Here is a 72089-nt window from a genome sequence, read left to right on the forward strand (position 1 = left end):
AGACTGAATCCACTATATTGATAAGTGCCAAAGTAAGTCGTACGTTAGGCTAAAGGATGGGTCGTAGGTTAGACCGGATCCAATTTGTATTGATAAATGTCTGGAAAGTCGTACGTTAGGTTGCAGGATGGGTCGTATGTTATACCGGATCCAATTTGCATTGATAAAATGTCTGGATAAGTAAGTCGTACGTTAGGCTGTACTTTAGGACAAGTCATACGTTAGATTAGGTCCAATTGCATCGGTAGATGTCTGGAAAGCCATACGTTAGGCTGTAGGATGGGTCGTACGTTAGACCAGATCCCCTGTGTTGATAGTTGTCAGAATACACCGTACGTCAGGTTGTATCCTAGGATGAGTCGTACGCTAGACTGGATCCTTTATATTGAGAAGTACCAGAATGAGCCGTACGTAAGGGTGTATCTGAGCTCAGTGTGTTGATAAGTGTCTGTTGGAGATGGGCTTAAAGATGCCACCTAACTTGTTAGATTGATTTGAATGTCGATCGTCTCAGTACCTTTTGTAGTAACTGATTTAGACCTTAAGAAAATGATCGTCTCTACCATTGTGAGGATAGATTTAGATCTTGGATCGTCGATCATCTCAGTACCGTGTATAGTAACTGATTTAGATCTCAGAATGTTGATCGTCTCAACACCTTTGGGGTAACCAATTTAGATCTTGTAATGTCGATCGTCTCAGCACCTTGTGGGGTAACCAATTTAGATCTTGTAATGTCGATCGTCTCGGCACCTTGTGGGGTAACCAATTTAGATCTTGTAATGATCGTCTCCACCGTTTGTATTGATGAATTTAGATCTTGAATTGTTGATCGTGTCTACACCGTTCGTGATGATAGAATTAGATCTTTGAATGTCTCTTGATTATCTCTGAACTATCTCTAGAGGATACCCAGAACTAAGTATCAAAATTAAACCATTGTCTTGATTATCTCTGAACTATCTCTAGAGAATACCCGGAACTAAGTATCAGAATTAAATCATTGTCTTGATCATCTCTGAACTATCTCTGGAGGATACCCGGAATTAAGTATCAGAACTAAACCTCTGTCTTGATTATTTCTGAACTACCTCTGGAAGATATCCGGAACTAAGTATCAGAACTAAATCTCTGTCTTGAATGAGTGTCAAAATTAAATCTTTGACTTGATTATCTCTGCACTATATCTAGAAGATAATGTTCACTTGATTTGTAGGAATAGACTGAAAAAGCAACATTAGTTTTATACAATGCATGCATGTATTGTAATGTTTATTTTTTGAAATGAATGAGAGTGTTATGCATGTGCCATGAGGCGTATGTATGTTATGAATGCAAAATGTTGTTAATGATGATAGTAGATTGTAGTAGCGTCTGGCGTGGAAAATAAATCCCTGACTGTTGTGAGAACACAGAGTACTAGTCTTCTGTTTTAGTAGGAACTCCTGCTTCATGCTCGAGGATGCTCAACTGGGGATTTTTGACTTCTGCTTAGGGATGAAAACAATTTGAATGATTGATCTTGATGCACGCTGACTGGGGATAAGAGAGATGAATAACCTTGTTTGGAGAAGAGAAAAGTGTCGGGGAACCGGCAATGTCGAAGATGTAAACTCCATTGAGGAACTAAGTTCTTGTTGGGACAAGAACGTTTGAATATATCTTCTTGAGGATTACTCTGTGAGGATATGATCCTGTGAAACCTTTATGGAGATTATTCAAAGATAGCTTCTTAAGGACTATTCGTGGATGCCTTGAACATTGCCCCAGTGATTATAGCAGTTGTCATTCCTGGCCTAGTATTGATTAGGACCTGCCAATGAGTATTGATCGAGGTGTCAAGTTGGACTTGCATAGATTTGCCCCTGTTAGTGGGGATTTTAAAAAGGTTCGCCTCGCGAGGACTTTATGAGATGTGTACTATGGATGACATGCCCCTAGTAATTATAGACTTAGGAAGATGCCCCACGTTGATTGGGAAGTAGCTTCAGATCCACTTGGATGCATGCCCCCTGATTGTCACGCATTCTTGAGAGATTCTCGGAATCTTGACCTGATTGCCCTAGATTGAGTGGCATTCTTTGAGAGATTCTCAGAATCTTGACCTGATTGCCCCAGATCGATCGGATGAACCATGCCATGCCCCCTTGTATACGTAGGAGACATTGGTTCTTGAAGTGATTTTGTCTGTCGAGATAACTTTTGGTCATTAGTTGTACCCTGTGCAACTTCTTCCTGATGCTAACATTTGAAATTATGTAGCAGAATATGTTTAATAATGAAATCATGAGATGTAATGCATATGTCTTTCTTGTTTTTAGAAAAGCATTAAAACAGGAGATGTAAAAGCGTGATGTTTAAAAACGTGACGTTTGTAAAACGAGATATCAACTCAGCATTTATGGCAAACCTTAAGGAGTCAGGATACCTTTTTGGCGATAGTATGCTTTCGAACTAACCATGCTTCAGTTAGGACTTTCAAGGGTTGTAACGTGGCTTGGTTCATGGTTTTAAGAAACAAAAGATAATGGCTCAAAATTTATTTGTACCCATCCCAATCTTCGTGATGTTCTTCGATCCTATGCTCAGTTAATTCTGTGTTTAAGCCTTAGCAAAGCTTGAAGTTGTAATATTGATATTTGATGATGGTTTAAAGTATCAGAAGTTTAATTTAGACAGGCAATCATCCTTTTTTGTAATACTTTCTTTTTGTCGAGGATTTGCAGTGACCTCTTTTGAAATGTTTTCTTTTGTCGAGGATTTTTAGCAACCTCCTTTTTGACTTTGTTATCCCTAACTTTTGCCTGAACTGTTATTTTGAAATTACAGTCAGCGGGATGTTTGATTTTCGATAAGTCTCCTTCATAGGTTTTGACTTAACAACTTTTCTTTTTGGTGGCTATTGACTGCCTGGCTTGATGGTTGTAGGAACCCATCATTATTTGTATAAACAACGACTGGTATAATTGAGTTAATTGAGTAACTACCCTACCCCAGGTTATGATTAAGGGTTTTAAATTGCATATGAAAGAAAACTTCTACTCCTTAGGCTCAAAAGGGTTTATGAGGGATTAACATCCTTATATCTCCACTTTTTAGGAATTGAAACAATGCTTGTACATCGTCAGCAGAGTCTGTTCAAGAGCATCGCTGTATGAGGTTGCGGTGTCGTTTTCGTCATACTACCTCAAAAGGCTTACAGCTTAGCAGGAGTTGAATATCACAAAACATATGCAAAGTAAAAACAAAGTTTAAATATGAGTGATAGCGAAATGATTAATTCAAGACAAACATATGCAATTCACTAATGATGATTATTAAAACAGATAATGTCTATCATGAGTCGAATGTTTAAACAAACAGGAAAGAAAAATGCAAATGAAAGCAAATCTAATGATCCAATAATCCATCCTTCTAGACATTAGTCAGACTTGTCATGATTAGGCATGGGAGTAGTGATCACGTTAGAAGTCCCAGGAGGGTAAAACTCAATTTCCCGAGCATTAATCATATCCTGGATCTTGTTCTTCAATGGCCAATCAATCATTCGTATCATGTCCAAGGCTATTGGAATGGTACGCACACTTCACATTAGGATTATAGCGAGGGGAGGAAGTGTTGGGCTTCCCAGGAGGATCCCTCACAGTAATCAAGTTTGCCTTCAGCAGATGTTGTAATGCCTGAGCTAGTGACATATTAATCTGGGTGAATTGACGCTTAGGTGTATCTGGCTTGCGTCGTTGTTGTGGAACTACCCCAACAGATAGGTTGTGCTCATTATAACTTTTCTGGTTGTACATAGCATCAGTCATATGAGGTTCCTCAAGTGAGTTGAAATCAATGATCTTGTCGTCAATTAAGTCTTGAATTCTATGCTTCAATGATCCACAATCTTCAGTATCATGACCAGGACTGTTTGAATGATAAGCACATCTTGCATTATACTTGTACTCAGGAGCAGGATTGACAGGAACTGAATATGGAGGCGATAGGGTTATCAAGTTCTGATTGAGAAGTTGTTGCAGAACTTGAGACAGTGGCATGTGCAACGAAGTAAATGATCGCTTAGGTTTGGATTTCCGATTATGTTGATTCTTCTCCTACTTAATCAGAAGTGCCTTCAATTCTTCTTGCCCCTTGGCCAAATTAAGGGTCATCTCTTGGAACTGGTTATGCTGGGCTTGAAGATTTCTCACAGATTGCTCGAGATTCATGATACCGAAATAAACAGCGAGAGAAGATGAGAGACCTGTTGTGGAAACCTATTATGCGATGTTAGGAATGCAAATGCAATATTTTCAAGGATCTTTAGGAATTTAGTTTGCGACATTGTAATTGTAGTTTTGTTGAAGAACTTTCATTTTTGGTCTTTGAGCGTCCTTCTTTGAGAATCAAGCTCACCATATCCAGTGGGTCATAGCCTCTGATTCGGGATACCTCTGACTTTGAAGGTATATGGCTAGAGGAAAATAAATCCTCTTGCCCCTTGATAGGTGTTGTGTCTCTGAATTGGAAGGTATGTGGCCAGAGGAAAATAAGTCCTCTTGCCCCTTGATTAGGAATTCAGTCCTTGATAAGAGCACCTGAAATTGTGCGCCCTAAATCCTTAAGATCCTTGAAAGGGTTAGTCAATCATGTTATATTATGATGTCATGATGTCATGATGTCATGCGAATGTAATACAATAGGTAAAGCATGAGGTAATAAGGACGAAATGTCCTACAAGCAAATCCTGCAAGGAAATAGAAGTGTTAGTAGCGCACACAAGCAAGTCACACAAATGTCCTTAGGTTTAGAGGCTTGCATGAAGTCCATAGGTAAGTACCCTCCCCACTGAAGTTTAGTTGGTTCAACCTGTCCTAGATAAAGATTGGGTTCTAGGGAATCTCATCTCGACGATCGTTCTCGAAAGCATTATCTCAGTCAGCGCTCGGGTGGCTGACCGAAAACATCTTGAAAGATTAATCTCAATGAGTGTAGCTTCGAGTATCAACCAGCTTCAGTCAAGGTCCAAGGTCGGCCATCTCGCTACTTCTTAATAGGCTAAAGACAAGTTCAACTAGGGTTCTAAGGGAAAATTAGTGCTTGATGACACTACATGGTAGCCTAATGTCTCCTCGATCATGTTCAAGGGCCATCAGAACCAACCAAAGTGTCACACTAACGGTGGCCACCAGAGCAACCATATTGGGACGAGTCGTACAGTCTCCTTGGTCTATTGCCACATACCTAAGGTACACTAGATCCGGGTGTAGGATCTTTCACACAAGCAAATACCCATACAATACCCTTAAAATAATGCAAACAAAACAAACAATTTAAAGTGATCCTAAACTTTAAGGTAACCCCTCTTTTATTCGAAAGCATCCCCAGCGGAGTCGCCAATTCTGTAATACGGTGAGAGAACTGACTTTTTAGAAATGTGCGGATAGCAAGAGTCGCCACCGACTTTTATTTTATCCAATATATAGAAAGGCTAAAAGAACAGGAAAAGACCTTTTAAAAAGATTTTGAGTTTGAGGGGTAAGTTATACAAAGGGAAGGTTTAAAGCACCCTTTGTATCCATGGTTATCCATGGGCTCTTAATTGCTTAGCTCACTTTGTTTTCAAAAATGTTTGAAGTGTGGAAAAAGAATTTTGTTTAAGGACTTTAGCTTGTAAATAAGCGTAGCCTTTTTGAAAATTGATTTTGAAAAGAGTGGGAAAAAGGTTTTGAATTTAGAGCAAGCAATTAGTAGCAACTACCCTAACTTTTAAAATTTGTTCTTTTAGCTTTTCAGGGCTATCCATACCATAGGAGGGTAGGAAGTCCCTTTATTGGATGTAAAGGGTCATCGGAGTAATCGTTCGCCATAAGACTGATCCTGCCATAAAGAGGGCATGTAGTCTAAGGGAAGGATATAATATTCATTTTAGGCAACCGACGAGGATACCTTAGCAATTGGGACAATCATTATTTAACCGAGGCAACATCGAGGGACAAGATCATTTTCATCGTAGGCAACTTGAAGGGACTATGATCTTATGATGATTTATGAACTGAGAGCGACATTTGCTTTAGGTATCCTCGTATTCGAGGGACTTGACTATTTTCTGAATCATAATTAAAAAGGCAACAGGCAATAAGGCAACAAGGCAACAAGAGAGGTTACCCTAAAGGTGTGTGTGTGTCACAATCAGGTGATTCAATTCAGTTATATTTATCTTATAATTTAGGAAAAGTAAATTTATTAGCAGGCTTGCACTCCCTAGGATTACTAACCACGCAGTTAAAAATACAAAAATTAAAGGCAGAATTTAAAAGTTCCTACGCTATTACAATAAACACCTGTGGGCAGAAAAATAAAGGCAAGAAAATAAACCTAATTACTATTACAATAAAACCCTTGAAGGGTAACAGAAAATAAAAGGCAGAAAGAAAGGTAGAAAACTTTTTACAAGGCTTTGGGGCAGATACATAATAATAGCCAGCAATAGTAATGCGAATAATAAAATCCAAAATAATAATAAGGCAAAATTAAAATAAAGGCACATGCGACAATCAAGGGAATATGAGATGAGAAGAAAAACTCGCGGTAATGAAGCAATTCAATGTTTAATTACAAAGGGCGAACCTAAACCTTAAAGATTCATGAAAAAATCTAAAAGTATGATTAACAATTAATTTTAACAAGCCTAAAAATAAAATCGAGGTTAAACATTATAAACCTAAAAATTAAAATAATTAGCCTAAATTATTTAACTTAAATTAAAATTATTAACTAAAAATTATCACTAATTATTATTAAACTTAATTTAACTAATTTAAAATTAATTTAAATCTAAATCATTTAACTTAAAATTAAAAATAAAGCCTAATCCTAATTAATAATTTAATCTATTAATTAATAGTTAATTAAAAAATGATTAAACTAAAAAACTGAAAAGAAAAAAAAAACAAAACAAAAAGATAACAATAAAAAAACACAAACAACGAGGAATTTATAAGACAAACCAGGCGTGTGATCAGGTGAGGAGACTCTGGGAAGGTCCATGGTGAGGCTATATTGGGAAAGCATTCGATCACGCATCCTGGAGATCTGACCGTTGAAAGATGAAGGCGTACCATGGGCTTCACGCTGGTTGGCTGCATTGGATCTGAAAGAAAACAATTGTTAAAAATAATTGTCACAGCCAGGGCTCGAACTCAGGTTCCCAGGCTACCATATTTTCCTTTCCCCAATCATGGTGCACATTTAAAGTGTTAACAATCTGGGCATCAAGTTATAAATATAAAACATATATAAAATTCTAAATTTCAAAATTCTAGTCAAATGTGGGCCCAATCTTTTTGCGTGGTCCAATGAGAGCAAAGCTGGAGAAGAAGATGGTTGACCAGCCAACGAATGCACAACGCGTGTGGGTCAAATGGTCGTGGCTCCTGTAAACTCGGTTTTTTGAGGCGAACTGACTCCTTGCTCTCTCTTTTTTTATTATTTTATATTTTATTTTTTTTTGCAAGAGTCGCCACCGACTTTTATTTTATCCTACATTTAGGAAAGGCATAAAAGAACAGGAAAGACCTTTTGACAGATTTTGGGTTCGGGGGGTTGGTTATACAAAGGGAAGGTTTTAAGCACCCTTTGTATCCATGGTTATCCATGGGCTCTTAGTTTTGCTTAGATCACTTTTGCTCTTGTTTGATTTTTAAAATAAGCTCGGCAAGACATTAAGCCTTGTGCCTACATACCTCCTCGGTGCAATGGAGAAGTCAGAGCTAATGTAGTTCCGCTTAAAAGGAAAAACGGTTTTAAAAAAAAACAAATAAACACTTTATCATCGTCGGAGAGAAATACTCGGCCATTGATCTTGAGCATGAGAACAAATGAGTTCTTTGCATCGCTAATGAAAGAAGGGCTCCAACTCGGATAAAATCAACGAGTATGCCACTAGCTCTCTCACGCAGAAAAGATCTCATTATATCAATCAATTTCAAAATTGTGGGGTATCGCAACTCACTACAATAATTAATCGTGTCTAAACTTTTTCAGAAAAGCCACTAAGGGCAAAAGACATTTTTAAGAAAGGTTTTAAAAAAAAGGTTTTACAAACATAAGAAGATTTTGGAAAAAAAAAAAGGAAGAAGATTTTGAAAATATAAGAAGTGGAGGAGATGAAGAGGCTAACCTAGTGCATAAAATAAAAGTTTAAGGAGAGAATGATCTGACCAAAATAAGAAACCAACAGTTGACCGACGCATTACCACTTGGGGATCCAGATGAACTTATTATCTTTAGCACCACTTTGCATTAAGCACATTAAAATTTTGATGAAAATCGGGCAGAGTAACGGCTGTTTTCGGGTAAAATCCTTATCTCAATGCCTTGGAATTAACCATCAAGGACTTTCAAGGAAATACCTGTATACGCAAACAGACAACAATCCAATGCCAGACAGAACAACCACAGAGTAATAACAGAATAAGGGTCCAGAGGCACTAAGTCCATAAGTCCGAATCTCCAAAATGCTAGGGATAGTAACCAGTAGTCCAAGAGAGAACCTTAAGCGTTTTTTTAGTTTTTTGTTGTTTATTAGTGTTTTAGCATAAAAGTAAAGTATGGTCCAAGTGGACAAAAAGAAAATAGCGGAAACATAAACATAGCGTCCAAATGGACAAAGAGAAAATAGCGGAATATAAACGTAGCGTCCAAATGGACAAAGAGAAAATAACGGAATATAAACGTCCAAATGGACAAAGAGAAAATGACAGAAATATAAATAATATGTCCAAATGGACAAAGAAAAAAAAATAGCAGAAATATAAATAATATGTCCAAATGGACAAAGAAAAAATAGCAGAAATATAAATAATATGTCCAAATGGACAAAGAAAAAATAGCAGAAATATAAATAATATGTCCAAATGGACAAAGGAAAAATAGCAGAAATATAAATAATATGTCCAAGTGGACAAAGAAAAAATAACAGAAACATAAATAATATGTCCAAGTGGACAAAGAAAAAATAACAGAAACATAAATAATATGTCCAAATGGACAAAGAAAAAATAACAGAAATATAAATAATATGTCCAAATGGACAAAGAAAAAATAGCAGAAATATAAATAATATGTCCAAATGGACAAAGAAAAAATAGCAGAAATATAAATAATATGTCCAAGTGGACAAAGAAAAAATAACAGAAACATAAATAATATGTCCAAGTGGACAAAGAAAAAATAACAGAAACATAAATAATATGTCCAAATGGACAAAGAAAAAATAACAGAAATATAAATAATATGTCCAAATGGACAAAGGAAAAATAGCAGAAATATAAATAATATGTCCAAATGGACAAAGGAAAAATAACAGAAATATAAATAATATGTCCAAGTGGACAAAGAAAAAATAACAGAAACATAAATAATATGTCCAAATGGACAAAGAAAAAATAACAGAAATATAAATAATATGTCCAAGTGGACAAAGAAAAAATAGCAGAAATATAAATAATATGTCCAAATGGACAAAGAAAAAATAACAGAAATATAAATAATAAATAATAAAATAAAGCATAAAGCAAGAAATATAAAGAACAATATAATAAAATGCGGAAATTAAAGTCAATTGTTAGTATGTTAGCACGTGAATCATCTTGAAGCTAGTCAAGTATATTCACGATGTTAGTGAAGATCGATGGTGAGTGAATGATGATCTCGGATTTAAAGTTAATGAAAATTTATCAGAAGCTTGATAGAATCATAGCGACTACACGATAAATTTCCAAAAAAGTCTTAAATCAACTGCATACAATCTCTGCCATATTTGATCTTTTATTCTGATTCGGGACAAAGGAAAAATATAATAAATAATATTAAATAATATACAAAAATAAATATAAAACAACATAAACTTAACTCATTCTTTTTGTGATTTTTTTTGGAATTGATTTTAAGTTAATTAACAAGCTAATTAAGTAAATAATTATACAAATAATTAAACTTAACAAGAAAAATATTATTTTATATGTCAAAAATTAAATTATAAAAAATATAAACCTAAATCTAAAAGGAAAATATTTTTGGAGTTTTTTGATTGGTTGAAAATAATTAAAAAGCAATATTTACATAATTACTAATTAATTAAGCAAAATAAATTAATTATGAAAAGAAATAAAATATTTTTATGTTAAAAATTAATTAAACATTTTATCAACTTAAAACTAAAATTAAAACATTTTTTTTGAGAAATTGAAAATATGCATAAATATGGAGTTTTTAATTCATGAACTCCTAACACTACTACATATTAAAAATTACATTGTACTTACTCTATGATGTTCCAAGAGTGGAAAAGAGTGGTTGAAATTGATTGAAAGTGGCTATTTGAATGAGCCTTGATTTTTACAAGTTTATTGAAACTTTTGGAAAATATAAAACTTATGCTATGGCTTTGGTGTTTGTTGTTGTGCTCTCCTCTTGTTTCTCCCTTTTTTTCCTCTTGAATGAAGAAAATGAAGTTCTATTTATAGGCAAAGAGTTTGATCTTGGAAGCCTTGCAAGTGGAAATTGTCATGATTGATTTTGTGGAAAAAATATGATAATGGAATATTTTCAATGAGTGTATTTCTTAACCATGGTTAAAACACTCAAGTATTATTCTCTTCAACCTTGCAATAATATATTTAAGCATCTTGAATTGGTCTTGATTGGCAACCATAAGCATCTTTGATAATATCTTTGAATTATCTCACTTTAATTAAACTTTAAATGAATAAAATTTAATTAAAATGAAATAAAAATGTCATGAATCATGGATGGGTCGTGGATGCCCTTTAAACATATGAGAATCAAGATTGAATCACAAAAGAATTGGCCTTTTTGAAAAAAAATCAAATTTTGGTCATTACTTGTTTCATGCATTTTTCCAAAAAAGTTCAACTTCATCAAGGCATATCTCCCTCAATTTTGATCCTATGAAAGTGTTCTTTAACTTTTTGGAAAGCCCAAGATGTCCTCTACAAGCCACTTTGGAAGCGTTTTTGCATTTGGAGAAGTTATTTTGATGATATGGGCTTTGACAAAAAACTGCTTTTTGTTGACTTTCAAAATGACCCGTAATGTTTTGGCTTATATCTCTTAGGAGGAAGCATTTCTTGACCTTGGTCCCAACATCAAAGTTGTAGAGAATTGAATTTCCTTGAGAATGAGCTTTGGTTGGAATTTTTCTGATAAATTATGAGAGAGTTATGGTCGGTCAAAGTTCAGTTGACTTTTAGGTAAAAAACTCTAATTTTGCAATTTTGAGTTTTGTTGATTTCTGAACTTTTCTTGATGAATTATGATCAACCATTGATCACATGATGAATCTTTTGACAAAATATGGATGTTGACAAAAAATTGCATTTTTGACTGTCTGTTGACTTTTTGGTCAAACTGGTCGTCTGTTGACTGTTTGAGCTGTTGACTGTGCGTCTGAGCGAATCGAAGTTTGAAAATTTGTCTGGTGGTATTTTGATACATATGGAGATCCATGAAATCCATTTGAGGTCTCAAAAACTCGTTCCCCTGAAAAAAACAAAAACCCTAGTTAGGGACTGTTTATGTAGGAGACAGTTAGGCGTACCTGATTTTTGTGCAGTGTTGAGTCTCTGTTGACCACGTGATTATCAGAAGACTTCTAGAACAAAATCTTGGAAATTTGAAGTGCAAAAAATTGATTTGACTGATGGTACAAACACGGAGATTTGCGCTGATAGCGGGTTTGACTGGTAACTAGCTGTCCGGGTATTAACGTAACAGTTAAAGTGAAAATTCAACAGTTTAAAGTTAATTTTTTCTTTTTTTGTTTTTGTTGTGTTAATGGTGAAAAATTTATTTACCTGAGTTGTTAGAAAAACACAAACATAATAAATAAATAAAATATACTGTACGCGAACGAAAATACCGATAATAACCTTGAAAATAAATATTTAATGCACAGAAAAATAAATATTTAACACACATAATATTATCTTGATAATTAAACTACCGTACGACAGATAGTACAACATTTAATACTAACAGTACAAATATTACATAATATAATGAACAGTACGACAAATAAAATAGACGGTACACTATTTGAAAGCGACAGATACAACAAACTTTAAAAATGACGATTAATAATCCATGCTATGAACAACAGAAAATAGATGATCGGAAGTGTAACCATCGCAGGTCCGCATTTTTCAGGACTATGCAGACAGAAGAAGGACATGATCACCGTAAAAATAGTGATGACTATAAGAAAAAGTGTATCCATCCACTTTGCCATTTTTGCCGAGGAAGAAGAGAAAATAATTATGAGATAGAAGTTTGAGAAATTTGGGAGATGAGTGAAATTTGATGTGAGAATTTATGGAAAAAATGAGGAGTATTTATAGAGTGAAAAGAGAGAGATAGAGACGTTGGGAGTGGAGTGTACCGTTTGAATAGTAGTAGGATTTGAAAAAAAAGTATGGTAGGTTTTGAAAAGAAAAAGGGTATAGAATAAAGCTAGGATTTGATTTTGAAAAAAAAAGATTTGAAAAGAAAGAAAGAGATTTTGAAAAAAATAATATAGTATAAAAATAAAAATTAGTGGGAAATAAAACCAATAATAATTTAATTGTTACCAGTATAATCTGAAATCCGGACTCCGCGCCTGCAAATTTTAATTCTGCACAAACTGCGTCAGCATTATTTATCTGAAAATAAATCTCAAATAAACAGTGTATGAAGTGATAAACAGTATTTGGCGTTTATGTAAGAATAAATTTAACAGCGAACCAAAATACTGTATAAAAAATTCTAAAAATTGAGTATTCATAAAATCAGGATATTTATGAAATAAAAATCCAAGATTGTATAAAACTCCAAATTTTTAGACAGAAGTCTTTTGACTTCTCTTTGGAAAAAAACGCGGGCAAATTTTGGGGTATAACAATAATGATCATAACACTTAGAAAATGATGGGATCTCAGAGGTCAAAAATTGGGGTGCAACAGATGCCCCTATTTAAGTTTCTTCTATCCGGAGACACGATGATTGTAAATCTTCGTTTCGACGTGATTGAAGAGACTTAAATATATATAAAAACACAATTTTTGAACTTGAGATGCAATGTAATGCTTATGATTATGAATGCATATGATTTCCACGAGATGGAAACAGGACACCACAGGGGAGAAGTAAACAGACTCCGTTGGGGAAAAGGTATAAGTCATCCAGGAATAGAATCGGACTTCACAAAAGAAAGAAACAGTCGACAGAAGCTTTCAAGATAAAACATGATTGAACTTTGAGAAGAGAATATCTGAGGCATACATGAATGTGGCTACATAAAATGAATATCAAGGTAAAACATGATTGGACAACATCAAATGACAATCAAAGTAAAACATGATTGGGCAACATCGAATGACAATCAAGGTAAAACATGATTGTGTAATCATCAACGGACAATCAAGGTAAAACATGATCACAGGTCCATCAAGGTAAAACATGATTGGATGTCATTAAGGATAATCAAGGTAAAATATGATTGGATAATCATCAACGGACAATCAAGGTAAAACATGATTAGATAATCGTCACAGATCCATCAAGGTAAAACATGATTGGATGTCATTAAGGGATAATCAAGGTAAAACATGATTGGATAACATCAAATGACAATCAAGGTAAAACATGATTGAAAAATACCAAATGACAATCAAGGTAAAACATGATTAGAGAATACCAAGTGACAATCAAGGTAAAACATGATTAGAGAACACCAAGGTCAATCATGGTAAAACATGATTTGAACTTTAAGAAGAAAATATCAAAAGCGTTTTAAGATAAACCATGAATGCAGCAGCATCAAACGACAATCAAGATAAAACATGATTGAACTCAGAGACATTCAAGAGTGACATTGAATGAGGTAATAACACTTTATTGGGAATTGGGACATCCATAGAAGCTTTGAATAAAAGGTGACAAAGTTCTGAAAAATTGTCAGAACAAACAAGACATATCATGAAGAATATCAGATAGATACAGACAAAACGAATCAAAAGGATAAATTTGTTTGGGTAGGTGCCAAGTAAGTTGGACTTTGATTTCAAGGTAAGATGTTGACAACAACAGGACCTTAGAAGAATGTAAATGAGCATGATTTTGTTTTTATGCATGATGTTAAAGTTTTCTATGCATGATGTTAAATTTTTCTATGCATGATGAATGCTCAATGCAATGTAGTTATTTATGACAACTGGGATTGACTCTTTTGTGAGGCAAGATTGGAGCTTTGATTCCTCAACACAGGAACTCTAAAAAAAAATCCGCTTGGAAAGAAGATGCATAAACAAACTTCTTGTCACACTGATAACTGTATCAAACAAATGATCCTTTGAGAATAACTGATAAACTAGGCTTGAGTATTGCTGAAGAAGATTGCCCCTGATTGAGTAATTGTTGCAAGTTAACTGATCATGGCTTCAGTTGAACTATGTTGGGGATGAACTGATCATGGATTCAACTCTTGAAATGAATGTTGGGAAGAATTGCCATAGTATACATCTTGAAGAGGATATTCTGATCAACAAATCTTGATTAAACATATGAACAACAGGATCTTGAAGTAACGTGCCCCTGATAGGATCACTGACCAAGTTTCTCGACTGTTTGAACTTCCTAGAAGATGAGTGCTTACTTGCAAATAAAATGTTCATTCAAGAATGGTAATTTTAATGCAATGCTCAAAATATATTTTTGAAATCAAAGTCACTTTGTAAAGAAAATGGAATCACTGTTCAAAACATAAAGGTTAAAACAATCAACGTGAAAGATAAAGGAAAGATATGGTATCAACATAAATGATTGGTAAATCTCTTGGGAGTCAGCTTACGCAACCTTGTTGTAGTATGCTTTCAAAATAAACCTTGCTTCAATTAGGGCTTTTGAAGGTTGTAACGTGGTCAGGTTCACGGTTTAAAAAATAAAAGGTATAAGGCTCAAAATTTTTGTAACCCACCCCATCTTCGTGATGATCTTCATTCCTAAACCCAGTTAATTCAAAATATGCATTCAGGTACCAAGAGACTTCTGGAATTTTTTACCTGTTGTAATGATGAAAGTTCACAAGCCAAGAAAACTTAGAGATGCCAGTCACTTCTTCTTTTTGATAGTCACAACATTTTGTGGTTCAAGAATTTATTGACTTATCTCTCCTTTTTTCCTTCTTTTGATATCCCTAACTTTTGCCTGAACTGTTTATTTTGAACTTACAGTCAGCGGGATGCCTTAATTTTTGCCTAAGTCATTTTTTGATTTTGACTTAGCAGGCTTTTCTTTTATTTTCTTTTTTTGATACCTTTTTTTTTGAAAGATAGTGACTACCTTGCTTAATGATTATAACGAACCATCATCGAATTTTGCTTGTCATCTCCAGCACTTCTTTGATGTATGCGGAGGAAAGCTTGTGATTGAAACACTTGTTGAAAGGCGTATTGAATGATTCTCTTAAAATAGAATGCACAACCAAATTAACTGGGAACTACCCTGCCCCGGGTTAAAATGTGGGTTATTTCGTATAGAAAGAAACACCAACTTCTAGGCTCAAAGGGGTTGACGAGGGATTAACTTCCTTATTTCTCCAGTGTTTGGGAATTGAAACAATGCCTGTACATCGTCAACAAAGTTTTATTTGAAAGCATACAGTTCAACAACTTGGGTATTTCGTTGTCATCATCCTCCCTCCAATCTTTGCATAAAACACAAGTTTGATAGAGAAAGCAAAATAGAATTTTTTTATTTTTTTATTTTTTTATTTTTTTTTAAAAGAAGCATAAACATAGACATAGTAGATGAAAATGAATTCAAACATACGATGCTCATTTCATTAAAACTAACATTCAGGAATAAAAAAAGTTTAAAAGCAAACAATACAACTGAGGAAATGCAAACAGTAGGGAAACATCTTTCTAAATCATGGCCCGCTGCCCCTTGATGGAAAGGACAATGAAGATCAGACCTAAAACCTTATGGAAGAGGATTTCGAGGAGGAAGAATCAACTTGATAGTAGATAGGTAACTTTGAAGATAGAGACAGACAAGGATAAGTTTCATGGATGACCTGGATGTATGTATGCAAATGATGCAATTGTTGTTTATATTTTTTTGAGTTTCAAAAAACTTAAGATATTAATTTGCAAACATTCAAGCATTGGATTAAAGCATTGATCAAGTTATCATCAAAATCAATCATCCATTTTGGTGGATTAGAGTTTTCACCCCATCAACACCCAAGATCTATTGAGTTTGATGAAACTTACGATGTTTACAAAAAAAGACCTTTGAGTTCATTGGAAATCAAAAGAAAAGATTTTTATGAATGTATGAATGCATGAATGCCACATATACAGAAATGGTAACACAAACATGGTGCATATAAGGTAGGTTCCAAAGTTCAACGTCACGAGCATGAGGTCAAAGAACCAAACATGGGATAGTACTAGGGGTTAATCACCTGCACAACATGTTCTACTGATACGTCAGAGTCCACATTCTTCTTTCGGATATTACCGGCTTGCACAACTGAACTTGTGAGCCAATAATATTCTCAAGAAAAACTCGTCTGAGTGTGGCTCTCCGCATGACAACTAATCCAAGTCTTCACCTGAATAGTTTCTGCGCCACAACCTAATAAGGCCAGGATGGGTTATGGGTTCTACAGCCAACTCAGCTTCTACAGTTCAATGAAAGCAATAATGTCTTCGCAACTGAACTTGCTAAACATATACTACCAACAAGGAACCTCCACTGAGCGGAAGGATTCTCATGCCAGCTTTTTAAGGACTTACTCCTTGTATGCCATACATGACTATACCCTCCACCTAATTCTTATGTGTACTTAATCCGGGTTAGGATTTGTCCATAATGTATCTCAAGTGACGGAACCACACATATATCCAGAATAGCAAAAAAAAAATTAATAAAATAAACAAGTATAAGAAAATATTAAAGTGATCAAAAACTCTAAGGTAACCCCTCTTTTAAAAAGATTTTTCTTCTTCCCCAGCAGAGTCGCCAGTTCTGTAAACTCGGTTTTTTGAGGCGAACTGACTCCTTGCTCTCTCTTTTTTTATTATTTTATATTTTATTTTTTTTTGCAAGAGTCGCCACCGACTTTTATTTTATCCTACATTTAGGAAAGGCATAAAAGAACAGGAAAGACCTTTTGACAGATTTTGGGTTCGGGGGGTTGGTTATACAAAGGGAAGGTTTTAAGCACCCTTTGTATCCATGGTTATCCATGGGCTCTTAGTTTTGCTTAGATCACTTTTGCTCTTGTTTGATTTTTAAAATAAGCTTGGCAAGACATTAAGCCTTGTGCCTACATACCTCCTCGGTGCAATGGAGAAGTCAGAGCTAATGTAGTTCCGCTTAAAAGGAAAAACGGTTTTAAAAAAAAAACAAATAAACACTTTATCATCGTCGGAGAGAAATACTCGGCCATTGATCTTGAGCATGAGAACAAATGAGTTCTTTGCATCGCTAATGAAAGAAGGGCTCCAACTCGGATAAAATCAACGAGTATGCCACTAGCTCTCTCACGCAGAAAAGATCTCATTATATCAATCAATTTCAAAATTGTGGGGTATCGCAACTCACTACAATAATTAATCGTGTCTAAACTTTTGCAGAAAAGCCACTAAGGGCAAAAGACATTTTTAAGAAAGGTTTTAAAAAAAAGGTTTTACAAACATAAGAAGATTTTGGAAAAAAAGGAAGAAGATTTTGAAAATATAAGAAGTGGAGGAGATGAAGAGGCTAACCTAGTGCATAAAATAAAAGTTTAAGGAGAGAATGATCTGACCAAAATAAGAAACCAACAGTTGACCGACGCATTACCACTTGGGGATCCAGATGAACTTATTATCTTTAGCACCACTTTGCATTAAGCACATTAAAATTTTGATGAAAATCGGGCAGAGTAACGGCTGTTTTCGGGTAAAATCCTTATCTCAATGCCTTGGAATTAACCATCAAGGACTTTCAAGGAAATACCTGTATACGCAAACAGACAACAATCCAATGCCAGACAGAACAACCACAGAGTAATAACAGAATAAGGGTCCAGAGGCACTAAGTCCATAAGTCCGAATCTCCAAAATGCTAGGGATAGTAACCAGTAGTCCAAGAGAGAACCTTAAGCGTTTTTTTAGTTTTTTGTTGTTTATTAGTGTTTTAGCATAAAAGTAAAGTATGGTCCAAGTGGACAAAAAGAAAATAGCGGAAACATAAACATAGCGTCCAAATGGACAAAGAGAAAATAGCGGAATATAAACGTAGCGTCCAAATGGACAAAGAGAAAATAACGGAATATAAACGTCCAAATGGACAAAGAGAAAATGACATAAATATAAATAATATGTCCAAATGGACAAAGAAAAAAAAATAGCAGAAATATAAATAATATGTCCAAATGGACAAAGAAAAAATAGCAGAAATATAAATAATATGTCCAAATGGACAAAGAAAAAATAGCAGAAATATAAATAATATGTCCAAGTGGACAAAGAAAAAATAACAGAAACATAAATAATATGTCCAAATGGACAAAGAAAAAATAACAGAAACATAAATAATATGTCCAAATGGACAAAGGAAAAATAGCAGAAATATAAATAATATGTCCAAATGGACAAAGGAAAAATAACAGAAATATAAATAATATGTCCAAGTGGACAAAGGAAAAATAACAGAAATATAAATAATATGTCCAAGTGGACAAAGAAAAAATAACAGAAATATAAATAATATGTCCAAGTGGACAAAGAAAAAATAGCAGAAATATAAATAATATGTCCAAATGGACAAAGAAAAAATAGCAGAAATATAAATAATATGTCCAAATGGACAAAGAAAAAATAACAGAAATATAAATAATAAATAATAAAATAAAGCATAAAGCAAGAAATATAAAGAACAATATAATAAAATGCGGAAATTAAAGTCAATTGTTAGTATGTTAGCACGTGAATCATCTTGAAGCTAGTCAAGTATATTCACGATGTTAGTGAAGATCGATGGTGAGTGAATGATGATCTCGGATTTAAAGTTAATGAAAATTTATCAGAAGCTTGATAGAATCATAGCGACTACACGATAAATTTCCAAAAAAGTCTTAAATCAACTGCATACAATCTCTGCCATATTTGATCTTTTATTCTGATTCGGGACAAAGGAAAAATATAATAAATAATATTAAATAATATACAAAAATAAATATAAAACAAATTAAACTTAACTCATTCTTTTTGTGATTTTTTTTGGAATTGATTTTAAGTTAATTAACAAGCTAATTAAGTAAATAATTATACAAATAATTAAACTTAACAAGAAAAATATTATTTTATATGTCAAAAATTAAATTATAAAAAATATAAACCTAAATCTAAAAGGAAAATATTTTTGGAGTTTTTTGATTGGTTGAAAATAATTAAAAAGCAATATTTACATAATTACTAATTAATTAAGCAAAATAAATTAATTATGAAAAGAAATAAAATATTTTTATGTTAAAAATTAATTAAACATTTTATCAACTTAAAACTAAAATTAAAACATTTTTTTTGAGAAATTGAAAATATGCATAAATATGGAGTTTTTAATTCATGAACTCCTAACACTACTACATATTAAAAATTACATTGTACTTACTCTATGATGTTCCAAGAGTGGAAAAGAGTGGTTGAAATTGATTGAAAGTGGCTATTTGAATGAGCCTTGATTTTTACAAGTTTATTGAAACTTTTGGAAAATATAAAACTTATGCTATGGCTTTGGTGTTTGTTGTTGTGCTCTCCTCTTGTTTCTCCCTTTTTTTCCTCTTGAATGAAGAAAATGAAGTTCTATTTATAGGCAAAGAGTTTGATCTTGGAAGCCTTGCAAGTGGAAATTGTCATGATTGATTTTGTGGAAAAAATATGATAATGGAATATTTTCAATGAGTGTATTTCTTAACCATGGTTAAAACACTCAAGTATTATTCTCTTCAACCTTGCAATAATATATTTAAGCATCTTGAATTGGTCTTGATTGGCAACCATAAGCATCTTTGATAATATCTTTGAATTATCTCACTTTAATTAAACTTTAAATGAATAAAATTTAATTAAAATGAAATAAAAATGTCATGAATCATGGATGGGTCGTGGATGCCCTTTAAACATATGAGAATCAAGATTGAATCACAAAAGAATTGGCCTTTTTGAAAAAAAATCAAATTTTGGTCATTACTTGTTTCATGCATTTTTCCAAAAAAGGTCAACTTCATCAAGGCATATCTCCCTCAATTTTGATCCTATGAAAGTGTTCTTTAACTTTTTGGAAAGACCAAGATGTCCTCTATAGGCCACTTTGGAAGCGTTTTTGCATTTGGAGAAGTTATTTTGATGATATGGGCTTTGACAAAAAAACTGCTTTTTGTTGACTTTCAAAATGACCCGTAATGTTTTGGCTTATATCTCTTAGGCGGAAGCATTTCTTGACCTTGGTCCCAACATCAAAGTTGTAGAGAATTGAATTTCCTTGAGAATGAGCTTTGGTTGGAATTTTTCTGATAAATTATGAGAGAGTTATGGTCGGTCAAAGTTCAGTTGACTTTTAGGTAAAAAACTCTAATTTTGCAATTTTGAGTTTTGTTGATTTCTGAACTTTTCTTGATGAATTATGATCAACCATTGATCACATGATGAATCTTTTGACAAAATATGGATGTTGACAAAAAATTGCATTTTTGACTGTCTGTTGACTTTTTGGTCAAACTGGTCGTCTGTTGACTGTTTGAGCTGTTGACTGTGCGTCTGAGCGAATCGAAGTTTGAAAATTTGTCTGGTGGTATTTTGATACATATGGAGATCCATGAAATCCATTTGAGGTCTCAAAAACTCGTTCCCCTGAAAAAAACAAAAACCCTAGTTAGGGACTGTTTATGTAGGAGACAGTTAGGCGTACCTGATTTTTGTGCAGTGTTGAGTCTCTGTTGACCACGTGATTATCAGAAGACTTCTAGAACAAAATCTTGGAAATTTGAAGTGCGAAAAATTGATTTGACTGATGGTACAAACACGGAGATTTGCGCTGATAGCGGGTTTGACTGGTAACTAGCTGTCCGGGTATTAACGTAACAGTTAAAGTGAAAATTCAACAGTTTAAAGTTAATTTTTTCTTTTTGTGTTTTTGTTGTGTTAATGGTGAAAAATTTATTTACCTGAGCTGTTAGAAAAACACAAACATAATAAATAAATAAAATATACTGTACGCGAACGAAAATACCGATAATAACCTTGAAAATAAATATTTAATGCACAGAAAAATAAATATTTAACACACATAATATTATCTTGATAATTAAACTACCGTACGACAGATAGTACAACATTTAATACTAACAGTACAAATATTACATAATATAATGAACAGTACGACAAATAAAATAGACGGTACACTATTTGAAAGCGACAGATACAACAAACTTTAAAAATGACGATTAATAATCCATGCTATGAACAACAGAAAATAGATGATCGGAAGTGTAACCATCGCAGGTCCGCATTTTTCAGGACTATGCAGACAGAAGAAGGACATGATCACCGTAAAAATAGTGATGACTATAAGAAAAAGTGTATCCATCCACTTTGCCATTTTTGCCGAGGAAGAAGAGAAAATAATTATGAGATAGAAGTTTGAGAAATTTGGGAGATGAGTGAAATTTGATGTGAGAATTTATGGAAAAAATGAGGAGTATTTATAGAGTGAAAAGAGAGAGATAGAGACGTTGGGAGTGGAGTGTACCGTTTGAATAGTAGTAGGATTTGAAAAAAAAGTATGGTAGGTTTTGAAAAGAAAAAGGGTATAGAATAAAGCTAGGATTTGATTTTGAAAAAAAAAGATTTGAAAAGAAAGAAAGAGATTTTGAAAAAAATAATATAGTATAAAAATAAAAATTAGTGGGAAATAAAACCAATAATAATTTAATTGTTACCAGTATAATCTGAAATCCGGACTCCGCGCCTGCAAATTTTAATTCTGCACAAACTGCGTCAGCATTATTTATCTGAAAATAAATCTCAAATAAACAGTGTATGAAGTGATAAACAGTATTTGGCGTTTATGTAAGAACAAATTTAACAGCGAACCAAAATACTGTATAAAAAATTCTAAAAATTGAGTATTCATAAAATCAGGATATTTTTGAAATAAAAATCCAAGATTGTATAAAACTCCAAATTTTTAGACAGAAGTCTTTTGACTTCTCTTTGGAAAAAAACGCGGGCAAATTTTGGGGTATAACAATAATGATCATAACACTTAGAAAATGATGGGATCTCAGAGGTCAAAAATTGGGGTGCAACAGCTCCTACTCATCTCCTCCTTCCTTTTTCCTGCGGATTTTGCTGGGGAATCACCTGCGGATTCTGCTGCGATTCTCGGTACGAATCTCCATGGTTAATTCTTCAACTTTGGAACCTGCAAAAACGGACGAAACGGAAAACAGGAACCACCCAGATCACCTAAAACAAACATTACGAACTCAATGGCATCGGTTTCAAGTCCTGAAATTGGCTGCAGATGCGAAACCGAAGAGATGGATCTCTCTTGCCCTAATAATGGTAGAACACCATGCCTGCCTCAAAACTCTTAAACAAAGGCCCTAATAACTCCTAAACATCATCAAGAACAAGAATATATGTGTAGAAATCATTCATAATGCATGTATCAAAAATTCAGATTCAGAATATAAATGCAAACCATGAGAGTTGTATGAGACCCTCCCTACGTGCTTCAGCCTTCAATAACGGTACTTACGAGCTCCTGGGGATTTTAGGAGTTTGAATGGATGATCACAAGTGGCTGGAACTTGCTGAAAGTAAAACTAACTCGTGCCCAAGCTTTTGTGTTTTTTGGAAAGCTTGGTTAGGGTTCTTTGAGCTGCCAATTCCCCCCTTGCAATCTGAATGGGTTTCTTTCTTATAGTACTTGGAATTAGGGCAAATATATTGAATCAAATCTCCTTGAATCATGATATTGGAGATTTATTGAAAATTTGATTTTTTTTTCTTTGTAAACTTGGCCAAAATCATTCCATCTTTTTCCAATCTTGTGTCCCACGAATATTTCAATCAAATATCATGAATATATCCATAATATTGATCACAAAATAAACTTAGCACAAAATCTTTGATTTTTCCTTATTTATTTTAATTAAAGTTAAATTTAAATTGATTAAATCCAAGAATAAATAAAAGGAAAGCGTGTGATTGGGCTTAGAGGTCATGGATATGTTTAGGGACATGATTCAAACCAAATTTTAGGCCCATGAGTCCAAAACAACAAAATTCACCACTTTGCATTAAGTGCATTTCCCCAAAATCGACCAACTTGTGCAAGCCATAAGTCGTTCAATATTTATCATATGGAGATGATTTAGGACTTTTTGGAAAGCCTAAGATGTCCTCTATAAGCCACTTTGGAACATATTTTCCATTTGGAAATTTTATCTTGATGATATCGCTCCTAACAAAAAGCAGCTTTTTACGATCTTCTAGAAGGACCTGTAATGTTTTGGCTTAAATCTTTTATGCGGAAGCATTTCTTGACCTTGAGCCCAACATCAAAGTTGTAGAGAATGAAATTTTCTTGAGAATAGGATTTGGTTGGGGAATTTATGATGAAGTATGAGAGAGATATGATCAGTCAAAGTTGGGTTGACTTTCTCCTAGAAACCCAAAATTAGCAACTTGGACTTTTGACGATTTTTGAGCTCTCCTTGATAAATCATGATCAAAACTTAATCAAATGGTGAATGTGACTTCAAAATATTGATGTTGACCAAAAATCAGGAGTTTTGACTGTGGTTTGACCATAGTTGACTATTAGGTCAAATTGGTCGACTGTTGTCCATTTGAGCAGTTGACTAATTAAACTTGTGAGTTAGAGCTTAAAACTTGGCATGAGGATCCTTTGAGGCATGTGAGAATCCATGAGGCTCATTTGAGACATTAGAAATTGATTTTACTTGGAGAGGAGCAAAACCCTAATTAAAAGCTTGTTGCTTAGGAGACGAGTAAGTGTGTTGATTCCTCAGCATTTAAAAGTCAGGTGGATCAGAATATCTTGAAATATGATGGGCAAATTTGTGGGTATTGTCGCATGCTCGCGAAATGATAAACAGAGTCGCCACTAATATATTTATCCCATTGTGGGAAAGGAATATCAGAAAACCTAGAATAAAGAAAGGATAAGAGAAGGTCTTGCGACCACAGATCGGGTAAGAAGTCGGTTACGCAAGGGGAAGGTATTAGCACCCCTCACGTCTGTGGTACTCCATAGGATCCACTTATGTTTTATTCTAATCTAAGGGTGTGTTATCTATAAATCTAGAGCTTGATGCTTATGGAATGCTTGCAAAAGAAAGAAAAAGAAAAACGGGGAAAAAAAGATTTATAAATAGTTGTGGTCGCTTAGGCCCCGCGACCTAATGCCTACGTATCCTTTTCAGGAATCAGAGCGTCGTAGTTCGGCTCACATGTTTTTGTTTGTTTTTGTGTTTTTTAGTGGACGAAGTTACATTCGCACTCTACTGCTCGACCTCTGGAGTCTTAAGCTGGGAATGGAGCGGAAATAACGTGTCCGATTAAAGGGAAAGAATGCCCTGAAGGCAAGAGAGAGAAGAGAGATGCTTGGTTTGTGTTTTTTAGGTGTAATTCCATGATGGACGAAAACCCACTACAAGGCTTCGCATCACTTCCTTACTTTGTTTAGGTCTGAACCTTTATTAGATATTTTGAAGTGTTTTTTGTTAGGTGTCTTTTAAGGGAAATTAATTTGTGACTTGAATCATGCCTTAAAAGAGTTTTTTTTGAATATTTAGAGAACACACATCGAGGCCTACGCCACAATCGTTTCTCTAAATAGCGGTTAAGAAATACAAAGTTTTGGATATTTAGAGAATGCACATCGAGGCCTACGCCACAATCGTTTCTTTAAATAGTGGTTAAGAAATACAAAGTTTTGGATATTTAGAGAATGCACATCGAGGCCTACGCCACAATCGTTTCTCTAAATAGCGGTTGAGAAATACAAAGTTTTGAATATTTAGAGAATGCACATCGAGGCCTACGCCACAATCGTTTCTCTAAATAACGGTTAAGAAATACACCGAGGCCTACGCCTCAATCATTTCTCTTCCGCTAAGTGGGAAAGAACATACATCGGGGCCTACGCCCTAATACTTTCTTTCACTAAGTAGGAAAGAACATACATCGGGGCCTACGCCCCAATCATTTCTTTCCCACTAAAAAAAAGGTATTAGCATGATTCGCGTCGTCCTTTATTAATGTTTTGAAGTTGAAAAGGAAAAGAAGAAAGAACTTAATCTAAAAATGATTCTAAGTCCTAAATTGTCAAGCTAAAGTCTACCTAAAATTATAGGATTTAAGGGAAAGGAGACTAAGCCTAAAATTGTGAAGATTATAGGTCCTAAAAATTAAGGGAGCAAACAAGTGAAATTACAAGTAAAAATCACAAGTAAACAATGGTACAAAATTACACACAAAATTGACTAAAAGAATGACTTGAAAATATAGCACAAAACATGAAAACAAATGGTTCAAAATATTGTACAAAATGAATTAAAAGATACTATTTATTTTCTATCATTTTTTATATGAGAACAAAGGGATTCTAATTAAGCAAAAAGAAAATAAAATGATTAGCCTAACAAAACTAATATTTTTTTTTATTATTTTCTATGTCAAAAATTACACATCAAAGTCAAATAATGATAGGAAAAAAGTTAGTTTTATTTACTAAAAAGAGATGTGCAAAAAATCTAATTAAATCTAGGCAGAAAAGATGGAAACAGGGGGGTGAAGATTGAAAAAAAAGTGCATTCAGTAATTGGGCGCGGGGCCAAGGTTGGCCCAGGAGAGTGATTTTTGTATAGTTTCTCTTATGCCCAAAAAAGGGAAGAGGATGTAATTGGGCTTATGGGGGTGAACTCAGAAATTCGTGTGGCCCAGTGATAAAATGATCCAGTTTATTAATTGTTCAATTTTAATATCAAGGTTTAGTATCAACTACAATGAATCTCAATTAAAAACTACGATGAATTTCAATTAACCACATTAAAAACTTATGTTATTAACCTGATCAATGCCAATTATATGATTAAATTGAAAATAATCAATTAACATCAAATAAAGTTCTGATTAAATAAGAAGAAAATTCAAAGGGGATTAGGCTTGCAAGATGGAATCGAGGAGGCCAGTCTTCCATTGATGGCAACTTAGGATTAGAAACAATAGGCTAAAACCATTTTTGTGTAATTTTGTTATTTCGTAATAAGATTTTGGTAATGAATATTGTAATAGATAGTAGCTTGAAGTTAATATTGAATGGGCATTTGGAAATGAACTTGTCTTGAAGATTGTGGATGACTCTTGAATTTTGTAGTGAAATTTGACCTTGGTTTGAATAGTGAGATATTGACTTCTTTATGAATGTTGACCATACAACTTCTAAACCAAGACAATAATCTAAACCATACAACTTCAGGTGCTTAAGCAAATTTGATCCCCTTTGACAGGTCTTGAACGAATGGAATCACATGAACCAAAGTCTCAAATTCATATATCAATCGATGGAGCCCTACTTTTAGTTTCTCAATCTACTCATGCCTTGAACAAAACGAGTCCTTTAAACCTGCTCACTTTGCTGATGAACTTTAACAAACTCGAACACCATGAATAAGAACTCTGACTCAGTGATCCTCAGTCAAATTTTTGATGGACGCACACCTTGTAACTTGATGAAGAAGAAATCTTAAGCTTTCAAAATCCTCGATTCCATGCTTTTTGTTTTATTTAATGAATGAATGTGAAATCATGCAAATGACCTAATAAAGGTATGCTGATGAGATGCGAAGCTTAAGCCAGATGGATATAAAATTAAGTGGGCAAATTTTGGGGTGCAACAGCTGCCCCTATTTAATCGTCTTAAACCTAAAAGTGAGATTGGCGCTAGCCTTTCGAACATTCAAGGTAGAAGAAGATTAAATATCAAGAGAACCTGAAAATTTGCCTGATGAGAAGGATGAGATCCAGTGGAGTGAAAATGATGGTGTCAACTCCACTGAGGAAGAATGTATCAATTCTGGACTGATCAAATTAACTCTGGGTTAGAAATGAAATACATATCAACTCTTGGTTGAAAAAGAAAAGTGAGTCGACTCTAGGTCGAAGAATAAAGGGAAGTCAACTCTGGGTTGAATAAGAGATGGACATCAATTCTGGATTGAGAACTAAAAGGGAAATCAGTATTAGCGGGACAAGATATAGGCGTCAACTTTGGGTTAAGAAAGAAAGCAAGGAGATCAACTCTGGGTTGAACAAGGAATTGGATAATAACTATGGGTTGAAAGAGGAAAGGTGAACAATTAGAAATAACCGTCAACTCTGGGTTGAGTGGGAAAAGACAAATGATAACCGTCAACTCTGGGTTGAGTGGGAAAGGACAAAAGATAACCGTCAACTCTGGGTTGAGTGGGAAAGATAAAAGATAACCGTCAACTCTGGGTTGAGTGGGAAAGACAAAAGATAACCGTCAACTCTGGGTTGAGTGGGAAAAGATAACCGTCAACTCTGGGTTGAGTGGGAAGGACAAGAGATAACCGTCAACTCTGGGTTGAGTGGGAAAGAGAAAAGATAACCGTCAACTCTGGGTTGAGTGGGGAAGGACAACAGATAACCGTCAACTCTGGGTCGAGTGGGAAAAAAGACAAGAGATAACCGTCAACTCTGGGTTGAGTGGGAAAGGAGAAAAGATAACTGTCAACTCTGGGTTAAGAGGGAAAAGAAGCAAGACGTAACCGTCAACTCTAGGTTGAGTAAGATAATCGTCAACTCTGGGTTGAGTGGGAAGGAAATAAAGGAAAGGTCAACTCTGGGTTGAAAAAGGGATCGCCGTAAACTCTGGGTTGAGTGGGAAGATATAATTAACTCGGGGTTAAAGATGAAAGGAAGGTCAACTCTGGGTTGAATACAAAAACATCAACTCTGGGTTGAAGAAAGATAAACATGATTGACTATGGGAAATGACCCCACAATGGTAACTCTAAGTGATCCAGTGGAATATCAATTGAATGCTTTGTAGCGACCTCATCTGATGAGTAACTTGGCTTATGCTTCATATGCAAATGTTTGATTTATTTTATGCACTTCTGGAGATGCAATGCAATGATTTCTACATGCAGTGTACTAATTGGTCAGGGTTTCTGATTTGTGTGGAATAGATTGGATGGAGTTCAGAAACTCTGCTTGATTCAAGATAGGGTGGATGCCCCTGCTTTATTGATGATTAGATTATTAAGGGATAAATGCCAATGAGAATGCAATGATATGCATGATGCATGTATGATTATGAATGGAATGATTGTTTCCAAGATTCAAGGAGTAGATGGAGGATGTCCTTGTGGAAAGGTTGTTGCTTGAAGGATAAAGTTGGTGAAGGTGTTTGGTTTGACTCCTCGACATCTATCTTGACATCTAACACTTGATTGAAGGTGAAGAAATAAACTGTTGCTAGCTTGCCCCAGCTTGTAAGATCTCTTGAGATAGAACTTTGATAATGCTTAAATCATGGAGATTTGTAATGGTCTGCCATAGTATTGATCATGGAATGAATGCCCCAGATTGAAAGGAACTATTCCACCAGATGGATGCTTCAAGTATTTGCTTGGTGGATGACCAATCTTTGCCTTTGTAAGACTACTCGATGGAATTTCAATGTTGAACTTTCCTTGTCATCAAGTACTTACTTTCAGGTTAGAGACGATTCTATTTGGAAAACGATAATGAGAATGCAATGCACATGTTAATCTCAAAGAAAAGTTTTATTTGTCAAAATGTTGTACCGATACTAACACAAGTGACAAGCAACATTAGGAGTCAGTTTTGACATGATTTCACAGTTTGTATGCTTTCAGAACAAACCCTACTTCAATTAGGACTTTTGAGGGTTGTAACATGGTCGGGTTCACGGTTTAAGAAACAAAGGATAAAGGCTCAAGTTCTACTTAACCCACCCATTCTTCGTGATGTTCTCCAGTCCTATGTTCAGATAGTTTGACACGAGTATTCATCTTTCAAGAAGGATTATGATGGATGAGGATCCTTTGTGGCTTTGATGGAGGTGGCAGTCACCCTTTTGGTGCTTTTGTTGATGGTTACAACAACTTGTCCCTTGGAGGATTTTTCTTTTGCTTTTTGCTTTCCCTAACTTTTGCCTGGACAAAAAGTTTCTTTTGATTTTGGTTTCCGTTGTCCAGCGGGATATGCCCTAATTTTTGCCTAAGTCATTTGCTTCAAAGCTTTTCTTTTCTTTTTGACTTAGCGGGCTATTGTTTCTTTCTCTTTTTTTTTATCACGATTCATAACTTTCTTTTCATTCTTTTTTGTGTCTCATTCGGGAACAAGTTGTATGACTTTTGTGATTAACTTGAAGAAAAGGTTGTGACTGCCTTCTTCTCAGCGAATGAGAGACATCCATTGTGGATTGTGCTCTTCTTCTTTTGTTGTGAGATATGAGATATGATTGATCCTCTGATGGAATACCTGAAAGTTGAGCACTCGGTCGCACTAACTGAAGACTACCCTGCCCCTGGTTAAGATTGAGGGTTTTGTTTTTTCTGAAAAGAAACTACCACTCCTTAGGCTTAAAGGGGTTGACAAAGGTTTCACTCCCTTATAACTCCGGTGTTTAGGAATTGAAACAATGCCTGTACATCGTCAGCAGGATCTTTGTTCCAAAAGCATACAATTAGTAATTCATGTGTTTTTCATTTTTCATCATTCTCCTTTTTTAGTTGCTTAAGACAAATGAGTGAAGTATCAATGAACATAATGACAAAGATGAAATGACTTGAGAAAAACATGTATATTGCATTATTTTTATTTATTCAAACAGAATGAGTTTCTTACAATGAGAAGTACTTGATAACAACAAAAGTAATACAATGAAAAATACTAAAAGAAATCTATACAATGGCAAGCTTGGCCTTATTCTAATGCAAATGAAATGTTCTCTGACAAACATAAAGTCTTCATGGTCCACTGGTGGAAGCTCCATTGTGAGGTGGCATGGGATTGTTGATCACATTAGGTGCCACAGGTGCAAACTCGATCTCTTTTGCGTCAAGCAAATCCTGAACTTTGTCTTTGAGAACTCTGCATTCTTCAGTAGTGTGACCAGGTCCTCCAGAGTGGAATTCACACTTAGCATTAATCTTGTAATTTGGAGGGAGAGGATCAGGAGGAGGCCTAGCTTCCGCTAATTGAACCAGTTTGAGGTCGAGCAAGCGAGCAAGAAGTTGGCTATAAGTCATTGGTATACGATCATACGCCCTTTTCGGCTTATTCTGCCTCTGTTGACTTTGTCTCTGTTGATAACCTTGTTGTTGGAAACCTTGTTGTTGTTGAACATATTGTTGATAAGGAACCCAAGGTTGTTGACCAATAGGTGCCACATAAGCTTGAGGAGCGGTGGCGGTCACTTGATAACAAGGAGCTTGGTCTTGAGCAGAAACAACACTAGTTTCTCCTTCTTTCTTCTTGATGAAATTACCCTGAGGCTTCTTGTACCCATATTGATTAGTAGCAGCAGCATTGGTAGAGGGACTCTGGATCTTACCAATTTTCAAGCCATTATCAATTCTTTCACCAATCCTGACTAGATCGGAGAAGCCAGAAGAAACACTACCCACCATCCTTTCGTAATAGTGCCCCTGAAGAGTATTCATGAACATATCAACTAGTTCGGATTCAGAAAGTGGTGGATTAACCTGAGCAGCCATTTCTCTCCACCTTTGGGCATATTCTTTGAATGTCTCATTGGTTCTTTGCACTTGATTCTGTAGTTGCAACCTAGTCGGTGCCATGTCAATGTTGTATTGATATTGCTTGAGAAAGGCATCAGACAGGTCCTTCCAAGATCGGATCCTATTACGCTCCAGATTCATATACCAGTTCAAGGATGCCCCAGATAAGCTATCTTGAAAGCAATGGATGAGCAATGAGTCATTGTGAATGTGAGAAGCCATCTTACGACAGTACATGATGATATGGCTCTTTGGACAGCTTAAACCCTTGTATTTCTGAAAGTCAGGAGTCTTGAATTTGGGAGGAATAACCAGATTAGGAACTAAACACATCTCTTCAGCGTCCATTCCATAGGCACTAAAACCTTCTATAGCTCGAATCCTTTCCTCAAGAATTTGATACTTCTCAGCAGATCTCTCAACGGGTCGAGCTCTTTCAACAGTTGGTATTGGATGCATTTCTGGATTAGCAAACTGAGGACCACAGAAAGCAAGATAAGGAATCTCTGTATGAGGAGGTGGAGCAGGAAATGGGAAAGCAGGCCCAGTCATAGTTGGTACTCCAGAAGTTACGGGCATAGATCCTCCTTGGTTTGAAGCTCCAAGAGTATCAGCAGTCATGAAACTAAATGGCATTCCAAGGGTAGCATTAGTCCTTGGTTGGAACTCAGGTGGATTAGCAGAAGATGGAATGACAACATGTTGAATTCCTTCAGGTTGACTAGCAGCAAGTTGATTAGCAACAATAGGAATCTCTTGCACAACATGAACTCTTTCATTTCTTAAGGCTTGGAGGGCTTCCAAAATAGCATCAACTTTGCCTTTCATTTGGTCCATCTCTTCTCTAATAGCATCTTGATCTTGCTCATAGTTCTCCATGATTCTTCTTCTGTGAGCTCTTGTTAGATATCAGTGTGGAGGAATCGTCTTGACGGATCTAATGGAGAGGAAGAATGGTAAGAGTCTTGGTAACCATGGATGCATATGCATGAATGCAAAAATGTTAATGATGATGCAAATGCAGCATAAATCAGGATCAAGGATCAACAGCTCTTGGATAACAGCTTCTCATGGCCATAAACTATGGTCGAATCCTCTAGATTCAGAGGTTCGAGCTTTCTGGATAAATAGCTTGTGCATAAGTCAAAGATGGTCGAACCTTCCAGATTCAGAGGTTCGACGTTGATTCTGATAGATAACCTTTGCATAAGTCACATAAGGTCAAACCTCCATATTCAGAGGTTCGACATTGATTATGATAGATAGTCTGAATGGCTTAGGGTAGGATGGAGGCATGTTTTCCTGCAAAACAAAATTCCCAACCCCTCTCACAGGTAGGATCTAGTATATGGTAGGTAAAAAGGGTCACCAGCCATTATAGTTCTCCTGAAATACTATCATTGTGCATCTACACGCCAATGACTGTACCTCATTTGAACCTGGTCTGGGCGTGGGTCTCATGCTCGCACTAGACAAGACCTGACATATCACCGGCGTCATGATCCACTCTATCCTAAGTGTCCTAAGTAACACTCTGGCCTGGGTATTGGGCCTTTTACCTCAAATCAGTAACATCCCATCCCAACAGAACAGCATAATAATAATCCATAATATAGGAAAATAAAATGCAATGCATAAAGAAATAAAGCAATAAAGCGATAAATAATCAAATAAACACCCAAAGAAAAGAAACAAATATAAGCTAGGATCGACTTGCTAAGAATGGACCAGCACAGGTCTATCACGTCCCCAGCAGAGTCGCCAGCTGTCGCATGCTCGCGAAATGATAAACAGAGTCGCCACTAATATATTTATCCCATTGAGGGAAAGGAATATCAGAAAACCTAGAATAAAGAAAGGATAAGAGAAGGTCTTGCGACCACAGATCGGGTAAGAAGTCGGTTACGCAAGGGGAAGGTATTAGCACCCCTCACGTCTGTGGTACTCCACAGTATCCACTTATGTTTGCTTCTAATCAAAGGGTGTGTTATCTATAAATCTAAAGCTTGATGCTAATGGAATGCTTGCAAAAGAAAGAAAAAGAAAAAGGGGAAAAAAGGTTTATAAATAGTTGTGCTCGCTTAGGCCCCGCGACCTAATGCCTACGTATCCTTTTCAGGAATCAGAGCGCCGTAGTTCGGCTCACATGTTTTTGTTTGTTTTTGTGTTTTTTAGTGGACGAAGTTACATTCGCACTCTACTGCTCGACCTCTGGAGTCTTAAGCTGGGAATGGAGCGGAAATAACGTGTCCGATTAAAGGGAAAGAATGCCCTGAAGGCAAGAGAGAGAAGAGAGATGCTTGGTTTGTGTTTTTTAGGTGTAATTCCATGATGGACGAAAACCCACTACAAGGCTTCGCATCACTTCCTTACTTTGTTTAGGTCTGAGCCTTTATTAGATAATTTGAAGTGTTTTTTGTTAGGTGTCTTTTAAGGGAAATTAATTTGTGACTTGAATCATGCCTTAAAAGAGTTTTTTTTGAATATTTAGAGAACACACATCGAGGCCTACGCCACAATCGTTTCTCTAAATAGCGGTTAAGAAATACAAAGTTTTGGATATTTAGAGAATGCACATCGAGGCCTACGCCACAATCGTTTCTTTAAATAGTGGTTAAGAAATACAAAGTTTTGGATATTTAGAGAATGCACATCGAGGCCTACGCCACAATCGTTTCTCTAAATAGCGGTTGAGAAATACAAAGTTTTGAATATTTAGAGATTGCACATCGAGGCCTACGCCACAATCGTTTTTCTAAATAACGATTAAGAAATACACCGAGGCCTACGCCTCAATCATTTCTCTTCCGCTAAGTGGGAAAGAACATACATCGGGGCCTACGCCCCAATCATTTCTTTCACTAAGTAGGAAAGAACATACATCGGGGCCTACGCCCCAATCATTTCTTTCCCACTAAAAAAAAGGTATTAGCATGATTCGTGTCGTCATTTATTAATGTTTTGAAGTTGAAAAGGAAAAGAAGAAAGAACTTAATCTAAAAATGATTCTAAGTCCTAAATTGTCAAGTTAAAGTCTACCTAAAATTATAGGATTTAAGGGAAAGGAGACTAAACCTAAAATTGTGAAGATTATAGGTCCTAAAAATTAAGGGAGCAAACAAGTGAAATTACAAGTAAAAATCACAAGTAAACAATGGTACAAAATTACACACAAAATTGACTAAAAGAATGACTTGAAAATATAGCACAAAACATGAAAACAAATGGTTCAAAATATTGTACAAAATGAATTAAAAGATACTATTTATTTTCTATCATTTTTTATATGAGAACAAAGGGATTCTAATTAAGCAAAAAGAAAATAAAATGATTAGCCTAACAAAACTATTTTTTTTTTTTTTGATTATTTTCTATGTCAAAAATTACACATCAAAGTCTAAGAATGATAGGAAAAAAGTTAGTTTTATTTACTAAAAAGAGATGTGCAAAAAATCTAATAAAATCTAGGCAAAAAAGATGGAAACAGGGGGGTGAAGATTGAAAAAAAAGTGCATTCAGTAATTGGGCGCGGAGCCAAGGTTGGCCCAGGAGAGTGATTTTTGTATAGTTTCTCTTATGCCCAAAAAAGGGAAGAGAATGTAATTGGGCTTATGGGGGTGAACTCAGAAATTCGTGTGGCCCAGTGATAAGATGATCCAGTTTATTAATTGTTCAATTTTAATATCAACGTTTAGTATCAACTACAATGAATCTCAATTAAAAACTACGATGAATCTCAATTAACCACATTAAAAACTTATGTTATTAACCTTATTAATGCCAATTATATGATTAAATTGAAAATAATCAATTAACATCAAATAAAGTTCTGATTAAATAAGAAGAAAATTCAAAGGGGATTAGGTTTTTTTAATTGTGACCCTTCACATCTCGTTCCTCACTCGTCTCTCACTCTCGTTCTTCTCAGACTCGCAATGAACGGCGCGGCGGAGAACTCATCTTCTCCAGCCGCAATCTCCTCGCCGCTAACAAAAATGGATGAAGCAAACGCTCCTCCTCAGGTCTCTCATCTCTTATTGGTTCGTGACTTGCTATCTTTCCCCAAATCGAACCTTAACCGAACCCTAAGCTAATCCCACTCACAATCGAATGGCTAAATCGAGAGAAATTGAGCAAGAGACACACTCGGAAGAGCCATATAGCATCAAGAGCAAGAAAGAGATGAAGACTTCGAAGCGAATGAATAGAGAGACATACCGGTTAATCGCTCCGACGACTCTTTGGTGACGGTGAAGAAAGAATCCGAGAGAACAATCCACGAATTCAGGTAATAACACGCATCCCTCTCTTCTTCTCTGCGTTGCGAGTCGAGTGCTCTCTCTCTCTCTCTCTCTCTTCCTCTTCTGACTCAGTTTTCCATTTTTTGATCTTTGCGTGATCCAAGGTATTGAGATGGAGATTGAGTGTAGATTGGGATGATGATGATGATGATTGAAGAGATTGAAGCAATGTTGCAGAGAGTGAAGTGATGAAGGTGATGATTCAAAGATGATTTGAAGATGGGAAGTGAAGATGGAATGGTGATAGTTTGTAGAGGATGTGGCGAGGTTGTGGCTGAGCTCAATTGATAAGAGCTTCAGATGTTGAAGCTCTATCAATGGTGGATTCGTGAGCTTTTAGTGGAGGTAAGGGAGAGAGATGAATGGAGAATGAATGAAATGAAGAAGGTGATGAATGAAGCGTGTAAATGGTGGAGTGAAGATACAGAGGTTCAGGGGGAGAAAAGTGGTGGTGAAGATGGTGGAGAAAAAATGGAGAATTGTGGAGAGGCCTGAGGAATGGTGGAGATGAAGGTTATATAGGAAGACTGAACATGAGAAGGTTAGTTACTCACTCCTCTTTCTGTTATTTTCTGTTGAGATCTGATGGATAATTCTGTTAGGTAGTTTAGAAGTTAGTTATGACTTGACTAGGTTGTTAGAAATTTGTTATAAGTTAGTTGAAGTTAGTTATGATGTTAGTTGGTAGGGTTGTTATAAAACTGTTATAGGTTGGTTTTGGTTATAACAGAATGAAGTTAGTTAGGTTTAAAATTCTGTTAGGATGTGGTTGAACAGTTACAAATAACAAGGTTGGGAAATGGTTAGAAGTTTGTTAACTCTGTTATAGGTTAAGTTGGTTTACATGGTGGGCTGAAACTGTTTGAAATGTAGTGATAGGATTTTGAAACTGTATGTTGTATGCTAGGTCCAAAAATGAGGCTTATGTATGTGTTAATGGATGGCTAGATATGGCATGCTGTTTGTGGTAATTAAACTGAATTGTAAATGAATGTGCAGGGTCAGCTTTGGATTGTTGATGTTGATTCTGTTTCTTTGAATTGCAGGGCTTTGAAACAGAAGTGCCAGCAAGGACATCAAAATCCTCAACCAGCTTCATTGCATTGCATGGAATTGGTGAGGTTCTGAATTTTGTATAGCCTTTTGTGGAATGCGGGTTGCTGTTTGTGTTTGTATTGAAGTGTATTGTATGGTTTATGCAGGCATGGTGTAATATGAATCTGAATGAGTAGGCCCTGTCATTGCTTGGAATTTGTGAGCTGGCTGTATGAAATGGTTCAAAGCATCGCAAGAGGGAAATGTTTGAAAGCATGGTAGAGAGGGCTGGATGCATCAGGCTTGCAAGATGGAATCGAGGAGGCCAGTCTTCCATTGATGGCAACTTAGGATTAGAAACAATAGGCTAAAACCATTTTTGTGTAATTTTGTTATTTCGTAATAAGATTTTGGTAATGAATATTGTAATAGATAGCAGCTTGAAGTAAATATTGAATGGGCATTTGGAAATGAACTTGTCTTGAAGATTGTGGATGACTCTTGAATTTTGTAGTGAAATTTGACCTCGGTTTGAATAGTGAGATATTGACTTCTTTATGAATGTTGACCATACAACTTCTAAACCAAGACAATAATCTAAACCATACAACTTTAGGTGCTTAAGCAAATTTGATCCCCTTTGACAGGTCTTGAACGAATGGAATCACATGAACCAAAGTCTCAAATTCATATATCAATCGATGGAGCTCTACTTTTAGTTTCTCAATCTACTCATGCCTTGAACAAAACGAGTCCTTTAAACCTGCTCACTTTGCTGATGAACTTTAACAAACTCGAACACCATGAATAAGAACTCTGACTCAATGATCCTCAGTCAAATTTTTGATGGACACACACCTTGTAACTTGATGAAGAAGAAATCTTAAGCTTTCAAAATCCTCGATTCCATGCTTTTTGTTTTATTTAATGAATGAATGTGAAATCATGCAAATGACCTAATAAAGGTATGTTGATGAGATGCGAAGCTTAAGCCAGATGGATATAAAATTAAGTGGGCAAATTTTGGGGTGCAACAGGTATCACACTATCACAGAAAATCCACAAACTCTGCAACCTACATAAGTCAGGATCAGAAGTTCATTCTGTACTACATTGGAAATGGTATGAGAATCAACCTGCCTCATGTTCTGTTCAATCATCTGTGTACTCATGTAACCGAATCAAGGGAAGCAGAACGTCTGAAGTATCCCAAGATTAAGAAGAATACCATTCCTATCGGAAGATTGATATCAAACATTCTAACTAAGAGTGACTCTGAGAGCAGTTGGCTCTATTCAAGATCTGAAAGTTGTCCGTGGAAATATTTTGACTGCTCAGTCTTTGAGAAGAATGCAGTTGATTGAAAAAGTGACCACCTCTCCTAAGGTGTTTCCTGATATTCTGACCAGGAGAACTCCTGTTGCTTATTTTCCTCAGATGTTCAAGGAGGAACTATCAAAATCAGTTTAACGTTATCTGGAATCTTGTGTAAGAGACCAGTCAGAAGTTGACCCTGCTTGGATTCGTGGAAGAACTCTTCCATCTTTGGATGAGTTAAAGAAAAAGGATAAGAAGAAGAAACAAAAGAAGCTGAAGAGAAAGGTCACAAAAGAAGGTCCTGCTGCTAAGAAAGCTAAAAAGCAGAAGAAATCTTCAGGTATTGTTATCTCTGACTCTGTACCTGTTAATAGTTCTGAATATGTATCAATAGAGTCCCTCAAAGTACCTAGAACTTCTGAAGAGCTTCAGAAGCTCATAGAAGATATTGATAATGTAGACACCTCCAGTTTACATTCTACCTCCGACCTTCCCCCTTAGAAAAGACCATCACCTTCTGAACTTCCATCCTCTTCCACCACCACTAAAAGAAACCGTCCACTTCATTCTGAAGCAACTCTTAACCCCCAACCTTTATCTGTTGTCTTTCCACAAATTCCTTCTGAAAATATCTTTTCAACCACCTCCATTCCTTCTGCAATCTCACCCATAAATGACCCTTCAACCACCTCCACAGCAGATTCATCATCCTCTCTATCCTCTTCAACCACCTCTACTTTGTTCTCTAGAGAACCTGAACCCTATTTCATTCTTAACCCAGACTCTCCTATCACCCATCTCAGAATCAACCCTCGTAAACCCTCTATTGATATTCATTTTGAATTATTAAAATATAAGGTACGGACAGGGTTAGATGCTTTGAAGTTTGCTCATGACTCCAAGCTGGATCATGTAGCTGCTGGGAAGCTCTGGAGAGCTTTTGGTGAAGAGATACAGGCTGACTTTCTGGATCTTCAGAACGACTGTTTGGCTGCTGCTCTTGGTCCTTCTAGATTATTCTTGGAGTATGATGATGGAAAGTATTACCATCCAATCACCAACTGGAAGCCTCTGGAAGAGAAGTTGTTTGTTGATGAATTGGAAGAAGAAAATCCTCTAGCAATTGTTGTATGGAAGCCACATCCATACAAGGTTCTGAATGGAGATTTTCATATGCTGTTCAACTGGTTCAGGGAGAATCCTCTAGAAAAGGCTCCTGAATTGGTTTACCCAGAAGTTGAGTATCCTTTAGAACCTGAGATTCCAGTGTTCAAAGAGTCTTTTGCTGAAGATATTCCTGCTGAGGTACATATGGAAGATGCTACAATGGTTGAAGCTGATGCTAATCATCCTGTTCTGGAAAACAGTTTTGATGCTGCTTCTGCTGGTTCTTCTGTTTCTGTTCTACTGGACACTATGAAGGAACTCCAACAGAATCAAGCTACCTTGGCTAGTCGTCTGGACAAGCAAGATGACACAAATGATGAGATTAAACTTGGATGAAGACCCAAGAAGAAGCCTCTAAGAAGCAAGTTGAAGACACTTTTGAGATTAAGAACCTTCTGGCCGCCTTAGCCTCTAGGTTTAGCCAGTCGTAGTCTGTCTTGTGTCTTAGTTAGTTTTTCTTTGTTTCTGCATCTGTTTGCTTGCATCTGCTTTTGTATTATGTTCTGATTAATCAATGAAATATCTTTTTCTTTCTTCACTCTGTGTGTCTTTCATCCGAATCTTTTATGCTTTTTGATGATATGACAAAAAGGGGGAGAAATGTGATAATTGAATTGATTTATAATATCAGTTGCTGGGCTTAAGTCTCGACATTCCTAACAATTATTTGCAAGTTTTCTGTCTTTGATAGTTTTTGCAGGAATGTGATATTCTGGATGTAATACAGTGAACAGACTTTTTATATTTAAGCAAGCAATGTTGCGGTGAGCAAGAGTCACCACCGACTTTTATTTTATCCAATTTATAGAAAGGCTAAAAGAACAGAAAAAAACCTTTTGAAAGAGATTGAGTTCGGGGGGTAAGTTATACAAAGGGAAGGTTTAAAGCACCCTTTGTATCCATGGTTATCCATGGGCTCTTAATTGCTTAACTCACTTTGTTTTCAAAATGTTTGAGAAGTTTGAGAAAAAAGGATTTGAATAAGGACTTTAGCTTGTAAAATAAGCGTAGCCTTTTTGAAGATTTTTGAAAGAGGAAAGTTGAATTTAAACCAGAGCAAGCAATTAATAGCAACTACCCTAAGTTTGGAAAAAATATTCTTTTAGCCTTTCAGGGCTGTCCATACCATAGAAGGGTAGGAAGTCCTTTTATTGGATGTTAAAGGGTCATCAGAGTTATCATTCGCCATAAGACTGACCCTGCCAGAAAGAGGGCAGGTAGTCTAGGGGAAGGATATAATAGTCATTTCTTAGGCAGCAGGCGAGGATACCTTAGCAATGGGGACAAATCATCATTTACCGAGGCAACATCGAGGGACAAATTTAATGATGAATGAACTGAGGGCAACATTTTCTTTAGGTATCCTCGGAATCGAGGGACTTGACTATTTTCACAAATTAAGGCAACAGGCAACAGTAATAAGGCAACAAGGCAACAAGAGGGATTACCGTAAAGGTGTGTGTGTGGCAAAATCAGGTGGTTAAATTCAGTTATTTATCTTGTAATTAGTTATTCTAGGTTAATCAGGCTTGCACTCTCTAGGATTACTAACCACGCAGAAAAATAACACAGATTAATGATCCTACGCTATTACGATAAACACCTGCGGGGAAGGGGAAATAAAAGGCAAAAAGAAAAAATGATTAATTTATGTGTCTCGAGCCTTCATCGCATCCCTGATCAACCCTGAAAATTACGAATGAAGAAGAGAAAAGTTAGTGCATTAAAGGTCGACAACCCTAATTGACTAAAAATCTACAAACCCTAATTGATTAAAAGTCTATAAACCCTAATTGAACAAAATAGGTAAAATAAATGATTTTAATATTTTAATAATTATTAAAGGTTAAGGAAAATCAAACGTTCGATTAAATATAAACATTTAAATAATTATTGGATTAATCCTAATTATTTGATTGATTAAAAGTGTATTTGAAAATTTGAATTTTAATATATATAGGAAAAAAACAATTATTTGTGAAAAATCAAGTTTTCGATAAAAATAAATAATTATAAAATTATTATACAAAAACTAATTTGTTAAATAAATAAAAACAAAAGAAAGAATAAAATTATAATAAAAGAAAAATAAATAAAAGGTTATCATGTAATTAAAAATAAAAAAAATTAAAAGAATCTTAGCTTTTGATCCAGTGTGGCAAGCCTGTGGAGGTGCATGGTGCGTCTGCATCTTCAGGGACGTTTGATCCATGTCTGGATTGATCTGATGGCTGCGATGCCAAAGGTGCACCATACACGTGTGAGTGAGGAGCATGGAATCAAGGGCCAAACAAAAACAAGAAGCGCGCGCTTCTCATTCAAATGTGGCCAATCACCTCTTGCCACGACATCATCGTCCCCAACCGTCTGTCGTTTTTTCCCCTGAGTTTTACCTACGAACATTCCTCCGTCGCCATAGACCTGTAAAATAACGAATATGTTCAAACGCAACAAAAAATGCTTCGCGAGCATTCCATTGTGGTCGTCCAAGCCTCATGAATCTCGTGGTACCTAAAATTGGGTCTGATTTTACCTAAACCAAAAGCCCTAATGGAAAATCTAAAAACTCATTCATGGTGAACCATAGCTAACATGCCTAGAAATCAAATTAAAGCTCCAGAAACGTTAATAGCATCATGACAAACATAAGTATGCATTTAAATTATGAAAACAATGCATGAATCAGTACAATCGAAACCAAGAAACAAAGGCCAAACCGTGGTGATTTGGTGTTGATTCTGAGAGTGTCAGGCTTCAACAATGATCCAGATAGCTTAAAGGTGTGTCAATGAACGTGATTGAATCCTTCAGAAGCCTTGAATTGTTCTGCAATCTGGAATTTGATCTTGGAATTTCTTGAACTTTTAGGATTCGGATTAGGGTTCTTGAGGCAGAGACTTTTCGTGTCCTTGCAATCTGAACAAGTTTAGTACTTTTAGAGAAGTGAATAAGGGTGAATATTGTGCATCAAATCTCTTTGAATCTTGAATTGACAATTTGGAAAATTTGATTGGAAAATCTTTCTAATTTTGGCCAATATTTGATTCAATCACTCCAATTCCAATTTGCACGAATTTTGAATGATTATGAGGTATAATATTTGATTGGATTTGATTAGAATTAGATTCAAAACAATTTCCTTCATAAACCTTTGATTTTTTTAATTTTATTGACTTTTAAATGAATAAAAATTCAAATAAAATTAATTAAATCAAATAATTTCGTGGCAATTGGATTTTGGAATCTAAATATCATGAGGATGAAGATTGGATCTTAAGAACATGGGCCTATTTGCAAAGAAATTCATTTTGAGGCATTTTCTTTCACAATTTTTTCCTTAAAATTGTCCAACTTTGACAAGGCATATCTCCCTCAATTTTTGAGATATGGAGGAGTTCTAGGACTTTTTGGAAACCTTAAGATGTCCTCTACAAGCCACTTTGGAAGCTTTTTTACATTTGAAGATTTTATCTTGATGATATGGGCTTTGACAAAAAAACTGCTTTTAGGTGACTTTCAAAAAGGACCTATAATCTTTTGATCCATATCTCTCAAATGAAGCATTTTTAGACTTGGCATGTGAGAGACAATTTTGTAGGTAATTCAATTTCCTTCAAAATGAGCTTTGGATGGGAAATTTCTGATTATCCATGTGAAAGTTATGGCTGGTCAAAGTTCAGTTGACTTTAGGTCAAAAAACCCTAATTTAGAAACTTTAGGTTATGTTGATTTCTGAACTTTCCTTGATGAATCAAGATCAATCCTTGATCAAATGATAAATGATACTTCAAAATAAGGATGTTGACAAAAAATCAAGAATTTTGACTGTACTTTGACCACAGTTGACTTTTAGGTTAAATCAGTCGACTGTTGACTTTCTGGACAATTGACTGAGCAATCCTTGAAATTGAAACTTGTATTTTGCCATAGAGATAGTTTGAAACATCATAAGCCATATGAAATAAATTGGAGACCTTGATTTATTAAGTTTCTTTAGAGAAATCAAAACCCTAGTTTAGGAGGTCATTGTCTAGGAGAGTGTGCCCTTGAGTCTTGAACCTTGGTATGAGTTTGAAAAGTGAAATGAGATGGAAAAATTTTGGGGTATGACAGCTTCCCCTATTCAATCTTCTTAAACCTGAAGATGTATAGTGGTTTGTATGTTGTAACACGGTGGGAGAACTGACTTTTTTATTTCGCAAGCAAAATGTTGCGGTGAGCAAGAGTTGCCACCAACTTTTATTTTATCCAATTAGGAAAGGTATAAAAGAACAGGAAAGACCTTTTGAGAAAAAGAGTTCGGGGGTAGGTTATGAAAAGGGAAGGTGTAAGCACCCTTTTCATTCGTAGTTATCTACGGGCTCTTAGTTGCTTAGCTCACTTTGTTTATTTTGAAATGTTTGTGTCGTGTGTGTTTAGAAAAACAGTTTGATTTTGAGAATGTCTAAAAAAAGACAATGTTAGAAAACGAGGTGTGAAAAGCATTTTATGTTTGAATTGATTGTGAGCAAGCACTTAAGAGTTCCTACCCTAAGTTCGTAAGGTCTTTCCCATACTTAAGACTTTCCTTGAGCGATAGTGCTATCCATACCATATGAGGGTAGGTAGTCCTATACATTGGATGTGCGGGTCATCGAAGGGTCGTCGAATGGTCATAGAAGGCAACATGTAAGGATGTCTTAGCATTCGAAGGGACTATCATCATTTTCGCAGGCAACTCGAGGGACAAGATCATTTCATTGTAGGCAACATTGAAAGGACATCGAGGGACAATGATCTTTTTATCGAAGGGACTATGATGATTTATTCGTGGGTGTAATACGGTGGGAGAACTGACTTTTTATTTATGTGTGGATAGCAAGAGTCGCCACCGACTTTTATTTTATTCAATTAGGAAAGGTATAAAAGAACAGGAAAGACCTTCTTTGAAAAGAGATTGAGTTCGGGGGGTAGGTTATGAAAAGGGAAGGTGTTAGCATCCTTTTCATCCGTAGTTATCTACGGGCTCTTAATTGCTTAGCTCACTTTGTTTGTTTGAAATGTTTGAAAAAGGTGTCGTGTGTGTTTAGAAAAACGGTTTGATTTTGAGAATGTCTAAAAAGACAATGTTAGGAAACATGGTGTGAAAAGCATTTGATTTGGATTGATTGTGAGCAAGCACTTAAGAGTTCCTACCATAAGTTCGTAAGGCATTTCCCATACTTTAAAGTTTTCCTTGGGCGATAGTACTATCCATACCATTTGAGGTAGGTAGTCCTATACATTGGATGTGCGGGTCATCGAAGGGTCATCGAATCGTCATAGGGACTATCCATACCATAAGGAGGGTAGGAAGTCCTATGAGATGTGAATAGTCATAAAGGCAACCAGTAAGGGTACCTTAGTCATCGAAGGGACAATCACCATTTAATTGAGGGACAAGATCATTTATACCGAAAGGCGACATCGAAGGGACTATGATCTTTAAATCGGAGGGACATGGTGATTTTGAATCGAAGGCAGCATAGGCTAAGGCATCCCTACGCTTCGAGGGACTTGACTATTATTTTCCGAAAGGCAACTGAGAGGGGAAACCCTAGAGGTGAGTGTGTGACCAGTAAAAAAGAATGTGTTATGTTCAGGTATTTAATATTTGAAGTTAGTGAGCTAACGATTCAGTTTTAGTCTTTCCATGCAATCCTATTAGCATACATCTAGCGGTTAAATATATACAGGATAAAAATGAGGAAAAAGCAAACCTAAGCTATTACATGGCTTCGGGGAGGGGATTACAGTTTTACCGAACGGGAATAAAAATAATTACAACCCAAAATGAAACTTAAGACAAAAAGCAAAGCGATCAAATGTACAAGAATCAGAAACTTGCAAATGGTCCACCATAGCCCAAAAGCTCAAGATAATACCTCGCATTTAAAACAAAAATGTCAGTAATAAACACAGAATAATGTAGAAAAAAATAATATACACGGGTCAAAATTACCGAAAAGAAAATCTAAATAATAATCCTATTAAAAACTTAACAGCAATGTTTTTTTTTATATATATTTTTTAATATAACAATAAAAACTAACTAACATGATTAAAATACTTTTTGAACTACTTCTAATATTTTTTGTATTTATATTTTTATCAATTAAGAATTAAGATAAAACTAGCAAAGATAAATAAATAAAAGAGGGTGTCGATAAGAAATTTTTTTTGGGCCTTTGAAGGAGATTAGCCCAAGATCCATTGAGCAACAACCAAAGGAAGGGTGAAACGCTGGAGGGGTGTATGGAGCTGAAGGCGGTGTTGACATGGAGACCGGCTTTGGGCCTTGCATCATTGAAATTCGGTTAGCCCAAGTGACGCTAAAAAAAAACCTAACACTAGTGAGGTTGATCCGTCTCCCTCATCTCCTCTTTCTCTTCCAACGGGTCCCTCTCTCTTTCCTTATTTCCAATCTCTCTGTATTACACGCTTCAGAAAAGAAAATGGACTCTGTTCTATACCCTCCCTCAATCTCAGTTCATCTTCAAACTCTCTTCCACTCTAAAACATAATCTCCACCCAAGCTCTACCTCTCATCACTCAACGATTTCAAGTAGCAACATAAAAACAGTTAACAATCAACAAATCGCAAATGTAAAAGAGCTTTTTACAATAAATTAACAGTCAACGAATCGCAAATGGGAAAGGGCTTTTTACATTTAAGACACTAAGTGAGAGCGAAAGAGGAATACCGTCGAAGCTGACATGTTGCGATCTCTTCCAGATGCTGACCATTGACGTTGAATGGGAATTGCTCTTGCGATGAATTAACGATTGTAGGTGCGTTACTGATGGTTACTCGCAGTCGGATCGGAACAGCGGTGGCTGGTGGGTTGCTGCTCGCGCGGGATCGGAAGGGTCATCGGGTAGTTGTAATCGCCGGAGCTTCAGATTGATGATTGATGGTGACGTTGTTGATGAAGGTCGGTTCCCGTAGGGAGGAGCGTGGGTGAATCTGAGCGTTGTTCTTCGCCGTGATTTGCAGTGGGTTGTTCTGCGTTGTGTGGGGTTTGACGTGAAGCATTGAGGCATGAAGGATTCCGTGTCGGTGATTCGTGGGATGTCGCGAGTGGTTGGAGAGTTCCTGTAAACAACAAACAACAACAAGAACTATGTTAATATGATGTAATCTCCTCTCTTTGTTTTGTGGAATATACAACAGTGATTATATTCTCTTTGTTTTGTGGAATATACAACAGTGATTATATGTGAAAGGAAATTGGTGTTGCAATTTGAATCTGCAGGGTGTTTGAATGATGTTGTGTCGATGATTGTTGGTTCGGCATACTGGAGAATTCGACATGAGTCTCAATCTGGCGCTATAGTGATGATGATGTCTGAGTTTGATGCCTTTTTCCTTTCCTACCTGTAAACAAAATTAAAGAAACACGATAATGAATTTGAATACGAGGTTAACGTTTTGGTGATGACGCTGTCGTCTTAATCTTGCAGGTTTGCGTATTGAGATGGATTATGGATGTTATGAGAGTTGTTCAAAGAGTAAGGATTAATATACAGCGTGGTAGATGTAAGAGGGTGAGATATTTGTGAAGTTCATGTGTTTATGAAAAGTAAAGTGATTGGTTTTGTTTCACATGTGTGGTGAAAGGGAGGGTTTTTTGCTGTAAGTGAATGAGACTGTCGAAGTGTATGTGAGAAGAGAGAATTGGAGAATAAAAGTCAAAATAAGGGTTAGGATTAGTTGGTCCTAAGGGTTAGAAAAATTGTTATATTTATATTGAAAAAAATTAGGTTAACAAAATAAGAAAAGTTAGTTGGAAATCAAGTAATTAATCAGAAAATAATCAAATAAATTGATTCTTTCTAAAAATAATTTACTTGTTCCCCAAGTTGTAAATCATGTTAAAATAAAAATTAAAACCTTCTTTTTTTGGATTTTTGAATATTTTGTGATTTTTTGACTAAAAAATGCATAAAAATGAAAATTGGCTATTTTAAAAAATGTTTATTTAATTAATACGAAAATTAAAATTAAATGATTAAAAAAACTTATTTTTTGTGATTTTATGAATATAAATAAAAATAGAATTAAAACTAAAGTTAGAAACAAATAAAAAGGAAAAATGTTAGAAGTGAGATTCGAACCCTGGACCTCTTGCTCTTGTACCTCTAACCCTCCAATCCTTACCAATTGGGCTATGTCACTTATTTTGAATAAAATGAGATTTGCAAATATGTGAGGGCAAATTTCGGGGCATGACAGTGGGCAATCTTGCTAAGACATCCCTACGTTCGAGGGACTTGACCATGTTAATCGAAAGGCAGCCAAGAGGGGTGTACCCTAAAGGTGAGTGTGTGAACAGTAAAATGAGTGTGTTATGTTCAGTTATTTAATCTTGCAATTAGCGAGCTAACGGTTGATTTTAATCTTTCCATGCAATCCTATTAGCATACATCTAAGCAATTATAGCAGTTCATAGGTCCAGAAAATAAAGTGCGGAAAAGTAAATCCTACGCTATTATAAGGCTTCGGGATTAGGGATACATAACCAAAAATCGGGGGAGTGAGGAAAGTAAAGCGGAAAGATAAAGGTCCTAGTTACTATTACATCAAAAATAATTTGCAACCTATACATAATTTCTAGAATTAAAATGAATAAAATAAACAAGTGAATAAATAACTGATAAATAGCGAAAATAATCATGCAGCATTCATTGGAGTTGAGATGAGAAGAAGAATCGAAGAGTCGAGCGTTAGAGAAATTAGGGTTATAGTGAAAAACCTAAGCTAATTAGTTATTAAATTAAAACTTATCCTAATTTAATTAAAATCTAAATTAATTATCTAATTAATTAACTAAAACCTAATTTCTATTTAATTAAAAAAAATGTTCAATCTAATTAAATTAGTTAAATCCACTAATTATCCTAATTAAATTAATTATATATAAATACTAAAATTTAATTAAATACCTAATGACTAATTTTAATTACTAACCTAATTTTAATTAAGTTAATTTTATGTTAGTTTTTTTTGTTGGTATATTAGTAGTTAATAAAAAGCAATATGAAAAGCAATAATGAAAAACAATATAAAACAGAAACATAAAATAAAAATAAATAAAAAAATTTGAGGAAGAGGCGTTTAATCCAGTGTGGAGAGTCTTGAGATAGCATCGTATGGAACACCTTTCTGGATCCTCAGATTTGATTAGTGAAGGATCCAATGGCAGAGCTGCGAAGGTTCACGCTAGGCTTGCGAAGACAGGGCGTACCGGGTCTGCAAACAAGGAAATGCAAAGAAAAAGTTGCATAGCCCTGGGTTCGAACTCGCGTCCTAGGGATAAGGAGCAAAACAAGCTGCCGTCTGAGTTGCGCTGCCTTTTTGATATTGTTATCATCGCCAATCATAATATATTAAATCAAAGCAATAAATTGAAATTTAAACCAGTCAACACAGACCCAGCGCTGGACCAATGAAAACGGAGAGAGAAAAAGCCAGTAGTTGACCGACCAATAGCGAAGCAACGCGTGGGGTCAATTGTTCATGATCACTATTCATTGTCTTCCACCCTTGGCCAACTTGGATTTGCTACGATTCCATCCTAAATCTGCTATGTTTTTGCTACGCCAAATTCATAGCAAAATCTGGAAAAATCACGACCTGCAAAAATCGATTCAAACGAACACAATAAATATCCAGATCCACTTAAAAACACCTCCTGAACAAGAATATGATGTCCGTTTTTTATGAAACCTCCTGCAAATGTAAAAACGAAGGGCAACCTTCTTTGTGCCCTAGTAATGGCGTCTTTCGTTCTAGGCAATATGGCTTTTGTCTAATGATTCTAATCCCCTCTATATGTCACCAAAAACTTAAACAAACCATTAGATTTCATTAAAACACCATGATATATCAAAAACAGAAATTAAATATGAATGAGCATGAAAGAACATGAGGGATGAGTTCTGAATAGCATGGGACTTAACCAACGTCCCAGTCCTACCTTTTAGTACCTCAGGAGCGATTTTTGATGGCTGGTGTTGATTGAAAGTGGCTGAGCATAAAAATTATTCGTACCCTAACTTCTTGAGTTTTCTGGAACTTTTGACGGTATGATTGTGGCTGCTCCCTCTAGGTTTTTTTCGTTTGGTCTTGTAGAATATATAGTGAAGAGTCTGTTAGGTCAAGACTTGTGAGAAAATATATTGCTCTTGATGAGAAAATATTTGATTGACAATCAAATGCAATATTTCCAAAAATGGCCAATCTTCTATCAGAAAACTCTTGCACGTTTTTTTCCATATTTCATGGACTCTCTTGGACCCCAAGGAACTTAAAAAACAAGCCCACACGCCTTGACTTCTTTCCTGACATTTTATTTTATTTAAAATTGAATTTAAATGGAATAATTCAAAAATAGATGAAATAAATAGTAGGAAGGCGTATAATTAGACTTAGAGATTATGGGCCATGTTTGAAACAAGTTTAGATCATGAAAACATAGGCCCATTTGGCAAAAATTTAAGTTTGCTCACTATTTCTCTTTATGCAGTTCTTCAAAATTGCTAAACTTGCTCAAACCGTATCTTACTCGATTTTCATCATTTTGAGAGTAATCTTTGGCTTTTTAGAAAGCTTAAGATATCCTCTAAAAGCTCTATTTGGTTTCATCTCAATTGAGTCTACCAAGTTCATGTACCATTCTTTGAGAAAAGGTGACTTTTTGTTGACTTTCAAAAGGATTTGTAATGTTTTGGTCCATATCTCTCAAATGATGCATTTTTTGACTTTGGGCCCAACATCAAAGTTTTAGAGGATTGAATTTCCTTGAGAATGAGCATTGTTTGGAAAATTTCTGACAAAGTATGAGAGAGTTATGTCCAGTCAAAGATGGGTTGACTTTCAGTTCAAAACCCTAATTTAGTATCTTGTACTTTTGTTGATTTCTGAGTTTTCCTTGATGAATCATGATCAACCATTGATCAAATGATGAATGTGACTTCAAAATATTGATGTTGACCAAAAATCAGGAGTTTTGACTATGATTTGACCATAATTGGCTTTTAGGTCAAACTGGTCGACTGTGGATCATCTGAGCAATTAACTAGGCCACCTTGTGAATCGAGGCCTGAAACTTGGTATGAGGATACTTTAAAGCATATGAGATACCATGGGATCCATTTGAGGTCTTAGAATTTGATTTTAACTTGAGAGAATCAAAACCCTAGTTTTGGTCCTCATTGCTTAGGAGGAGAGCGATCATGCTTATTCCTTGTGTGGCCTTGAGTAGCTGAAGATCATAGGTGTCTGAAGAAATTACTTATGCCAAGATACCTTAGAAATGGTGGGAAAATTTTGGGGTATGACATATGCCAATCGGTATCTGAAGGTGGAAGAGGATTGAACACTAGAGTACCCAGAAATTTGTACCATCGGGGATGGGCTTAGAGATGCCATCCGGATGTTGGGGATATGAAGTGGGCTTTAAGATGCCACCTGTCTTGATAAGTTTTGAAAGTTAGAATGAGTCGTACGTTAGACTATATCCGAACTTGAAGTGTTGAGAAGTAGTTGTTGAATGTTGATCGTGTCATCACCGTTCGTGGTAAATGAGATCTTGGAAGGTCGATCGTGTCAGCACTGTTCGTAGTAACTGAATTAGATCTTGGAAAGATGATCATGTCTACACCGTTCGTGATGATAGAATTAGATCCTTGTAGGTTGATCGTGTCAGCATCGTTCGTAGTAACTGAATTAGATCTTGGAAAGATGATCGTGTCTACACCGTTCGTGATGATAGAATTATATCCTTGTAGGTTGATCAGGTCAGCACCGTTCGTAGTAACTGAATTAGATCTTGGAAAGATGATCGTGTCTACACCGTTCGTGATGATAGAATTATATCCTTGTAGGTTGATCGTGTCAGCACCGTTCGTAGTAACTGAATTAGATCTTGGAAAGTTGATCGTGTCTACACCGTTCGTGATGATAGAATTAGATTCTTGAGAGTTGGTCATGTCGGCACCGTTCGTAGTAACTGAATTAGACTTTGGAAAGATGATCGTGTCTACACCGTTTGTGATGATAGAATTAGATCTTGGAAAGATTAAGATATTGTTTATCCGCTTGTACCTGTGTCCTGAAACACTAGAGTTAATATTTATGCAATGTCATGATGCATGTTTTATGCGATGAGTTTCTCAAAATAAATGAAAAACTTGTATGTTATGTATGAGTTTATCATGAGGTAGTATATGCAATGTATGGATATGTTTGTATGATGTATGAATATAGTTTCTTGATTGGGGCCCTGACACTTCATCTTGTTTTGAAGATAGCTGGGGATTTATGATTTCTGCTTGGGGATGAAAGCAATTTGAATGGTTGATCTTGATGCACCCTGACTGGGGATAAGAGAGATGAATATACCCTGTTGGAGAAGACAAAGTGTCGGGGAACTGGCAGTGTCGGAGATGTAAACTTCGTTGGGGAATTAAATCTCTGTTGGGAAGAGAGCTTTTTAATGATTACTCTGTGGGGATCCCTCCAGACTATTGACTCTGAGGGAGAACTTCTGGACTACTTAGACATTGTCTAATTGCCTTTCCTGTCTTTTACAAACATACAGATATTTTGCAAAGGAAAAGATAAATGTTAATCATGTTCATATGCATATGTTCATTCGATATTATCATTGGACGTTTGCGCATTCGAAAGAAAGAAATACTCAAGAGAGTAGAAAAGAAAATGACTTGTATTAAGAAAGAGCCATGAATAGGCAAAATGGTAGGAGAACATTTGTGTGTTTTTGAAAAGATACAAAGTACAACGAAAGAAAAATAGCTATGTGGAAACGATCCTATTGAGTTTCAACTCTGCTATTGCCATTACGTCTTCGAGCATCTCATCCCTTGCTTGTTGGAGAAAGATGAATGAACCGGACTGTGCCCTTTGAACTTGACATTGCTAATAAAACTGAATGATGAGTGATCTGAACGAGACATAGTCGTATGCTTTAAACCTTAATTTTTGCCTAGGCCGCCCTTTCAGGTTTTCAGCCTACTAGGATACCCTTTTTTGCCCAAGTCGCCCTTTCGGGTTTTCAACTTGCCAGGTGTACATTTTTTTATAAATATATATCCCTAACTTTTGCCCGAACCCTCTTGGTTCGTCGGGATGCCCTTACTTTTGCATAGGTATGTTGACCTAGCGGGTCTTATTTATGCGTAGTATTTTTTGACTATGTCTGCGTTCACAGGGTGTGGGAAGTCTTCGTCATCCATAGTAGTGAGTATCATTGCTCCTCCAGAGAATATCTTCTTGAATACGAATGGTCCCTCATAGGTGGGAGTCCACTTGCCCCTAGGATCACCTTATGGTAGAATGATGCGCTTTATTACCAAATCACCAGTCTGGTATGCCTGTTGCTTGACTCTTTTGTTGAATGCCTTGATCATACGCTTCTGATATAACTGCCCATGACAAACGGCCGCAAGCCTCTTCTCATCAATCAGGTTTATCTGGTCTAGTCGAGTCTGGATCCATTCATCTTCATCTAATTCTCCATCCTTCGTGATCCTCAGTGACGGAATCTGAACTTCAATCGGTAATACTGCTTCCATGCCATAGACTAGTGAGAACGGGGTTGCCCCAGTTGAAGTACGTGCTGAGGTGCGGTAACCATGAAGAGCAAATGGTAACATCTCATGTCAATCCTTATAAGTAACTGTCATCTTCTGTACAATTTTCTTTATGTTCTTGTTGGCGGCCTCCACTGCGTCATTCATCTTTGGTCTATAAGGAGAAGAATTATGGTGCTTGATTTTGAACTGCATGCAGAGTTCGGTAATCATCTTGTTGTTCAGGTTGGTACCATTGTCTGTGATAATCCTTTCAGGGATTCCATATCGACAGATGAGGTTATGCTTAATGAATCGGGCCACCACATTCTTGGTAACGGAAGCAAATGAAGAAGCTTCTACCCAATTGGTGAAGTAATTAATGGCCACGAGGATGAAGCGGTGTCCGTTGGAAGCAGTAGGTTTGATTTCCCCATCATATCAATGCCCCACATTACAAAAGGCCAAGGTGCAGTCAGAACATTCAGTGGAACTGGAGGTACGTGTACTTTGTCAGCATAGATCTGGCACTTGTGACAAGTTCTGGAATGCTGATGGCAGTCAGTTTCCATAGTGGACCAGTAGTAACCCGCTCTCAGGATCTTTTTAGCCATAGTGTGCCCACTAGAATGAGTTCCAAAGATACCGTCATGCATGTCTTCCATAATCACTTATGCTTCCTTCTTGTTCACACAACGAAGCAGAGTTGAATCATGATTGCGCTTGTATAAGGTTCCGTTGCTCAGAAAGAACTTGGAAGCAAATCTTCTTAAGAACTTCTTGTCATTGATAGATGCCCCTTCAGGGTATTCCTGAGATTCGAGATATCTTTTTACTTCATGAAACCATGATTTTTCTTCGACCTCTTCAGTAGCTATCTTGTAACAGTATGCGGGTTCATCATGTCTTTCAATAATAACTACAGGAGCCTCATTGTCCCATCTGACCTTGAACATGGATGACATAGTAGCTAATGCGTCTGCCAATTGATTCTCTTCTCGGGGAATGTGTTCAAAAGTAATCTCTTTGAAATAGGTAATTAAAGATAACACCAAATCCTTGTAAGGCATGAGATTAGGATGCTTCGTGTCCCATTCTCCTTTGATCTGACTAATCACTAGGGCATAATCCCCATATACTTCCAAGAATTTGATTCTTAAGTCAATAGCAGCTCTGAGACCTAAGATACATGCTTCATACTCAGCCATATTGTTGGTACAATCGAAACACAGTCTTGCTGTAAATGGAGTGTGTCCACCTGCCAGAGAGATAATCACAACGCCAATATCATTATCGAGTGCATTCGAAGCTCCATAAAAAACCATGGTCCATCAGGATCCTGGTTCAGGTCCTTCATCCGGACCAGGTTGTTCACAATCAGTAACAAGCATAACATCCTCATCTGGAAATTCAAAACTCATAGATTGATAGTCGTCTACAGCTTGCTGGGCCAAGTGGTCTGCCAACACACTTCCCTTGATTGCCTTCTGTGTTGTGTACTGAATGTCATACTCAGTTAATATCATCTGCCATCTTGCTATTTGTCCGGAGAGAGCGGGTTTCTCAAACACGTACTTGATAGGATCCATTTTAGAGATCAATAAAGTGGTATGGTTCAACATATACTGTCTCACTCGGCGAGCAGCCCATGCCAAAGCACAGTAAGTTTTCTCGAGCAGTGAGTATCTTGTTTCACAGTCGGTAAACTTTTTGCTAAGGTAGTATATTGCATGCTATTTTCGACCGGACTCGTCATGTTGCCCCAGTACACACCCCATCGAATTCTCCAACACTGTTAAGTACATAATTAGAGGTCTTCCTTCAACTGGTGGTATCATAATCGGAGGTTCCTGAAGGTACTTCTTGATTTTTTCAAAAGCTTCTTAACATTGGTCATTCCATTTCACTACTTGATCTTTCCTCAGTAACTTGAAGATTGGCTCACAAGTTGCGGTCAAATGGGAAATAAACCTGGCAATGTAATTCAATCGTCCCAAGAATCCTCTAACTTCCTTCTCATTCCGTGGAGCAGGCATCTCTTGTATGGCTTTTACCTTCGCAGGGTCGAAATACCTTTTCTGCTAACAACGAATCCTAGTAGCTTACCGGACCTCACCCCAAAAGTACACTTGTTTGGATTCAGTCTCAACTTGTATTTCTTCAACCTATCAAACAATTTCTGCAGGTGGACCAGATGTTTTTCTTCAGTGTTGGACTTTGCAATCATATCATCAACATAAACCTCTATTTCTTTGTGAATCATATCATGGAATAGAGCTACCATTGCACGCTGATATGTTGCCCCTGCATTCTTCAACCCAAACGGCATGACTTTATAACAAAAGGTGCCCCAAGGAGTAGTGAAAGTTGTTTTTTCCATATCTTCGGGTGCCATCTTAATCTGGTTATATCCTGAGAAACCATCCATGAAGGAGAACACTTTGCACTGTGTAGTACTATCAACTAGGATATCAATATGTGGTAGAGGAAAATCATCTTTGGGGCTCGCTCGATTCAAATCTCTGTAGTCTAAACACATTCTGACCTTTCCGTCTTTCTTAAGTACCGGGACTATATTAGCAATCCATGGCGGATAGCTCACAACCTTCAGGAAACCGGCATTGAACTGTTTCTCAACCTCTTCCTTGATTTTCTGAGCCATGTCAGGCTTGCTTCTTCGTAACTTCTTCTTAACTGGAGGACTGTTTTCTTTGATAGGAAGACGGTGAACCACAATATCAGTATCGAGCCCAGGCATGTCTTCATAAGACCAAGCAAATATCTCAACATTGTCTCGTAGCATCTGGATCAATCTCTGTTTGACACCCTCCTCTAGCTCAGCCCCTATCTTGATTTCTTTCTTTTCTTTGTCAGTACCTACATTCACAACCTCAATTGGTTCTTCGTTCGGCTGTATAGTCTTTTCTTCTTGCTCTAGAAGTCTGGCAAGTTCTCTGAGCACTTCGCAATCTTCCTCACCTTCATCCTCAGCTTGGTAGATTGGATTTTCAAAGTCATATTTAGCAATAGTAGAGTCGTTATCAATGGGATCCAGAGTGGATATGGATCTACAGTGCATTATGTGGGTGTGTGTAAGAACACATAACTATAGAAGAGTAAAGAAAAATAAAAGCGAACACACAATTTGAATATGAAACGTCCAATGCTTTATTGAATGAAAATATGCTTATGAAATGACAAGCCCTAACAACGGACCGCTGTGCCCCGGGTAAGACACACGGCTTTAAAGTTTATTGTTTATTGAAGTACAGAAAGTAAAACTAGGAAATATAAAGGAAAAAACAAAACTAGAAATGGCAATTACTCCTGACTATAGGAGATAGAGACAATGTCTTCAGTCTTCCAGTTGTCCAACCCTTTGTCGGGTGTAGGAAAGATCTACTTGTCCAGGTTGCAATCATCTTCATCTTCTCCTATGGCATTGACCCCTTTGCTGATGAAACAACATTTCAAACCTTCTGGACGAGAGTGTTGTTCTCCATTCTGATCTTTAGCAGTGCAGCCTAAACCCCATTTATTGGATTTGTAAGGAATATCAGGGAGTTGCCCCCAGATAGTACAACCACCTTCTTCAACCACAACCCTAGCATCTTTTAGAGAAGCCATTGTAGGAGGAATTCTAGTAACTTTAAGAACAATGCAGGCAGGCTTAGTCTCAGGAACCACTTGAGGTACCAACTCAAATGCCTGACAGGGAGATTCAAAGACTTCTCTAGTAAACTCAACATACTTGGTCTCATCTATGAAGCTCACCACGTATTCCTCTTCACCATACACAGTGACGATCTTGCCTTTCACCGGGTATTTCAGTTTTTGATGCAGAGTCGAAGTCACGGCATTTGCCCCATGTACCCAAGGGCGCCCAAGCAAACACGAATAAGCGGGATGGATGTCCATCACATAGAACACAGTGTTGAAATTCTGAGAGCCTACCCTGATTGGGAGCTCAACTTCACCGTATACCGTACTCATTGAACCATCGAAAGCTTTTACTATCACATCACTGGATTTCAGCACGATTCCCTCGGGGTTGAGTTTGTCCAATACCATCTTGGGTAGGACATTCAGAGACGAACCATTGTCAACTAGTACATGGTCCAGAGTGGTGCCCCCACATTCAATGGAAATATGCAGAGCCTTGTTATGATTCTTTCCACTGGGACTTAGATCAGCATCAGAAAACCCAAGGTAATTGTCTGTTGTTAGATTTGCAATACAATTCTCAAGTTGAGTGACAGAAATCTCTTGTGGCACATGGACAGCCTCTAGAAACTTCATCATAGCTTTAGCGTTAGTCTTGGAACAACTTAGGAGTGAAAGCATAGAAATCTTGGAAGGAGTATGCCCCATATGTTCAACAATGTCATAATCACTCTTGCGGATGATCTTCAAAAACTCATTTGCTTCTTCATGAGATGGATTTTTAGTAACAGTCTCAACTGGGGTCTGGATGGGTTCAAGCAACGGCCCTTTACCTCGGGTGTTAGCATTTTGATTAGGAATAGGGGTACTAGTAGGTGCAGCAGTGTTTGGAGAGATTTCTGGAGAAAATACTCTTCTGCTTCTTGTTACTTTACTAGTTCGGGCAATATTACCTACGTCAGGATTAATGTCTTCAGCATCCTTATCATCTACAAGTTCTTGTTTAACTCCCTGAATATAGACCTCAGCACCATAGTTCCAAGGGATAACCTTATCAGAAGAATATGGAATTGGACCAGGCTTAGTGATGATCACAGGAGCCACACGGGGTTCAGTAGAAATCTTGAATGGAGCCTTAGTAGGGATCTTCAATGGAGCTTTGGAAATTATCGGCACCTCTTCAATCTTCCGGCCACGGGAGAAACCTTCGCACAAGTTCTCTACAGAAGGAATCTTTTCAAACATGATAGTGCGACGATCCATCCAGCCTTGGACTCCTCTTTTCAGATTCTCACAACCATTAGATTGGGATGCACAATAATAACAATCTGGATCGCAACCCGGAAATAAACCGGCTTGCAGCAACTTTCTCTTGATGACTGGGAGTGGAGTTGACAGATCTCTCACATCATAGACATAGACCGTGTCCATGATAGCGTTAACAGATTTGTCATGATTTGGCATAGGGGTAATGATAACATTCGGAGTTTCTGGAGGATCAAACTCGATTTCACCAGCATCTATCATGTCTTGAATCTTATTTTTCAGTGCCCAGCAGTTGTCAGCATGGTGTCCAGGACTATTGGAGTGGTACGCACATTTTGCATTAGGATCATAGTTTGGAGACGTAGTAGTGACATTCTTCGGAGGATCTCTTATAGTGATCAAATTGGCCTTTAACTGATGTTGTAGGGCTTGAGATAAAGGCATGTTGATCCTAGTGAATCGCCTTATGGGTGCGTCTGACCTACACTGATACCCTTGTCTGGGAGTTTGCTGAGGTGTTGGTGCAGAGATTAGAACGGCCCCAACAAACTGGTTCTGATCATTCTTATTACGACCCCTCTGACTATGAACAACATTAGACTCATTCCTTCCATGGTATGGCTTCTTTGTAGTACCAGAGGTGGCGCCTACTTGAATCTTCTCATTTCGAATACCACTCTCAACATGTTCTCTAGTCAATATGAGGTCAGTGAAGCCAGATGAAGAGCTACCCAGCAAGTGACTATAGAACGGCCCAGTTAGTGTACTCATGAACATATCCACTAATTCTCTGTCAGCTAAGGGAGGTTCAACTCTTCCAGCTAGATCTCTCCACTTTTGAGCATACTCCTTGAAACTTTCCTTCGATCCCATAGACATGCTTTGCAATTGCATGCGAGTTGGTGCAAGGTCAGCATTGTATTGATATTGCTTGTAGAAAGCAGCAACCATGTCTTCCCAAGTGCGAATGTTGGCACTCTCCAGCCGATAGTACCATTACAGTTGAGTCCCAGACAAACTCTCTTGGAATAAATGAATCCACAATCTCTTGTCTTCGGTATGAGGTTGGATCTTCCTCACATATGATCTCAAATGCATCTTAGGACAGGAAACTCCATCATATTTAGCAAAAGTTGGAGTCTTGAACTTTGGAGGGATAACGACTCCAGGGATGAGCCCTAGTTCCTCAAAATCCAGCCCAGGTACCTTCTGGATTTCCATAGCCTTCATACGTTCCTCTAGCTGCCTATATTTCTCTTCAGGATATTCTTCTTCATGGTAATAGTCCTCTTCATCATCCTGATCAGCGGAGCCTACGTTACTCTTTGCATCAGTCTTGATGCTAGCATCATCATCTTGTTCGTTGTCTTCGGGAATTTCGGCTTCTTTGACCTTTTTGAGAGGGCCCTTGAATCTTCTTCCCATGTTGAGAATACTTACCGGCTTCCTGGTATTCTTTTCCTTCTTAGTTAGAAGGGATTTCAGCTCATCTTGCCCCTTGGACAAGTTCAGGATCAAGGCTTGGAACTCAGCATTCTGAGCTTGGAGATTCTTGACGGATTGTTCGAGATCCATTTCCTTACTGAAATAAACAGCGAAAAGATGAGAGACCTGTTATAGAAACCTATGATGCAATGTTTATGAACGGTATGCGTACGTGTATGCAATGTTTTCAAGGACTTTGAAATTTAAATTTGTTTAAACAAAAGAAAAGAAACAACTTTTATTAGTAGTAATTAAATTGCAATTATTTTTCTTTGCCATTTTTAGGCTTACAAAGGAAAGGGAAAAAAATAAACAACTAAATAATAATAATAAAATAAAAACTTCTTCAAGTTTCCCATGGACGCTTTCTCTTTGACCCAAGGAAATTGTTGACGCTTTGCTCTACATGAAGTTGTTTCATGAGCTCTAACACTTGCTTTTCTTTAGCACGAAATTGGGTCTCAAAAGTATCTCTTTCTTCCTTCAACTGAACCCATGACCTTTGTAGCTCTTCTAAATCAGTAGGCATATCCGGATGAAGAATAACCAGAGGAACCTTTTCTTCATTCTCTGGTTCCACAATCACAGGTCTGACATAGGGATATGGCATAACAAAATGCTAAGCGCGAGTGCGCACCCATCTGAGATAAGGCTCTGAAGGAATGGAGTTCTTTTGACCCAAACTCTTGCTATCAGCCTTGTACACTTTGTTCCAAGCGCGTATGAACTCCCGACGCTGGTTTTGAACATCTTCTTCGTAGTTGAAGACAACCCCTTCGATAATCATGTGATGAGGACCATCTCTACGAGCATACCCAAATTGACGTATGGCTAATGAAGGATTGTAGGTGATTCCCCCTCTAATGCCAAGGAGTGGCACATTAGGGAATTTCCCACAATGGTCAATAATAGTGACGTACTCTTGAGATATGACGTGCCAACGGATATCTGATTGAGAAAGTGACATAATCCTTCGTGACCATTGCATCTTTTGATCATTTCTTAACACTGAACAAGGAAGGTGCGAAATAAACCACCTGGCTAGTAGAGGCGTACAACACATGAGGGTTTCTCGCTTCTTCATGGTACGGGTGTGGAGTGAGTGCAAAATATCTCCGAGTAAAGTAGGCACCAGGTTGCGTGTCAGAAATATCTTAATGGCGTGCACATCTATGAACTGATCATGATTAGGAAACAATACCAGACTGTAGACTAATAGAGCTAGTATATCTTCAAAGGCATGGTAACTCATAGCTTTCAATAATTGTCGAGCTTTCCCAAATAAGAACTTGGCCAAGAGACCTTCAACCCCATTCTTTGTTTCCCAATTGGAAGTAATGTCTGATCTCTTCAGGTGTAATGCAACAACAATAGTCTCGGGTTTTGGAGTATCCTCCAAACCTGTGAAGGGCAACTGATCAGGGATGGGTATGCCAAGTAAATCCGAGAACTCCTCCAAGGTAGGTACCAATTGGTAACGCGGAAACATGAAGCAATGATGCTCAAGATCAAAGAACTGGCATATGACTCTCATCATATCTTCTTCAAATTTAGAGGTGACCAGTCGGAGTAGATAACCATGTCTTTCAGCAAACTGAGAATCTCCAGGAACCTTTAAAACAAGCTCCTTAAGCTCATAAGGTATCCCCATGAAGTTGAGTCGTATGTAATCCCTATTAGCGAAAGCCATGTCCTACAAAACAGAACAAAGATAAATTTCTTGGTCCTTGAAATCGTTAGTGGATATGATATGTCATGATGTCATGATGTTATGATCTTATGATGTCAAGTAGATAACAAACACAAACAAGTCACACAAAGTCCTTAGGTTTAAGGGCTTGCATGAAGTCCATGGGTGCATACCCTCCTTCCTTGCGTTTAGTTGGTTCAACCTGTCCTAAAAGAGTAACCGAGTTCTATGGTGCTCATATCCCTGATCTTTCTCGCGGACATTATCTCAACATGGCACTTGATCGGCCAGCCAAAAACATCCCTAGAGTCCAATCTCAATGAGTGTAGCATCAAGTATCAACCGGCTTTAGTCAGGAATCCAAAGCCAGCCATCTCGCTACTTCTTATAAGCCAAAGTCAAGTTCAACTAAGGTTCTAAGGGCGAATTAGTGCTTAATGACACCACGCAGTAGCCAAACGTCTCCTCGATCATATTCAAGGGCCATTAGGACAAACCAAAGCGTCGCACTAACGGTGGCCACCAGATCAACCATAACGATACATGTCGTACAGTCTCCTTGGTCTCTTGCCACATACCTAAGGTACACTAGATCCGGGTGTAGGATCTTTCACACAGCAGAATGTAGCAACCTGCCCTAAAAATTAAGGTTTAGAGTCGCCACCTATTCTGAAGGGCGAATAGGAAACCCTATGCAGTATAGAGATCAGGGTAAGATTATTATAATCAGGTCGAGGGAAGGTGTTAGTCACCCTCAACCCTTTCCTAAGGTTTGATCTAAGATAAAGGTTTATGGCTAAAATTATAGAGGTTAATAGCTAATGAAGTGAAAAGGGCAAAATTGAGATTTTAAGTGAATTGAGATTTTAGGGAGGGGGACTCGCCTTGGTTATCCAAGTGCCTACGTATCTCCTTATGGAGAATCAGAGTCAACGTAGTTCGGGCACAGGGCTTTACGCCTTAGTATGAGGTCATTTGAAGGCTTTTTGAATGGCCTATCATAGTTTTGAAATGCGAAGTTCGAAGGTATTTTGAATTACCTTATCATAGTTTGAACATCGCAGTATTGAAGAGATGAAAATCTGTAGTGTCGTGGTTTAGTGTGTTTTGAAGGTTTTGGGCGTACAACCCTGGTTTGATATGTCACCGTTAGTTGCGATGATCAATAGATTTGATCATTATAGTTAACGGATTAATGGGGCATTGCTGGGTACTCTGATCGATAGATTCGATCGTCGCGGGTAGCAAATTGAATGTATTTTAAATTTTGTATATTTTTTATCTCTTATCTAATGCGACTAATAGATTTAGTTGGGTCGAGAAGAGAATTAAACAAAGGATCAATTGAAATTATTTCTCGTCAATGCGACTAATAGGTTTAGTCGAATCGAAGAGAAAATTATATTAATCCCGAATCAATTGAATAAGAATTAAGGTTTTTGCCAAATGGCAGTGGGATTGGGCAAACCCTAATGTATATAACCTTTCTAGGTTTTTATGTGATTTTTAAAGTAATTAAATTAATTAAATTAAATCGAACAGTCGAGACATTTGAATAAATTGGGAGAAAATCCTAAACCCTAGTCTTAATATCCTAATCCTAATTAAAACAAATTAACTAAATTAAACAATATATAATTATCATTAATCTAAATAAATAATAAATAAATAGGAACCTGGCACCAATCCAGTGTGGTTGACTTGTGGAGGTGTATGGTGGACCTTAGCTTTATGTACGTTAGATCTAGATCAGAGGAGATCTGATGGTGGTTAACTAAGGGCGCATTGTGCTCCTAATGGGCCTGCGTGCATGGGATCTGCGTGTAGAATTTATTTGAAAAAAGGTTGCAGGAGCCAGGGATTGAACCCTGGACCCCTGGGTTACCACGCGCATGCCACACCATTCAACCAAGCATCTTCAGTCGCTTACAGAATATCTGAAAAATAACATATATGAAAACGATGATGCACGTGAGACAAAGTCAAAGTACACAAGTGTGGGCCCCAGATGGTATGCTATACGCCAATCACGTAAGGAGGGAAGGTCTCCAAGGGTTGACCAACCAATTAGATTACACGCGCGTGGAAGGAGAGAGAGGAGGAAAATTGACTGGCCAATCCAATTCCTTGAAAGCGCCACGCGTACTTGTACTCAGCCCTGGGAATTGCAGAACCACCGCCGCCGGTGGTTTCCACCACCATCTCCGATTGAACCGAAAATTGAAACCTGCGAAATACTCAAAAAAACACTTAAGGTTAGTCCTACCCCCCCTAAACCGAGGCTTGCGAATCCACCCGTGATGTCCGTTTGGCCTGAAAGTGACTGTATCATAGCATTCGAAGCTTCACGAAGTTGAAGCCCTAGCAATGGTGCAAAGCGATTCTTACGTGAAACCTTACATGTAAACGATCCAATCTGTTCTATATGACATCCTGAGTACGAAAACAAACATTAAACAGAGGAACAATACGTATAATAATAATTTCGAATTTCAGAAATCTCACTAAACATGATTCTTGAGGGAAGGAATTTGGCACTGCTCCGATCCTCAATGATGATTCTGGTCGACTCTTGGAGATATCAGGAAGATAACTGGAGGCTTGGGATCCTCTTAGACCGGCTGCACATAGAGTTTCAAGTTTTACAAGTTTATGTCTTTTTTGAACTTAGGAACCCTAGCTCCTTTTGCCACAATTTCCTCTCCCCTCTCTTAGTAAACCCTTTAGAATATATATGTGGATAAAATTAGGTCAAACATGGGCTTGGGCTTGGCCAACTTGTGCGCCTCGTATCTCCCTCAATCTTTGCCATATAACCATGTTCTAGGACTTTTTGGAAAGCTCAAAGAGTCCTCTAAATGGCCTTTTTGGTTTCATCTCCATTGAATCTTCCATGTTCAAGTTGTGAGCTTTGACCTAAAAGGTGTTTTTTCGTTGACTTTTAAAAGGACCTGTAATGTTTTTGTCCATATCTCCCAAATGGTGCATTTCTTGATTTTGGGCCCAACATCAAAGTTGTAGAGAATGAAATTTCCTTGAAAATAGGCTTTGGTTGGAAAACTTCTGACAAACCATGTGAGAGTTATGACCAGTCAAAGTTGAGTTGACTTTTTAGTTAAAAAACCCTGATTTGAACCTTTGATTAGGAGAGGGTGACTCGAGTTTAACCATTGAGCCTTGAACCCTTGAAGATGAAATAAGGCGGGCAAATTTTGGGGTATGACACAGAATACCCAAAACAGCCTTTAAATATAAAGCAAACAAGTGAAAACATTTAAGTGAATCCTAAACTTTAAGGTAACCCCTCTTTTATTTGAAAGCATCCCCAGAAGAGTCGCCAGTTCTGTAATACGGTGAGCTGACTTTTTATATTTAAGCAAGCAATGTTGCGGTGAGCAAGAGTTGCCACCGACTTTTATTTTACCCAATTTATAGAAAGGCTAAAAGAATAGAAAAAAAACATTTTGAAAGAGATTGAGTTCAGGGGGTAAGTTATACAAAGAGAAGGTTTAAAGCACCCTTTGTATCCATGGTTATCCATGGGTTCTTAATTGCTTAGCTCACTTTGTTTTCAAAATGTTTGAGAAGTTTGAGAAAAAAGGATTTGAATAAGGACTTTAGCTTGTAAAATAAGCGTAGCCTTTTTGAAGGTTTTTTAAAGAGGAAAGTTGAATTTAAACTAGAGCAAGCAATTAATAGCAACTACCCTAAGTTTGGAAAAAATATTCTTTTAGCCTTTCAGGGCTGTCTATACCATAGGAAGGTAGGAAGTCCTTTTATTGGATGTTAAAGGGTCATCGAAATTATCATTCTCCATAAGGCTGACCCTGCCAGAAAGAGGGCAGGTAGTCTAGGGGAAGGATATAATAGTCATTTCTTAGGCAGCAGGCGAGGATACCTTAGCAATGGGGACAAATCATCATTTACCGAGGCAATATCGAGGGACAAATTTAATGATGAATGAACTGGGGGCAACATTTGCTTCAGGTATCCTCGGAATCGAGGGACTTGACTATTTTCACAAATTAAGGCAACAGGCAACAGTAATAAGGCAACAAGGCAACAAGAGAGATTACCGTAAAGGTGTGTGTGTGGCACAATCAAGTGGTTAAATTAATTTATTTATCTTGTAATTAGTGATTCTAGGTTAATTCAGGCTTGCACTCCCTAGGATTACTAACCACGCAGAAAAATAACACAGATTAATGATCCTACGCTATTACAATAAACACCTGGGGGAAGGGGAAATAAAAGGCAAAAATAATAAAGGCAAAAAGAAAAAATGATTAATTTATGTGTCTCGAGCCTTCATCGAATCCCTGATCAACCCTGAAAATTACGAATGAAGAAGAGAAAAGTTAGTGCATAAAAGGTCGACAACCCTAATTGACTAAAAATCTACAAACCCTAATTGATTAAAAGTCTATAAACCCTAATTGAACAAAATAGGTAAAATAAATGATTTTAATATTTTAATAATCATTAAAGGTTAAGGAAAATCGAACGTTCGATTAAATATAAACATTTAAATAATTATTGGATTAATCCTAATTATTTGATTGATTAAAAGTGTATTTGAAAATTTGAATTTTAATATATATAGGAAAAAACAATTATTTATGAAAAATCGGGTTTTTCGATAAAAATAAATAATTATAGAATTATTATACAAAAACTAATTTGTTAAATAAATAAAAACAAAAGAAAGAAGAAAATTAGAATAAAATAAAAATAAATAAAAGGTTATCATGTAATTAAAAATATAAAAAAATTAAAAGAATCTTAGCTTTTGATCCAGTGTGGCAAGCCTGTGGAGGTGCATGGTGCGTCTGCATCTTCAGAGACGTTTGATCCATGCCTGGCTTGATCTGATGGCTGCGATGTTAAAGGTGCACCATACACGTGTGAGTGAGGAGCACGCAATCAAGGGCCAAACAAAAACAAGAAGCGCGCGCTTCTCATTCAAATGTGGCCAATCACCTCTTGCCACGACATCATCGTCCCCAACCGTCCGTCGTTTTTGCCCCTGTTTTTACCTACGAACATTCCTCCGTCACCATAGACCTGTAAAATAACGAATACGTCCAAACGCAACAAAAAATGCTTCGCGACCATTCCATTGTGGTCGTCCAAGCTCATGAATCTATTGGTACCTGAAATTGGGTCTGATTTTACCTAAACCAAAAATCCCTAATGGAAAACCTAAAAACTCGTTCATGGTGAACCATACCTAACATGCCCAGAAATCAAATTAAAGCTCCAGAAACGTTAATAACATCATGACAAACATAAGTATGCATTTAAATTATGAAAACAATGTATGAATCAGTACAATCAAAACCAAGAAACAAAGGCCAAACCGTGGTGATTTAGTGTTGATTCTGAAAGTGTCAGGCTTCAACAATGATCCAGATAGCTTCAAGGTGTGTCAATGAACGTGATTGAATCCTTCAGAAGCCTTGAATTGTTCTGCAATCTGGAATTTGATCTTGGAATTTCTTGAACTTTTAGGATTCGGATTAGGGTTCTTGAGGCAGAGAATTTTCATGTCCTTGCAATCTGAACAAGTTTAGTACTTATAGAGGATTGAATTAGGGTGAATATTATGCATCAAATCTCTTTGAATCTTGAATTGACAATTTGGAAAATTTGATTGGAAAATCTTTCTAATTTTGGCCAATATTTGATTCAATCACTCCAATTCCAATTTGCACGAATTTTGAATGATTATGAGGTATATAATTGGATTGGATTTGATTAGAATTAGATTCATAACAATCTCCTTCATAAACCTTTGATTTTTTTTAATTTTATTGACTTTTAAATGAATAAAAATTCAAATAAAATTAATTAAATCAAATAATTTCATGGCAATTGGATTTTGGGCTCTACATATCATGAGGATGAAGATTGGATCTTAAGAACATGGGCCTATTTGCAAAGAAATTCATTTTGTGGCCTTTTCTTTCATATTTTTTTCCTTAAAATTGTCCATTTTTGAAAAGGCATATCTCCCTCAATTTTTAAGATATGGAGGAGTTCTAGGACTTTCTGGAAACCTTAAGATGTCCTCTACAAGCCACTTTGGAAGCTTTTTTCAATTTGAAGATTTTATCTTGATGATATGGGCTTTGACAAAAAACTGCTTTTGGTTGACTTTCAAAAAGGACCTATAATCGTTTGATCCATATCTCTCAAATGAAGCATTTTTAGACTTGGCATGTGAGAGACAATTTTGTAGGTAATTCAATTTCCTTTAAAATGAGCTTTGGATGGGAAATTTATGATGTTCCATGTGAAAGTTATGGCTGTTCAAAGTTTAGTTGACTTTAGGTCAAAAAACCCTAATTTAGAAACTTTAGGTTTTGTTGATTTCTGAACTTTCCTTGATGAATCATGATCAATACTTGATCTAATGATGAATGATACTTCAAAATAAGGATGTTGACAAAAAAATCAGGAATTTTGACTTTACTTTGACCACAGTTGACTTTTAGGTTAAATCAGTCGACTGTTGACTTTCTGGACAATTGACTGAGCAATCCTTAGAATTGAAACTTGTATTTTGCCATAGAGATATTTTGAAACATCATTAGCCATATGAAATCAATTGGAGACCTTGATTTATTAAGTTTCTTCAAAGAAATCAAAACCCTAGTTTAGGAGGTCAATGTCTAGGAGAGTATGCCCTTGAGTCTTGAACCTTGGTATGAGTTTGAAAAGTGAAATGAGATGGGAAAATTTTGGGGTATGACACTGGAAAAGCTCAATATGAGAAGCAAATACATGGGGAAAAGCAATTCTAAAGCTCTTATAGATTTGAAGCAAGCTTAGTGCTCTGAAGCTTCAAGTTCAGAAGCAAGAAATGTTGTGATCAAACCTAGAAGCTCTAATACAAGAAGTCTCAAAGTTCTCATAGCTCATATACATAGAAGACTGAAGACATAAGAGCTCTGATACAAGTGATCACAAAGAGAAATTCAAAGCTCTGAAGCTGTCCAATGGAAGATGTGAAGAGAAGCTCTGAATGTTCTGAAGTTCTAGTTCAACGAGAAAGTCTCAACTGAAATGGAAAAATACTTAGGGAAGTCTTTTATTTATAAATTCTTCTAGTATTAATTTCAGGGGGAGATTGTTAATCTCAGGGGGAGACATATTCACACACTCTGATTATATGCCTATGCTTTATCTGTGAAATTGTCTTTGTTCATCTGATATTCTAGATACAAATTCATATCAATTATATATGTTTTTGTCATCATCAAAAAGGGGGAGATTGTTAGAACAAGAAATATTCTGATCAATATTCTTAGTTTTGATGATAACATTATGTATGAATTTTGTATAAGACAATATGGTACTTTAATCCTTTACGTTTTCCATTTTAGGAAATATATAAAGAGTATGATCAAATCAGCGTTCAGAAGCACTGACTCAGAAGGTTCTAGATGGCTTCATCAAAACATGCTCTGGCAAGACATCAGAAGTTGGTCATGCAGAATCAGAGCATGAACTGGAAAGCATCAGAAGAATGGAAGTCAGAAGTATAAGCTCTGAAGTTCTTATGGTATCACGCTCAAAGCTCTTCAAAGTCAGAAGACAAAAGATGCTCTGCACCAAAACTGATGGCTCTGATATTCAAACGTTGTTATCTACAAATCTGAGTTCAGAAGAAAGTACAAGATGAAAGGCTGTAACGTCAAATCTCTGACTGACAAAAGGAACGTTAGAAGCTATAAAAGGCAAAGTCAATAAAAGCAGCAAAAGCAAGGCTCGAGGTAGTTGACAAAAGTGTGAAACATTAAATGCAACATTGTACTATTCACGCAAAACGTTAAATGCATCCCAACGGTCATTTCCTCTCAAGCGCCTATATATAGAAGTTTTTTCCAAAAGCTGATTACAACTCTTGCGCAAAACATACAGAAACGCTGTCAAATTCAAAAGCTAAAGAACTTCATCTTCAACCTCACACATTTTGAAATATCTTAGTGAGTGTTAAGAATAGAACTTAAGAGAAATATCACAGTTTTGATTACAACTTTATTAGAAGCAATTCAAACTCTTATAAACTTTATTTTACATTGATTGTAAAAGAATTCCTAGAGTGATCAAGTTGTGATCTATAGACTCTAGAAGACTTAGAGGGTATTTAAGTGGAAAACCATTGTAATCAGTTGGATTAATGGATTAAATCCTCAGTTGAGGTAAATCACCTTGTCAGGGGTGGACTGGAGTAGTTTGGTTAACAACGAACCAGGATAAAAATAATTGTGTTCATTGTTTTTATCTTCTAAGTTTTTGAAGTCACACTTATTCAATCCCCCCCTTTCTAAGTGTTTTTCACTCCTTCAATTACATTTTGTATGTTTACGAAATTGTGTGACTTTGATTGTGAAGTAAACCGTTTTGGTTGAAATAATGAGGTGAATTGAATTGTAACAATTATACCGTGATATGATGTGTTTTATGATTTATTACTCTAATATATCGTTTATCATAACTTTATTTATATTGTTAGATATCTCACCCTTTTCTTGTTGGTCGTTACCTTTATATTGATAACGTGCAGGTGATAGCTGTGAGTGAATACTTAGTCGCCGTGAGTTCGAGTCGGTTGTCGCTCTGATACTCAGAACTCGAGGGGGGGGGCAAATGCATGCTTTTATGATTATTTCTTTTGCTGAATTTTGAGTGTCGTTTTGCATTTAAATCGTGACTAAGGTTGTTTTGCGATGAGCGATGTAACACCCTTCTAAGCCCCGCCACAATTAAATAAATATTTTAGAGTAAACATGAAAACAAGGGTGCCACAATTCAATAAAACAATTTATTATAACTCACTTGCCATGCTTCACTAATGAATAATCATCAATTTAATAAAATCATGTTTCTACACAGCGGAATATTCATCATACAGATAAGCATAACATCATATATGCAATATCCCACAAAATTAATACATAACAACAGAATAGAGTATCATCATAGACTCTAAACTAGCTTTCCCCAATGTTACAATATCAGAGCATGACACTGACGCTATACTTAAACAAACTGGCCTATGAGTTATCCTTACCAAAGCCAGAAGTCGCTACTCGCCAATCTAAAAATGTCAACAGTAAGGGTGAGTCTCATTCACAATTAACAAATGTTATTGAGTCATAAATAATAACACATCATAGTTACATTATTCACCCAATTGTATTATATTCAGATATTCAGACAAGTTTTATCATCACAACAACCAACACATCATCACAATCATAACACTGGAAAAGCATCCAATCATGTTATAAAAATCATGCATATGAATGCAACTGACACTATGCATGTGGTACCAACATCATCAATGGGAATAACCCACCGACCGATCCAACATCATCAAGATACGGCTCTGCCAGCACAAATTCCACACAATGGGAATTATGCCCTTCACTGAATCTACAACATCATTTGGATTCAGCCCTCAACACATGATTATGAATGAATGCAAACATATATGAAACATACTTATGCCATCATTAAGTCTATGAGTAACATCATCCAATACTCAACCATCATCATCATCAAAGTATGTTTATATACATTAGCATCACTCAAATACAATCGATCATCATCATCATCATTAAGAACATACATGTATCCGCATCAATCCTCATCATCATCATCCATAAAGAACATACATGTATTCACATCTTCCAAAACAAATCAATCATCATTATAAAATTCTCAACAATCATCACATAATCATGTTTTCAAACACATCTTATATTGTCATATTTCATCATATATGTCAACAATACATCATCCATCAAACTACAAGATATTCACATCATACTCATATCCTCGCATAGAATGTCTCATAAGCTTCGTCATACAATCAAACAAATCATCACACGACTCATATTTTAAACATAGCATGTATCATCATATCTCATCGTATATGTCCACAACACATCATTCATCAAAACGAGCAAATCATGGTTTAAAAATAAATTCGAGTTACTGCTCATTACATCATTATAACACAAAGAATATTTCATAAGCTTCATCCTGCTCGAAACGGCACTTAAAAAGGAGTTACGGATCAAAAGTTATGACATTTCAAAGTTTGGAAAATTTTGCATACAGCAGAGTCCGCTCAGTGGACCACCAGCGGGACTAGGCAGAAGCGAACTACGTTGGGACCTCCGCTTAGCGGACGTGTGATTTTGCAGATTCTTAGGTCTGCGATAGACCCTGCGATCTCACACATCCTAAATCCAAAATCGATTCTAAACATCATATACAGACAAATAATCATCAATTGCATCGTCATACATCATTATACATCAAAACAACACATTATTACCCGATAATATATGCAATTTCATCAATTATAACATCCCTAAACCTAACATATAATCCAATTGACCTAAATAATATTCCTAGTCAATGTTATAATCCAAAACACGATAAGAAATGTTAACCGGAGAGTCCCCCCTTACCTTAGTCAAACGTTCTTGATTGGTCTCTCCCTCTACTACTCCTCTTTCACGTTCTTGAGTTCCCAATTCTTCAGTCTTTTCACGTTCTATCCTTTCTCTCCAATTCCCTTATTATTTTATGAAAATAACATTAAATTAGTAATGGGCTTTACTAACTTAACACCTCATTCTTACTAACATCACACATGGCCCAATACCATAAACCATTCTTTTCCAATTTATTTTCATAAAACCAAAAGAAGTCTAATTATTAATTCAATTTCCAATTAAATTAGAAATTAAAATATACGGGTGCTACAAGCGAATATGCTATGACTTTATTTTGGTTTTTGGAAGTTTGTGACTCTGCTGCGTGATTTTTAATATTGATGAATGGTTTTAAAAGACTAAACTAATTTCTATAAGTTTGTTTGTTTTGTTAAGGTGTTATGTATCTATCTTGAAGGCGTGTATGCCATCTGTGATTTAAGTCAAAGATGTGATATCCCACGTAATGTTTTGAAAATTTCATACTCTGATTTTCGTATAATTATCGGGTAGAAATGGGGTGTTACAAGTTTCACCCTAAAACTATTTAGGTAAATGCTTGAATTTCAACATAATTCTCTATACTTATGATAGTTCGATTCCTTTCTGCATTTCCATTCTTCTATGGAGTGTAGGGTGGCACCACCTCATGCACAATCTCTTCTTCCTCACATAACATGTCGAAGTCTTTCGACACATATTATCCACCACCATAAGTCTTCAAAACCTTGAGCTTTCGCCCACTTTGCCTTTCGACCATAAATTTGAACTTGAAAAATACCTTGATCACTTAAGTGTTATTCTTGATCAGGTATGTCTTGGGGTGGCAAACAGGCATGCCCGCCCTGTTTAGGCCCATCTCACAAATATCCACAAGAAAATGGGGCGGTGCGGTCATAGTTGAGGGTGCGGGCCTAAAACCTTAGCCCGCCCCGCAAAAAGTGAGAGCGGGGCGGGCTAAGCCCGTAGGCACTACACTTTTTAAGCTTAAAAATACAAAATTTAGGATATATGAAGTTGTTCTTATGTTGCTTCGCCTGCGCACATTCCTCACACACTTCTCTTGGAATGTCGACTTATGGTAATCCTAAAACCATATTTCT

The 72089-nt window shown here is 36.5% G+C and overlaps 1 long non-coding RNA gene across 1 annotated transcript; it reads left to right on the forward strand.

Moving 5' to 3' along the window:
- The first annotated feature begins 34776 nt into the window (after positions 1-34776).
- LOC131636209 (uncharacterized) lies at positions 34777-36753 on the forward strand. The gene is made up of 4 exons (XR_009293981.1): positions 34777-35219; positions 35337-35773; positions 36279-36348; positions 36435-36753. It is a non-coding gene; the product is annotated as an uncharacterized LOC131636209 (long non-coding RNA).
- Positions 36754-72089: the final 35336 nt, after the last annotated feature.

This window comes from Vicia villosa, unplaced genomic scaffold, assembly GCF_029867415.1.
Source record: "Vicia villosa cultivar HV-30 ecotype Madison, WI unplaced genomic scaffold, Vvil1.0 ctg.001667F_1_1, whole genome shotgun sequence".
Classification (NCBI taxonomy): domain Eukaryota; kingdom Viridiplantae; phylum Streptophyta; class Magnoliopsida; order Fabales; family Fabaceae; genus Vicia; species Vicia villosa.